The sequence below is a fragment of the Gossypium hirsutum genome, chromosome D02 (assembly GCF_007990345.1).
Source record: "Gossypium hirsutum isolate 1008001.06 chromosome D02, Gossypium_hirsutum_v2.1, whole genome shotgun sequence".
NCBI classification, from domain to species: Eukaryota; Viridiplantae; Streptophyta; class Magnoliopsida; order Malvales; family Malvaceae; genus Gossypium; species Gossypium hirsutum.
Window position 1 is genome coordinate 59,799,815 of NC_053438.1, and position 72,089 is coordinate 59,871,903.

Sequence of the window (72,089 nt, forward strand, 5' to 3'; positions counted from 1 at the left end):
GCATATCCATCTTTCCATTTCGTATGAACATTAGTAACATTAAGTTTTTATATATGCCTTTCCATTAACATTTCTTACTCGTTGAACCATATAGAATTACATCAGATAATCTGGAATACTCACACAAAGAGTGCATTTTCATATAACCGTAACCTTTCCAATACTGCTCACACGAGCTGTAGTTCGAGATGTTAACTACACGATGCTGCTCACACAAGCTGTGGAGAATCCACAACAAATGTAGGACCTCAACCATCAATAGGACATTCAGGACCAACACCCGAAACCGTATAATCTTTTATGACATGTCATTTGTATCCTAAGTACTCACAACGTTCAAACGGGACATTTTCACATATCCGATTCTTTAAATTTTAGTATATTATATCATTTCACACATGCTTCATGAAATACAAATTTTTCAATTTTTCATATCTAAACTCTTTCCTTTCATTCCATTGTACCATTCCATTACACATTAGTGAAGTTCATATTTTTCATATATATACTTTAATTTAATTAGCTTCACGACTTAATCCATTAGATAATTATCCATCTAATTATGCATATCACAAATATTAATTTACATTCCATCCAAAACAGAAATAAAAAATTTAATCCTTATACGAACTTACTTTAATTAGAACGATTACTAAAACAAAGTCGACAACTAGTCTAGAACCTTAGTTTTTTCCTCGATTTAAATCCAATTGTAGTGTTTCTTGATCTAAATAATAATCTTCATTCAATTAATAAAATTCCAGCACTTAAATAATCACTTTTATTCAATTAAGTCCTTCCATCATCATTTTAGAAAATTACCCCAACATTTTACCTTTTATGCAATTTAGTCCTAAATCCCGAAATTCATGAATTATCCATATTTAATCAAAATAATAGCTAGCCAATTTCATATGATTTATAATCAGCCCATATCCTTTATCAATTCCCAATATTTACATGAAGTTTTAAAATTTTAACAAATTAATCCCTAAACTTTAAAATTTAACAAAATAAGTTTATTTATCAACCAAGCTTAATATTCTATCAAATAAATGCACAATCACCCAAAAATCATTCATGTAAAGTCCCTAGACTTTTAAATATTTTACAAAATGACCCTCGGGCTAGCTAGATTAAGCTAATACGAGCTCGAAAACTTAAAAGTTACTAAAAACGGGGTTCAAAAATCTTACCGTGCAAGAGAAATCAACATTGGCCGAAGCTTTTCCCCACCTATCCATGGCTATTCAGTTTTGAAAAGAAAGAATGAAGAAGATGACAACTTTTGGTTAGGTTTATTTTAGTTTTAATTATTTAATTACTAATGTGACCTTTAAAATTCATTAAATTTACCATGCAACCTATCCATTAATATCCACTAACTTTAAATATGGTCTAATTACCATTCAAGTCCATTATTTTATCTTTTTAAAGCTTTTTGATTCATTTGACTAATGGAATTTAACTTTTTCACCTTTTACGATTTAGTCCTTTTCGTTTAATCTACTATTTAAACGTTAAAATTTCTTAACCAAATTTTAATATACCTATATAATCAATCCATAAGTATTTACTAGAAATATTTACTAAAAATATTTATGGGCTTGATTTATAGAAACAAGATCCCGAAACCTCATTTTATAAAACCACTTGACTATAGGGACACACCACTTAAACTTAGTTATTCTTTCAAATAACATAAATTACCAAATTAAAATTTATTATAATACTATATTTGACTCATAAATATATATATTTAATAATAATATTTACGAACTCACTTATCAGATTTATGGCCCCAAAACCACTATTTTTGACACCACTGAAAAACAGGTTGTTACAGTGCCATTCTCTAAAATGCGAAAGATATTAGAGCAGTTCCTAGTACTAAATCTATCACAAACTTGGCTTCTCTTTCAGGCGGTAACCTAAGTAACTTTTCTAATGTCATTTTATAGGTTTGGCCTAGACAGCTAACCTTACATGTATATAAATCCCTAGTCAGGCTATTTGTTGTGTCGATAAAGGTTTAGCCCAGATGGGTAACCTAACACTAGTGTTTATGATTAGCTCGGACTAGCATTTGATATTATTTTCACCTCTGTACTGAGTTCCTTTATAAGTTTTCCTCGGGTAAAATAAAAGATAAAAATTATGAAATTATGAATTTGATGTTGGCAAAATATACAAATGAAATGTGGAAATTATGATGTTGATATGAGAAAAGTGATGATTAGAAATTGATACATGAACATTTTTTACTTGAAATTGTACTTTACCATTTGAAATTATATATATGGTTACGATCCAAATCTCGCCTGGTTGATGTTATTGTGAATGTCATGATAGGCGAAATTGTTTGCATATTGAAATGTAATTGTTAAATGAATAAGGTAAGTCATTGTTAATATTGTATGAGCTTACTAAGTATTTATAATACTTACCTATATTACTACTTTCTCTGTAGATTTTGGATGGCCAAAACATGTCAATCGGATCAGCAAGAAGCACACACCTTTTGTCTTCCGATTCGGTAGACTTTTGAATGTTCAAGCTTGGTTATTTATGGCATGTACATAGGATGGCTAAATACTTTCAAAGTGATGAATGTGTTTTGGCATGGTTGATCTTTACTTTCAAAGTGATGAATGTGTTTTGGCATGGTTGATCTTTATGTATACATAAACATATGGTAATTTGACGAAACGATGAATGATTGAGCTCATTAATTTTGGGTACTTTGTTACGTACATATGAATGGTTAGTTTTGATAAGTTTTGAGCTTGTGGCTATTTTGGTATGAAATGGATGAGGACCATAAAATGGTACTTATTAATTCTTATACATGTTGTGTTTTAGTTCCAAATTTGGCATAATGTTTTAGGTATTGATGAATTAGTTGGATGATAGATTTTGACATGGTTAGGGCATGTTTTTGAACAAGTTTTTATGGCTTAGAAATGCATTATAGGTCAATTTGAAGAGATCAATTGTACTTTACATATTAGGGGTTATATACACCACACATGGGCTAACACACGACTGTTTGTCACACACGGATAGGTGACATGGTCTTGTGCTCAACGAAAATTATGGAACACTTGAACACACAGTCATAGTTTGTAACACAGGCTGACCACACGCACATGTATGTTTTGAAATTGGATCTCTTATTGTTCCACATGGCCATGTAACTCCTTGTCACACGGGGTCAACCTGTCACATGACCGCGTGTGATGATTTTAGAGCTTTCGTAAGCTCGTTTTAAGCTCGATTTTGTTTGTAAAGCATGAATTGTATGTTGTAAGATATTTATTGAATATTAAATAAATTCTTGATTTAAAATTTTATGTAAATGTTTCGTTACTTGTCGTAGCATCCCATAACTCGATTCTGGTGTTAGAGACGGGATAAGGGTGTTACAACTAAGTCTAACTAAAAGAGGTCTAAAATTACACTCAGTATGTTTGGTTTGGAATTGAGTTGTAATGGAATGTTATTATGTGATAACATAATTGAGTTGAAATTGAATTGAATAAGTGTTACAATAGTTTGGTGAATGAGTATCTATGTTCGGTTTAAAGGAACAAATATTGTAATAGCATAAGAAAAAAAAACTCAAACAACTAGCATACCTTTTATAATTTTTTCTAAGTTAAGCTATACTTAAGGTCACTAAATTATTAGTAAGTTTACATTTTGGTTCCTTAACTAAAAAAGTTACAAAATAGTCATTGAACTTCAAATATTTTCATTTAAGCCATTAGACTATTAAGTCTTTTTCTTAAAAAAATTCGCCCGACCAAATTTAAGTGACAATTCAACGATTGGTAATGTAGAACAATACCAATCGACGAGTAGAAAAACATATCTCATATCCAAGCTCATCTAACGATCGATGTCAAAAATAGGAGAAAAAAACTGTTTGGACTTTGGTTCGCAGATTCATGACATTCAAACCTATTTCATGAAAAAGAAAACTAAATTGTAGAAGAGGAGTGGAAGTTTACCCTTTCGATTGGTACCAAAAGTGAGAACATAGAAGGTCATACAACAATGATTTTAATATCCTAATAACTTAAATGAAATATTCAAATAGTTTAGTGACTATTTTTATAACATTTTGAAGTTGAGTGACCAAAATGTACACTTACTAATATTTCATTGACCTTGGATGTAGTTTACCCTTTTCTTTTAACACAAAGTATCTAAAAATGTTAAAAATCTCAACCGACTAGTATACTTGTTTTACAATATATATTTAAAAATATCCAAAAAATATTAAAATGCTCAAATCACTAATATATCATTTAATAGTTTTTTTTTTGAATAAAATAGGAAGGCATAGCCCTAGAAAAATAAAAAAAAATATAAATTACATTCGAACATAAAAGACTCCAAGCTTATCATTGTCAAGGGTCAACTCAACTTCAACCAGTGGAGCATCTAAAATGTAGAAAGTGACAAACTTTGATATCAAAATTTTGAAAAGCACATCAGCAACTTCATTTCCTTCCCAATAAACATGGAGCAAATTAAAATTTTAAAAACTAATACATAAAGCCATGATGTTTTCAATCAATGTCTGAGACTCCCCCATTTGAAGTAATCATATCAAGATGTTTTCAATCAATGTCTGAGACTCCCCCATTTGAAGTAATCATATCAAAAATCTCTTTACAGTCACAATTAGCCTCCACCTTGGTAAAACCACAATCCTTAGCAGGTTTTAGTCCATCATATAATTCCCATAATTCAGCTTCCATTACTGAAGATGACCATAGTCAGTATGAAAAACCTATTAGCTAATGCCTCGTTTCATCTCGGATCAATCCAACAACTAAGGCGAAACCATCTTTATTACTACATCAGGCTACATTGAGCTTGACCCAACCCTCCTTAGGTGGTAATCAACCAATGTAACTCACACAACTTGTGTTACCATGTAGAAATTTGATACAAGATTTTTTTAATATTTTGGACCCAACAAACAATAGACTAAACAAATTGCTTAGTATAACAACTCACATTCTCAAAAATAAATTTATTCCGTTGCTTCCGGAGTAACCAAAAACTACACCAAATAAGATCTTTCAATCCAAAACCTCCCTATTAAACATTAGATTGCAGCTTAAATTACCATTAACCCAATTAGATAAAGAAAAGGAAAAAAAACTTGGTGCTCTCAATTTCACAATCATAGACATCATTATATTATGTTCAACTAGTTTAGTTGTTGTTTAATAGGTATTTATATAGATCTTCATTATGTTAGCAAGTCTCGAAATATCTATGTAATTGAGATATGTATAGGTTATTTTAATGTTTTTGAGAGCACTTAATTTGTTCAATTGAGGAATATTATTTGTAAGAATGCAATTAATTGTCAAACATTTGTGTTGTGGTTTTACATGCTAAGTTTATAGTGATGAACTTAATGGTGAGAGTACCAGCCTTCTTGAATACAAAAATGAGGAAACTATCACAGAGGTGTGATAGATTTAGGTTCACTTATTGTAAGCATTGAAGATAATGGATATTTCCCATTGAGTTAGGCTCCGTAGACATAGGAAACCGAACTGCGTAAACAAACTTTGTTGTTCCCTACTTTATTCTTTATTTCGTAGTGGTTGAAGAAGTGCCCACTTCCGTAAGCACTTCTTCATGTCTTAGCTTGTGCTTGCAATTGTTTTCAAGTCAACAATTTTCACATACAAAAAGTGTCAACGTTTTGTGGCATTATAACGCCTTAAAAATTTCAATGGTTCAAAATTTGTAAAGTATCGAAAAATTTGTGACGTTCTGAGATATTATATCGAGAGGTTTTCCAAGAATGGATGTCGACTTATTTCCATAAATTAATATAAGTGATTTTTCATTAATAATTTAGATTTAGTTAGTTGAAATTGAGGAATTAGTAAATTGGGATATGAACTATTTTGTAATAAAGGGAAACTTTAGTGGTCAAATGTATAAGAAATAAATTCATGATTTAGGAAATAAGAAAGACGCATGTGTTAAATATCATAGAGACTAAATAGCTAATTTCACCTGAGATGAATTAGACGGAGAGTTAGTTATTTCCCACTTAAATTCATGCCAAAGCTAGAGAAAACTACCGAGCAATTTTTCTCTTTATTTTCTCTTCAATCTTGGAGAAAAATCAAGCAATCAAGGAAGATAAGTTAGATTTCTAGTGATTTTTTCATCTAATTAAGAGAGTTTTTAGATTTGATTTTTTTATGGCAGAAAAAAAAATTCTTTTTTCTCTTTTCACGCTAACTTCTTTATGTAATAAAGGAAAATTTTGGTGGTCAAATGTTTAAGGATTAAATTATGATTTTAGAAATAAGAGAGGGGTTTATGCGTGAAATATCCAAGAGATAAATTAGAGAGAGAGTTAGTTCTTTCCCACTCAAATTCACACCAAAGCTAAATAAAACTACTAAGGAATTTTTTTTCTCTCAATTTTCTCTTCAATCTTGGAGCAAAATCATGCCATCAAGGAAGGTAAGTTAGATTTCTAGTGATTTGTTCATCAAATCAAGAGAGTTTATAGGTAGTTGAACAAGTTTTTATTTTATCTCTTTTTTACACCACCTTCTTTTGGAAAGAGAGTGTGTGTTGATTTTTGTAATTTCTTGATGAATTTTGAGGCAAGCTTGTGTTAATGTGATACAAAAGACATCGAAGCTATACAACATATTATCTTAGATATGATGATCATTCGGGACCCTTGGAGCTTTTTTTCTACCCAGCCTAAGCTACATAGCATGCTTCACTCTTTCATTCATTTCTTTACGCAATGGTGGATTTCAGTGCAAAAATGCTTACCTCCTTGAACTCTTTTCTTGGTCCCAAGCTCATTGTTTCATTTTTTAGGAGATTTGAAAGCCCACAATACTGTCATTTTCAAAGGAAAAAATAGGACTTGCTTCAAGTTAGGAATGAAACCTTTAAAGGATATTTGGACTTTCTTGCCTCAAATCTTCCTTCGTTCTCATTTTTCCCTCCACCACCTCTTTTTTAACATGGATTTATCCCCTAGAACGCACTTTAAAGATTAATTATGGCACGAATTTCTCTTTTTTGACCTCTACTACTGGTATTGCCGTATTTTTTAGAGACAACCTAAGGTGTGTAGTTTCTGGAGCTAACGTGCTAGTCTACTCTTCTTCTATTTTAGCAACAAAAGCCTATTCTTTAAGGCTTGGCTCAAGACTTCTACACTCTTATCATTGACAAAGCGCCATTTTAGAATCTGATAGCATGTTCTGCATTGATGTTTTAAACTTGGATTCAGATCATTCTTAGGAACTATCTGCAGTCTTAGACAACATTCTCATTTAGCATGTGAATTGCTAAACCAACTTTATATGAGACCTTTCCATTGGATTGTGTTCGCATACTTTCAATGGATTTACGACAATTTATAAAAATAATATTACGAAATAACTAATTACAAAAATGGGATGGGAGAAAAATTAATTATGAAAATGGGTCGTTTGATACAATGTACGACGGTGTCGCTTGACACACCGGTGGCACCATTCCACTTTTCGGCCAATAATAAAGCAATTCGTCATTACATTTAAAAAAATTGTGACACCAATTCGTCAGATGGCACAGATATATATTTCTAAAAAATACATAGAAAATATACACGGTGAAAAAAAAAAATAAAAAAATTATGAGTGTCGCCTAACAAATTAACGACATTACTTATTTCTTTAGCTATTGTTTCACTTGTTTCATTGATGTCCTTCACTGCTTCTTTCACTTTCTCTCTTGTTCCATCACTAGCCACTACACCAAAATAGGCTTTTAGCGGCGTCTCTAGCGGCGTTTGGATAACAAATGCCGCTCCAGATCAATCATTAGTGGCGCTTTATGGAAAACGCCGCCGAAAAAAAAGCATTAGCAGCGATTTCTATAAAGCGCCGTAAAAACCTCGGCCCAACCACGTCGTTTTCCGGGCATGCGGGGATTTAGCGGCGTTTTTTATTAAGCGCCGTTAAAGATCAAGGATTTAGCGGCGTTTTTGATAAATCGCCACAAAGAAACCTAAGACCAACGACGCCGTTTTCTGAGCATTCGGTAACCTAGCGGCGTTTTTGAGGTAGCGCCGCTAATGTTCAGTACTTTAGCGGCGTTTGTATAGAAGCGCCGCAAATAAACATAAGTCAAACGACACCGTTCTCTGAGTATTCGGGGATTTAGCAGCGTTTTTGGTAAGTGCTGCCAATAACCTAAGCCCAACGCGGTCGTTTTACTTAGCATTTGGGGGATTTAGCGGCGTTTATTGACAAGCGCCGCAAAATAATTATTTTTCTATTTGTTATTTAATCGATTTATTTATATTAATTATAATTAGAAGTTTTCATTTAAGTTACCATTAAGCTGTTAAAATCGATGCCGGCCATATTGCTTTCTCAAAACCCTTAAACCCTAAAAACATAATCTTTAAAACCTTAAACCCCTAAAAATTTCATGTGGATATTGATGTACATGTATATACACATATAGATATATATTAATGTAAAAGGTCATATATGTTTATAAAGAATTATGGAAGCAGTACTTAATATTGATTAAAAATTTTTGGGGTTTAGGGTTTAAGAGGTTTAAGGGTTATAGTTTAAGGGGTTTTATAGTTTAAGGTTTAATGTTTAGTACTATATTGTAGGTTAAGGTTTAAGGTTTGTTATATTGGGTTTGGGATATTTAGTGTTTTAAAGTTTATTATTTGGAGTTTAGATTTTATAGTCAGAGTCTTAGTGTTTAATTATGGGTTTAAAGGTTAGGCTGGTATTAGAGTTTAAGTAGGGTTAGGGATTTTGATAAAAAAAATAGAAAGAAAAGTTATTTTTTAGGGTTTAAACAAGCAATATACGATTCTTTTTAATTACTTTTAATTCTAACTTATAATATATATTTATGGTTTAAATTAAGTTTAGGGTGTTATAGGGTATATTAGAGTTTAGGGTTTAATGTTTAGTGTTTTAGGTTAGTGGTTAATGTTTATTATTTAGATTTTGGGTTTACAGTTTAGGGTTTAGTTTTTTATAGTTAGTGTCTTACTGTTTATGGTTCTAAGGGTTTAAGGTTAATAAAAAAGGACAGAAATTAAATTTATTTTAGTGTTTATGCATTAGTGGCGTTTTAGTAAAAAATGCCACAAATATGGATTAGTATGAAAAACGATGCCATTTTACTCCGTTTTCCTGGTGGCGTTTATATAAAAATGCCGTAAATTTGTTTCAGAAATGGCAAAACGTTGCGTTTTGATCTGTGTTCTCAGTGGCGTTTTCAACCGCACGCTGCAAAAGGTTAGAAATTCGTGGCGTTTTTTAAAACGCGCCGCAAACTTTGTGCCTGATACTGCAAAACGTTATGTTTTATATATTTTATTTTAGTGGCGTTTTTTGAAAAACGCCGCAAAATGACTATACTTTTGGTATTTTTTGCAAAATTTGTATCATGTAAAGTGGGAAGTTATCCTGTAACTGGGAAGGGGAACGGCGCCATTCTGTTCTTCGCCATTAGTGGCGCTTTTGAAAAACGCCGCAAAGTTTTATTGGGAGTTAATAAAACTGCGCCGTTTTACGTTGCTATTACTGGCGCTTTACATAAAACGCTGCAAAATTGTATTTATGTTTATCGAAATGTTGTCGTTTTGTCAATGGTACTAGTGGCGTTTTTTGGAAACGCCACAAGCTTGAGTTAAATGTTGGGGAAACGACTTCGTTTGATCGTATATTTAGTGGCGCTTTACTTAAAATGCCACAACATTGTTCTAACATTTATAGAAACGCTGCCGTTTTTTAAATGTTATTAGTGGTGATTTTTTTAAAACGCCAAGGGTTTGAGGTAAGTGTTGATGAAGCGACTGCGTTTTGATTTATAGTTAGTGGCGCTTTAATTAAAATGCCGCAAAAATGTTTTAACATTTATCGATACGAGGCCGTTTTGCTGTATTATTAGTGGCTTTTATTCAAAAACGCCACAGGTGTGCACTATTTGTTGATGAAACGACTGCGTTTCGACTTATAGTTAGTGGCGCTTATTTATAAATGCCGCAAATGATTAATTTTTTAGATGAAAACGGCGTCTTTTTTTTCCATCATTCTGACCAAAATTGGAACCCGATATTTTTCATCTGTTGTCCCTCAAAGCCTCCATCAGATTTCCCCCAAAATTCATTCTCTCCCCCAAATCTCTAAAATTTCCCCTAATCCCTAACAGCTCCCCAAACCCGACCACCTGCTATTCTGCCGTCTCCTGTGCTGCATCACATTCTCCGTCCGTCTCCGGTGCCGCAACCATCGGTAAGTTTGTCCTTTTAAGCAAGTAACTGTTTTTTTTATTTTTCCCTTTCCTCTCGTCTTGCTTCCACTGAAGGCTAAAGAGGCTCCTTTCTTTCAGCTACCGACGATTTGAAGCTTAAACTTTCCCAGAAGCTCCAAGGCTGAAACCGATGAGAAGACGCTAAAATTACACTTTTCGGACTCCATCTTCAGTTTTGGCCGATACCCTTTCCAAGGTATAAAGCTACTGTTTTGAATCCACTTATTTGGTCCGGTGACTGTCAGTGATTTTTATCTATATTTTGTTTTTATTAAATTTTCATTCAAAGGTACCTAATGGGTATTCTTCAATTTTTGTTTTAATACTTGTTTGGTTGAGTTGAAGCCAATCCATTGTTTATACAGTAGACATGAAAATGGTGATTGCCAATCCATTGTTTGGTTCAGTTTACATCTGGCATGTTAAATTGCAAAATAATTTTTTAATATCTTTTTAATATTTTTTAATTTAACTTTGCAAAATAGTTTTTAAACATTCTTTTATAGTACTATATAATGTATTTCAAGTAATACCAATAATAATCTAAACAATTAAATTCCATTTTTTAATATATAATTTTAATTTTGGAACTAATTAATTTAATAACAAGTTTATTTAAATATTAAATTTTATTAATTACATACGTGTTGACTTATAATTGATTTATTTTTCAAATTCTTATATTATAATATACCATTTGTAGCTGAAAATGGTGGGATGCGCAGAGGTCGATGACGTACGCTACTTAGAGAGTTATACGAGTTAGATCCAGTCGAGCGTGTCAAGGTATGCAGAAACAGTTTTGGTCAGCCTATTGGATCAGAAGCTTGACTTTTAGCAGGATACATGGGCATTTTAGCACGAAATACGAATATGTTGCCTATCAACTACGAGTCATGGCGTCAAATGCCCGATAGCAAAAAAAACCAAGCCCTCGATAATATTAAGGTAACAAAATGTTAATGTCATCTGTAATTCTTGGGAAATAGTTTCATTTATATTTACTTTATTAACTTGTGTTTTTTGTAGGCGAGGTTTGCTTTAGAGGTCTCGGATGCTTATGTAAAGAAGGCATTGGGAAAAAGATGGAGAGACAATAAAAGTACTTTGAAGAAAAATTATTATAAGACAAAAACAACCCTCGATGAGAAATTGCAAAATGTCCCGCCGGGTATGTAGAGGTACCAATGGGAAGATGCGATTAGATTTTGGCATTCTCAGAAAGGCGAGGTACGACGTACTTCCAAACTATTGTAATTATTTTGGTTTATAGTATTTACTATTTACGTACTAAAAATTTTATAACGTAGGATCGTGAACGAGTTGGAAAAAGCAGCCGGCAGCAACAAAAATTCACTCACACAGCCGGGTCGAGAAGTTTTGCATGTGTAGCTAAGGCGGATGTATTTTTAATTTTTTAATATTCTCAAATATGTATAACTTTCTATTAAATAATATTTTTACTACTATATTGTAGGAACGGTCGTCCGGTCAAAAAGTTGGGCGCCTTCAACTTTTTGAAATTACACATAAGAAGAAAGATGGATCTGCTATGACTTCTGAAGCTGGTGAAATTATGGTACGTTTACTTAATACGATTTGACTTGTTTTAGTTATTTATAGTGTTTTTTTTCTAATGGTTTAATTCATTGCTTGTAATGCGACTATTGTTATATTGCATTTGTTTTTTTAATATATATTGCGTTCCTAACTATGTCATTTATTTATTAGGAAAAACTAAAGGAAAAAAAGAAGGAGTACGAAGCGATTGCTTCTAGTGATAGTTCTATTCATCTTGAAGACATTGATAACCGAATTATTACTGAAGTTTTGGGTCTTGAAAAGTATGGTCGGGTTCGATTTCAAGGATCTTTTATCAGCCCAACCCAATATTTTGGATCCAGCTCGCACCAATACATGGCTTCGGGAAGTCAATCTCAAGCTGAATTCAGAGGTTAAAAGACCAGATGGCTCAGATGCAAGCTACCACATTTGAGGTTCAAAGGAAATATGAAGAACTTCAGCAACAACTTAAAGCAGAGGCGACAGCGAGGGAAGTAGAGGCTACAGCGAGAGAAGCAGCGATAGAAGCAGAGGTTCAAAAGAAATATGAAGAACTACAGCTACGACTTCAAAAAGATGCGGCATCGAGAGAAGCTGAGCAGAACAAAAAGTACAACAAACTTCAACAGCAGCTTCAGATTATGATGAAGATGTTTCAGCAGTCGCAACTTCCGCCGTCATAGTGTATATTGCATAAATATTTTTATCATTTTAACTTTTAACGTTTTCGTAAAGAAAAGTATGAATTCACTTTTATTTATATCAATTAATATTATTTTAGTCATTTAATTTGAAATATTATATAAATTTATTGTTTTTGGTTAGTTTAGATCTGGTTGCTTTTGATTTGTTGTTGCAAGAGGGCTGAAAAACACAGAAAATTTTATTTTAAAAAAATCTCAAAATTAGTGGCGTTTTTTAAAAAAGCGCCGCTAAAAGTCATATTAAATAGTGGCGTTTGTGAAATAAGCACCGCTAAAGAACACTACTATTAGCGGCATTTTTGAACAAGCGCCGTTAAAGAACATTACTTTTAGCGGCGTTTTCCTCCAAAGTGCCGCTAAAGAACACGATCTTTAGCGGCGTTTTTTTCAAAGCGCCGCTAAAGAACACGATCTTTAGTGGCATTTTTTTCAAAGCGCCACTAAAGAACATGATCTTTAGCAGCATTTTTTTCAAAGCGCCGCTAAAGAACATGATCTTTAGCGGCGTTTTTTCTGTAAGCGCCGCAAAAGTTAGCGACATTGTCGTTAGCGGCATTTTTTGTGGCGCTTCTTAAAGCGCCACAAATGGATTTAGTGGCGTTAAAAAGCGCCGCTAAAGGCCTAAAAAAATGCCGCTAAAAAACTGTTCTGGTGTAGTGAGCATTACTAGGTTTTCCTGGTCTATGAAATTCCACCAGTCTTTTCACATTCCAGTAAATCGAGAGACAAATTCTACAAGAATATTGTAATAGCTTTCTTCTGACAATCTTCTGGCTTCAAGCCATGCATGGAATTCCTGTAATCTTTCTGGCCACTTGTTTGTTTGAATATCATCTAAAGTAAAGATCATTTTTCCTCTTGAAATGTGAGATGTAGCTCTTGAATTTGAAGGCTCTCCTGCCTCACTTGTTTCTTCTCCTGACATTTCATCAATCTTAACCTCTGGCTGTGTTATGGCCATTATTTCTGGTTCCTCCGATTTTGGTTTGAAATAACTTTTTGATGTTTCTGAATCTTCTAAGATAGTTTTCGAGGAAACTGAGTCTTCAGATGGAGACTCCTTGTGTAAGACAGATATCTTTGGAAGTGTTTCTTGATTATAATCCCTTAAAAAACTTGTTAAAGGATTATTACAAGATTGTTTCTCCTTTTGGATCATCAAAGACTTAGATACCTGTCTTGGCGAGGATGGAGGAGGACTTTTTTGTTCCTTTTCCTCTTTTTGTATTGGTCTTTTTCCTCGAGCTTTTTCTTTCTGCTTATCTCTTTTTTCTTTTTCTTTTTTGGCTTTGATCTGTAAAAACATATCATACGTCCTTGGTTTTTTCTTTTCCTCTGGAGGAGGAAATTCTATTTTCAAATTTCCAGATGATATTTGTCTTACTGAAGGGAATAATTCAATACCATTTTTTGAAGGTTGAGTAGATAGAATTTTCCCTGTCTCCTTAAGGATACGAATCTGTTCCTTAAGATTTTGAATTTCTTTTTCTCTTTGAGCTAGATGAGAGAAAAAGTATTATCTAGGAGCTGCTCGCTCAGTGACAACTTCTTTCAGTCTTTTTTAGAAAAGCAGAATGAGATCTTTGATCATCTCAGATTTCTCATCAGTCTTGTCTTCAATCTTTGAGACCTTAGTGTCCATCTGGCTGACCTTCAGGTCTATTTTCCTTAATGCAGAAATTTGGGCCAGTGCATTTTTTGTCTTCCAATTTAATGTGGCTTTTGTTGCTGCAATCTTTACTTGTCGGTCTTCTGCATCTGCTTGCAATTTTGAGGGATTTTTAGAGCATGAAGATACACATTCTTTAAAAATTCTTCAAGTGGTGGAAATTCTTGTTCATAAGAAGAGGTTGTCTAATACATTTGTACTTCTGGAACTTTCTGTTCTCAGACAACAACTTCTTCTTCTTGAGCACATGTTTGAAACTGGTTGTGCTTTCGGACCCATTTATTGATCCTTTTATAATATGGTTGCTTCAAGGGCCTAGCCAACCATTGTTGTTGATTATTTGAGTCTTTTTGGGCTGTGGTAAGTCTTTAGGAGATTGGTCTTGAGCTTTAGGAGGTAATGGTTTTGGCTTTCCTATAGAATAGTCTACAAGATAAACAAATTTACCATTATCTTCTCTTAACGGACCAATGTTTAGATCTCTATTCATCCATCGTTCATAAAATTCTGACTTGGTTGATTTCTTGTGGTTTTTCTTTTTATGAGATTTCTAGATCTCATCATGCAAATCTTCAAAACATTGATTTCGATATCCATCACAGGAACAATCAAGATCCCAAGGAAAATTTCATGTGTTAGGATCTTTGAAAAAATATAAAGGCTTCCCATCAGACTAGAAACTCTGTATGAAGGGTGCTTCTGGACCTGGACCTGGATCATCAGGCTGTAGTGGTTGCAACATCATTTGTGTAGAAAAGATGGACGGAGTAGGTAGTTGTTTCAAATGACTATGGTCAAACTTGATCACACTAGTTCCATCTACTCTAGTGATTATCTGACTCTTTGTCGATCTTATTGGTTGATCATGTTGGTGGATCTGTTCATAATTGGTTACCCATTTATTTGGCAAAAGCTTTAACAGCTCCGGCTTGGGTATCTACTTTGGAACATGAACATAGTGTGGTTCTTCTCTTGTGTTGACCGAAATAAGAAGAGAATCTTCAGATCATTGGTTTAAGAGTTTAAAAGCATGATCTTGGACTCTATACACTATTTGATAGTGAAGAGTCGCTGTTACTATTGATTCTACCATTTCAGCTTCAATAATCTGAATTTGGATCTTTAAAGTTTCCCTCAGATTTGGGTCTTGCAGGGACATAGTAAAATTTGGAAACAAAGTTACCATAGTCATTTCTGAGCTCAGAGTAGCTTCAACTGTGCCAATACAAGCATCTTGATATCGCTTATATTTGCAATCAAGTAGGGCGATCCTGGAAACAGCTGGTTTCCCAGAAGTTCCATGATAATTTAAAGCCAATCTGACTGCACCAAAATGGATATGAGAATATCCATGTTGACTCCACTCTTGTGAAAAATTTGAGGGAATCTCGAGAGTGACAAATTATTCTTCTTGCCCTCTATAAATAAGATGTTTATCAAATTTTGAGGACTGGACATACTCACGAACATTTTTCCGACTAGTACTGATAAGGGACTTAATACTTTTGATGGGAGAGAAAGTAGGCTTTTGGTATGTAGAATAAGGATTTACAAGGGGTAAGTTCGTAGCTTGGACTTTTTCTTCTTCAGTGAAATACTCAACTTTATATAAAGAAGATATTTTTCGGGCGGAATGAGATTTTAGGGGAAAACTAGGTAAAGATAAAGGGGCTTTAGTTGTAGAGGTTCTGGGAGTATTCATGGTTTAAAAAACATCTCTTCCTTCTGAATTTAGTTTTCTCTAATAAAATAAAATCTTAGAGTTCTGGATCTGATACCAAACATAGCAAGAAGAATCAAGGCCGGGATATCTGGAATTAATGAATCATAACAGCAGGTATGCTTTGCCAAAACCAATGCCTTCTTCAATTGGCCATTTAAACAGGCACTACCTTTTAGTTGTTAATACCATTAATTCAGACTACTTCCTTGAATCTACTTGAGTTTAGTACCCCTGATCTAAGCTTATTTTCTAATGTGCAGGATCCAATGTATGGCAAGTACAGAGCATACTTCTAAACTCACAGGAGATTTTCTTTCATTGATATACCATAATCAAGAAGAAAGAGAATAGAAAAGTTTAGCAAGACATTTTATAAAATCACACTCGTATTTTTTATTTTCAAATGCTTCCTTCCTGCTACAACTGAGAGTTTTCCTTCCTTATATAGAGAAAGAATTCTAGATAAGATGGAATCTGATCCATGACTCATACAGACAATCATGCATAAAAGGACTATGACTCACTCATACTTTAATAAAATAAAGCAAAATAATTTATAAGAGACAAAAGACTTTTAATCAGCATCTCTCAATCAGTGTCATAATCTGTGCTGGTGTTAGAAGTGAGATTTAACTCTTCTATCTTTCTCTTCTTTTCTTCTTTAGCCCTATAGTGCTTTAGTTCCAGCTGTTCAATTCTTTCTTCCAAGTCATCAAATGGTTTTTCGAGTGTATCTTCATAAATATCTTTCCCGGCTGGTGTGTCCTGTGTTGCTTGGCTATAGTACATTGGATACTCTTGTGACCACTCTTTTGGATCTGGTATATTTATCTAATAGTCTTTGAGAGCTTATTTCAACTGTTCTTGATAAGGTGTCAATGGATCATTATCTATATCCCATGATGCCAATGTCATTCCTGAAGGCCATATTTTTTAGGGGATAATTCTGTTTATCTGACACAAGTACTTCTACAAATCCTTATAGTCATAAGGATTTAAACTTATTTGTGAAAAATAAGTTTTATGAATCCATGTGCTAGGGAAAGCTCCCAACTCTGTTGCTAGACCATTTTGCATAAAGTACTGGGTTTATAAAAGATAATTAAGATCCACTAGGCTTTTGTGTTTTTGAGAAATTCAAACATGATCATATCAGGCCATTGTTCCAGAGGATAAAACCATTTGAAAAAGGTGGTTAAGTTCTTCATTTCTGGGCTAATTTCATCTTGGATAGCCATTGTTAGAAAGTACTGGAGGTGTTCAATAAAAAATTCTATTCCAATATGAAACAAGTGGGTTAAGTACCAAAACATCCATTTTAGTTCATCAGGGAATTCACCAAACTGAAATTTTAGCGGATGAATAAATGGGTCTCAGGATGAAGACCTAATGGTTTTAAAAATAATCCTCCAAAATCTCGAAAGACACTTAACTGATAGGAAAGCATCATATTCGTGGCTTCTTTATGGAATCTTTTTTCCAGTATCAGGCTCAAAACTTTTGGAGGATGATCAGGGTGAGAATTTGGCTAACAAGGTATAGAAAAGGGTGAAGGTGGATTTCCAGAAATTTTCTTTTTACCTTTGCTCTTAGAAGAGGATGAAGATTGGATCATGAAGTTTTCAACGGGTCTAGTACGAATGTCAGAAAGAACATTGGTTTTTCCTTTTATGTGCTTGACATTAAAGGAGTATTTGGAAAACCATTCTGCCCACCTAAGAAGTTGGGGATGAGGTACCTCTTTTTGTTTGAACTTCAGCATTTTGGGAAATGAGGACATATCCATTTCAACAAGGAAATGATATCCTACTAGATGAAACTCAAATTTAGAAATACCTCTGTTGACAGCAAGAATCTCTTTGAAGGTGGAATGATAGTGAATTTCAGCATTTGTGAACCTTCCACTTTTGTATCCATATAATCGTCTTTTATCATCCTTTTCTTCAAATAAGATGGCTCCCCAATATTTATCACTTTCGTCTGTTTACAAAATTCTTTTTCCCTCTTAGGGGATTTGCAAATGTGGTAAATGCACCAATTTTTCTTTCAATTTTTGGACTGCCTAGGACTGTTTGGTACCCCATGGAGGAGGATATTTTCTTAGCATCTTTCTCAAGGGATTTGTAAATATTGAGATTTTTGGAACAAAATCTCTAAGATAGTTTACAATTCTCAGAAATTGTTGAACTTGTTTTTTGGAAATATTTTCAGCTGGAAATTTTTTCAATTCTTCAGCAATACTGACATTGGGCTGATATTTGCCGTCTCTAATAATCATGCCAAGGAATTCTATTTCTTCTTTGTTGATCTACATCTTTCTTTCAAAAAGCATGATTCCATGTTGAAGGATTATTTGCCTAAACTGGGCCAGGAGATTAGCATGGCTTTCTTGATCTGGACTGTATAGGAGAATATCATCTATGTAGATCAAGGCTTGATCCATGATGGGCTGGAAGATTTTTATCATGGCCTTTTAAAATAGTGATTGAGAAATTTTAAGTCCAAAAGGCATAACTGTCCACTGAAAATGTTTGTTTGGGATGCAGAATCCCGTCTTAGTCTTGTCTTCTGGATCTATACCCAACTGCCAAAATCTTGCTTTTAGATCAAACTTAGAAAAAAACTTGGGCTTTCGCGAGGCTTGAAAATATAGAGTTTCTGTTGGGCAAAAGGAACTTGCTGCCTTGTAGAAAATGATTAAGAGGCTGGTAGTTGATTACCAGCCTTAATTTTCCTCTGGCTTGTTCTGACTTTTTGTTGACATGGAGGCTTCAATCAATCCTTCCTTCTGTAACTGCTGGCATTCTTCTTCAGCTAGCTTTAAATGTTCTGGGTTCATTTCCATATGACTAGCTTTGGTAGGGTTAATATCTTCATTCTTCTTAAAAGAGAGTTTGATGAAAAATTCAAAATTTTTCCACAAAGGGTTCTGCATTTTTGTAAGAACTCTAACTAGGACTTCGCACATGATTTTTCTTTTAGTTCTTCCACAACTTCCTGGATTTTCTCCGAATAAACTGTAAACAATTTAGGGATCTAGACATAGGGTTTAAACATTTGTTTATACCTTAGTCTTTCTGGTAGAATTCTTAATTGTTTAGCTTTTGTATAAATATCAAAGCCAACAATAAGATCTTTACCAGGAAGTTTTGACCCAAAAACTGTAGTAGTAACGGAACATCTGGGGAAAAACTGAATTTTGATAGGCTTACTTATCCAGTGTGTTGCAAAAACTTTGTTTGCTGCTGAGTTAAAGTATCGGGTATGAGGTTCCCATCATTCTGCTGGTAAAACTTCTAGATTCATGATTGTTTCTGCTACTCCAGTATCAATAAAAGCAATTATAGTAATAGGTTTACTGTATTTACTTAAGTAGATTGAAACTGGAATATGTGGTATCGAAACTGGAGAGGTTGAAAGAATTTGAGAGTTTGATAGGATCTGGGACTGCATCATGAATATCTCACTTGATGAAGTTTTAGATTCACTGTAATCAATACTCTAGATTGCACATAATGATTTCTCATTAGGCTCATCATCAATAGAAAATATTGATTCAAGATCATCTTCCTCATCAATCTTGATTCCAGATTTTTGTTGTATTTGCTGGATCATCTTTGTCCCATGTTTGTTGTTTGGCCATGACTTTGCAAAATGACCCTTTTGGTTGCAAATGTAGCAACGGGTAGATTTAGCTCCTCTAGGGAACCTTTTCTTCTTCTTGAGATATCTCTATTTGTATCTTCCTTTTCTGGACATCTTTGGAAAAAATCTCTTTATCCTCTTGAAATGTTTTTTCTTCTTGGTAGGACAATAACACGAGTTGTCCTTACCACACTTGATTTTAAGATGTGATTCATTGCAGGCTTTATCTAATCTTCTGTCACCATGGAGATAGTCTTTGAAGACTTTTCTTCTGTTACATAAGTCTTCTAGGGCAATATATGTTTCCTGCTGGATCTCTCCCATGGTAAGATAAAGAATATTCTTGTTCTGCCAGTAAAGATTTTGATTTATTGCTACTTGAAGCGGATCCGGAATGGATGCAACAACTGCTTGCTTTAGACTAGGATCTAATCCAAGAGCACAAAAAAGCTTTGTCATTGCATAAAAATGCCTTCACAAATCTTTTTTTCTTGTAGGAACAACATCTTCTTTTGAAAAATTCTCTTCTTTTGAAAAATTCTCTTCTTTTTAGAGTTAACAAATCATCAGGATTTCCAATAAAATGATTATGGATAATCCTAATTGCTTGTGATAAATCTGTTAACACTAAAAATTGCATCTGGTTTGTCTGGTAAAGTTAAAGTAGTGCTATTGGACTCTTAGGTGGCACCCATAATTTTTTTTTTGTATTATTTTTCTTCAATGCACATTCGAAAATACAAGTATTTTTAAAAAAATTGAAAAATGAGGATAGTATCATCAATTTATCAGGCGACACGGATAAATACGTTAGATTTCATATCATAATTAATTGTTGTTGCATACTATTTATGTAATTAATTAATTTTTAATTTTTTTATAATAAAAAAAGCCTGGAATTTCGTAATGAATGCTAAGCATATTAAAAAACAAAAAAGCAGCTAAAACGTAGTCGTTTAGTAAATATCAGCATTGAAACCCCATTATCATTTGATTTAATTTTTGTTTTTGTTGTTATCCATCCAGTCCAGTCCACACTTATGGCAGCCTCGGTGGTTCCACCAATGCTTCTCTCTGCAATAACATCCCAACTCCCTCTTTCCCCGCCTAACTCCTCCACCAACCAAACCCTTCCACGTGCCCCCCTCTACCACCTCTCCTCTTCCTCTCTTCCCAAGCCCCCTCTCAAACACCTCAACCTCAACTCCACCTCCCTCCACCACGTCTCCGCCCCCACCCTCTCCGACGACGATGAATCCCCCCAAGCCCAACCCGCCATGGTCTCCTCCGCCTCTGCCATCTCCGCTGCCATCCGTAAAGCCTCCACCTCCCCCGTCGACTTCACTCAAAGAATCGAGAAAAACGACCACCGCAACCACAAATTAATCATGCCTACCCCCGACTTCCAGCGCCTCTGCCTCGAACAACTCGACCTCTTTCGCCGTATCGTTGACCCCGACGCTGTTCTCTCCGTTTATGTCAGGCCGGCCGGTAGTTACGTCATGGACCAGCTGGAGTTACGTCGAGTTACCTCGTATCCGGGAGTCGAAGCCGCCGACATTTTGTTTTTAGTTGGAAACTTCACTGTCCCCGCAGGACTGCGTGCCGCTGAAGCGGCGCTTTCAAGTCAACAAATGGAGGTTGTGGGGGAGCATAGAGCGGTGGTATTTCCTATGGTGAAGCAGCCGTTCGTGGTGGGCTTCTTGGTGGCGGAGCTCCCGGGGATGGAGAAGGTGCCGCAGGGGAGTGAAAGTGGGGACATGGTTCGTTTTCCGACTCCTGAGGAGGCTTACGCGTTGTCTTCTCCTTCTCCAGGACTGGGTTTGAAAAAATCGTGGGAAATTCAGTCTCTTGAGAATGAAGCCATGAGGCAAAATGACATCTTTACTGTTGACGAGAGATCCAATGCCATCAATATATCTCGAACTTTAGCAGTGGCTTATGTTATGGATCAGGTTAGTCACTCACGTCTTATTTCTTCTTATCTTTATACTACCAATAATTTATACAAATGCTCCATTGCCATTATCAAGCGAAAAAAGGATTTAGCTTTGCCATGTTATGTTGTATGTATGTAGGAACTTAATGTGATTTTACTTGTGTGTCATGAGTCAATGCAGCTTTTATATTAACCGTATTTCTTCCGTAGAAAGCTATTTTACTACAGCAATCGACATGGCAAAACAATGTCAGAATGGGTGCTCTGGTTGAGCAGGTATAATGTGTTGCCTGCTGTACATACATTTCCTTCTTCCTTTTTTTTTATTGTTCAAGTTATTATGGTTTTTCCTTTAAATTTCAAAATTTTCTTACAGATTCGCGGTCCTCTTTCCAGCATTAGGACGTTAAGTAAAATGCTATCCACTCATGTCAAAGAACATGAGGTTAGTTCTTGAACCATCTGAAAAAATGTTGATCCTACTTTTCGGTTTTAAGTGTTTCATTCTGCAATTCTTTCGACTATTACATATTTAATTAAGGAAAGCATACTCTTGTAGATTTCTCACGACATTGTTGAAGACATATTGGTGCAAGGTGACTGTATCAGCGGCACCCTTCAAGAGCTACAAGATGCTGTTTACTTGACAAAGGTCATTTTCCTCTCAAAGCATGTAGAGATACACACATTAAGACTGTTGCTGCTTCTTCTCCTTTTCATTTTTCTTCTTTTGACGATTCAGAATGTCTTTCTTTCTTTTGGTTGATGTGATACAATAGCTCTCTGTTATGTCTTTCTGTTCCCAGCTAGTTTCATTCTTGGTATTAAAAGTTTCCCTTTTCTAGTCATCTTCACGCCCATATCTGATTTTCCTATCTGACTTGTTTTTAGGCTAATATAATGCGCTACAATGAAGGATCTTTGAAAAAGATGCGTAATTCAACTCATTCGCACCCTGAGTCACTAAGATCTCAATTATCAGATGATTTCTCCAGGGATAGGTCTGGCAATAGGTCAGAAACCTCTGGTTTACTACTATCCCTAAGTACTACAGACAAGGATTTAGAGATGCCAATGCCACCTCTGGCTCTTGCTCCATTACAAGAACACGGAATCAGGTATGCAATTCCCTTCTGGTACTTGAGTTCATCTCCTCATAAAATAAAATAAAACCAAATTATGTGTTCAATCATATCAATTAAATTCCAGTTGCAGACTCCTCTTTTACGGTTCAAATTTGATGTTAAACCTCATGTAGAAAATTGTTTATGATGCTAATTGTTGGAGAGTGTATAGATTACATAGCCTGAACTTGTGCTGTGAGCCTAGGTTGTAGTCTAAAGCTGAATATAGGCTAAACTGCTTATCTTTCCTCTAAATAGCCTTGATAATAAATCACTTGGTTACTTTTCAATTGAATGCAATCCAGCCCCGCCTCTTATTAAACATGCAATATATTTCTACTGTTGATTTCTTTTAGCAGCGTTATTATAAGTTTGATTATGTTTGTTCTTTTCTCAGGAAGTCCTGCAATATTTCTGATGTACTCACTGATTTAGTTGATGCCGCAAGACCTCTTGCACATAAGCAGCAACGCATGGTGGAATTAAGTGAACTTTCGCAGCCTTTGCAAGTGGCTATAGAAGAACCTGCTTTGCGCCAAGCCCTGAGCAATTTGATAGAGGGTGCATTGTTACGTACTCAGGTTGGGGGGAAGGTTGAAATTGTTTCTACTAGTGCACCAGCAGGTGGTGCTCTACTAGTAATTGATGACGACGGTCCAGATATGCACTATATGGTATTGTTGGAGATTCCTTTTCCTCTGTGATAGCTTTTGCTTTTTTGTTCATTTTAGATAGTATTGAATGCCTTTGGTATGTCCTTTTTTGCTACTTAACCATTAGTACATGTATTTCTTTGTTAATGCTTAGTGTCACCCCTGTTACAGTTACCTGGGAAATTGCAGTTATTTTACTTGCTTTTGAGTTAGATCTCATGCTCATCATAAATGAAATGTTTTGGTGATGTATGTATTTGCAGACACAGATGCATTCCCTCACACCATTTGGTGCCGAACTCTTTTCGGAGAACATGATTGAAGACAACATGACATGGAACTTTGTTGCTGGGCTGACTGTAGCACGAGAAATACTTGAAAGTTATGGGTGTGTTGTCCGTGTGATATCACCTCGGACCACGGATGCTGCTCTAGGAGCAGGTGGAACTCGTGTAGAACTATGGCTTCCTTCTTTTGCTGCATTATCCGACATAAACAACCTTAGTCAAGAGGCATAACAAGAAAGTAGGATACTATGTTGTTTTGATTAAACTCAGGGCTTATTTGGAAGTCCCCGCTCGCACCAACACATGTATTAGTATCTGAATTTGAGGGAAATGGTGTAGTGTATACATATACATATATATATCACGAAGAAGAAAAGGAAATTGTAAATGAAAATGTATTCTGGTGCAGTGTATACATATGTAATATATCATGATTTGGGTCAAAATTTTGAATTTGAATTTAAAAGTCTCAAGTGTAATTTCATAAAAATCCATTTTGAAATTTGGAATTTTCAAAATATAAAATTGATTAAAAAATATGAGAAATTTTTTTATTCTCTTCTTTCACACTTCCTTCAAAGCTCAAATAATAATAATTAATTTACTTATATATATCATTCACGGTTTTTAGAATTGAATTGGTAGGCAAATTGATCAAGCTATCAATTTTTGGATCAATTAATTTAATCGACCCAATCGGTTCAATTGAGTAAATTATTAAAAAATATTTAAAAATAGATAAAATCAATTTGATTGTTGGATCGACTGATTTGATCGATATCTTAATTGATTCTCGGCTGGTCCAGTTCTAAATAATTAAATTTTAAAAAATATATACTTTTAAGGCCTAAAATTCGTTGAAATTCAAATTTGAATTTGAATTTGAATTTTCGAAATAATAAATTTGGATCAAGTCTATTTTAAATTTTAAATATTTTAATTCCTAAAAAAAATTGAAATAATAAATTTATAAATCATAATTTCAAAGTCAATTTCAAATCTAAATTTTAATTCTCTAATGCTACGTAATTGAATTCACACTATTTACTTGTTTAGTAGGGCTTAAAAAAAGCACTTCCGGCTCCAAAAATATTTTTGAAAAAAAAGTGTTAAAGAAGTTGCTTTTGACTTTTCTGAAAACGAGAAGTTAAAATTTTTAGCTTTTTTCTCCCAAAACCACGTTTGGTATTTAATTATTTTTTCACCCTTCCAATAAGATAGTACTTTCCATTTTTTTTCTTGGTGTTTAATTACAAATATGTTAAAATCATTAATTAAAAATTTTAAAAAATATTTTTTAAAATACTAATTAAAAATATTTAATGGTTATAGTTAAATATTTAAAACATAGTTTATATATCCTAATTAAATTTTATAAATAATTAATATTTATTGTTGAAAAATATTTAAAATTTATATTTCATATATTAAAATATTAACAATAAGTTATAATATTTTTTTATATTCTTACTAAAACATAATAATATTAACTAATTTAAATATTATTTAAATGTATATTTGTTACTTGATAATAACATGTCTAAAATGGACATTTTATTTCTTAAAAGTACTTTTTGACTATAATGTTAAACACTAAACTAGCCCTTAAAATTGATAAGTTTAGTGTTTTTCTTTTATCAGTTATAACTATATAAAAAATTGGGGATTGAAATATATCAAAATCAAGAGTATTAAGTAAATAAATAAAATAAAATAAAATAAATCTGCAATTTGTTTACTTTTAGCTTTTTCTTTGGTATGTGGGAATGGAGGATATTTAGTAATTAGTATAATACAATCAATCAAAATCAGGCAACAATCTTAATTAATTTATAACGCATTATTTTTATATTTATAAGTTGAGAGGATTATAAATAATTTTAAAAATAATAAATATTTTATATATTACAAATCATGAATTTTATTGACCTGCTAAAAAAGCAATTGCTGAAATATATATGGTAGTAAAATAATGATTAAACAAAGTGAAGGTGACGTGCCGATTATTAAATCTTAAAATAATAAAAACAATATCGAAAAAAGAAAAAATTAATTACTAGATCCATCGCCGTCGCGGACGACCAGAGGCAGGCAGAGATGATGAGCCCCACCCACGATTGTATTTAATGTAAAGGTCATTATTACAGTTATACAACTCACTAGGAATAATATTTCTCTAATTTAAATTCAAACAATTCTTTAAAAAGTTTAAGTAGTGGATTAATAGACCATAATTTAGGGTCCATCAATATAATGTTAGTGTATTTATCATTTTTATTTTGGTCTAAAATTAATTTTATTCGAGTCAAAAATTGATACTCAGATAAATATGGTTAGGATTCACAATTAAGCTACCTTTGGTTTGGACTAGAGGTGATTATGGGCCGGGCCGGATTCAAGTCGGGCCCAAACAAAATTTTAGGCCCATTTGTTAGGCTCGAGCTCGGCCTGACCCGAAATATGAGCCTAAAAATTTATCCAAGTTCGGCCCGAAAGAAAATTGCTAAGCCCGAGCCCGGCCCGACCCATATTAAATATATGTATTTAATATAGATAATATATATTTGATTAAAAATAAAAAATATATATATTTAATATATAATTCGGGCCGGGCCGGGCCAGGCCAGGCCCGAGCCAAAAAAGTTTTACCCGAGGCCCGATTCGTTTTCTAAACGGGCCTCTTTTTTTGCCCAAACTCATATTTTAGGCCTATATTTTTATCCGAACCCTTCTATTTTTTGGGCAGACCGTCGGGCTGAGCTGGGTAGCCCGACCCATGATCACATCTAGTTTGGACTTACCTGTCGGAAGTTTTCCTCCAATCGCACCGTAGGTTCACTAGGAATGCATTTGGTAAACCTTCAGTGGAACAAATGCAGTGGTGCTCCATTTTCAACTTGAGCTCAAGGGATCCAATCTACCCACTACATCTCTAATTGATAGGGCAATTTTCATTTTTACCTCTCCTTTTCTTATTTAGTTTTAAATATAAATATAAATTTAAGTATTTAATTATTATTTAACATGGAATAATTTTAATATATTTTATTCATCCATATAAATATAATTTACTAACAAGTGGTAGGGTGTAATTATTCCAAGATGCAACTATTTTTTAAAATTACAATTTTTTACAATTTCTAATAATTTTTTTATAATTTTTACAATCTTTTAATATTTTTTTATTTTTTAAAATTTCTAACATATTTATATTTTTTAAAATATATATTTATAATTTTATTTTGTAATTTTGAATTTATTTTTGTATTTTTATCTTATTTAAAAACTCTTTTAAGTTTTTACAACATCAATGTATGACAAATCACAGATTATGATTGACTAGATATTCTAATTGATTTTTTAAAACATCTAAAGAATTAAATTGAGAATATCTAGAGATTGAACTAAAAAATATTTAATAATAAACCAAAAAGAAAATTTACGGATCAAAGTGAGAAAATCAATATATTTAATAATTAAAGGTGTACATTAATTTTTTTTAATTAATATGTAATATATTATTATTTCCGAGGAGGACAAGAAAGCAAAAAGAAAAAAGAGAAGAGCAAGGCCAAGGAAGGAGCCATGCACCAGAGGTTCCATATCCTTAAATTTTCTAAAATTGAAGTTTTAGAAATTTTTATTTTGATGTGTTTTAAAAAATAAATTAATTTGTATTTGTCTCTTTCAAAGTTTTCAAAGATATTTTGCTTTTATAAAATTTATAAAATTTTTATAATAAATTTAGTAATACTTTTAGTTTAATTTGGTAAACTAATATAAAGTAGGATCTAAATATTAATTTGATAAAAGTAAATTTTAATAATTGTAATATCTAAGTATAAATGGTACCTAATTATTAGTTAAGTAAAAAATAAACTTAAATAATTATAATCTCTAATATGAATTAAGCATTTAATTTAATTTATTTTTCTTAAATTTTGATATTTAAGATTATCCTAAATTTAAAAATGGTGGGAGACTACTTTGAACATTAATATTTATAAAAATATAATGATCCTTCTTATCAAGAATTCTAGCTTTGCCTATGCATGCAGATACTATATGGGAAAGCCAAAGGTAAAAAGGAAGGAGAAATTGCTTTAACTGCTATTTTCACTTTGTTGTGACTTGAACTTATTGTTTTGGATTGGATACCATAATATGATTCAAATGAATTGAAATTTGTACTTCAATGGTTTTTTTTTTTATATTTATGTATTTGATGATTTTCCATTATGAATCTCTGGCTTTGTGGACTTTTCCCTTTTATGGTTTCTCTTGATGGTTGACCTACTTGTGTTGCGCATTTTGGTGCGGTAATCTTGCTCACTAATTTGGACTCCCATCACCTCACCTTGCGCCCCTTTGAAACATTTGAAAATAATCCTTGCTGACTTATGAGTTCTTTTACTCGTTTGTGTTTAATTCTCATGAAACTTTAACAGCGTGTTTGGTTCGCTGTAATAGGTATACCATTACTCCCCGATTACGCGCCTATTACATTACCGACCTATTCCGGCGTTTGGTTCGCTGTTTTCTCATTCCGCGCCGAATCAGTTACTCCCCCATTACATTGACTGCGGGTAATAGGCATTATGCTCCCTCAGCGCCGATTACCCATTCCGCATCTTTCCCTTTTTTCTCTTCCGTTTTCTGCCCTCGTCCTCAACGCTCCGATTCTCCCACGCTTCCTTGCACAGGTAATTTCTTTTCCCTCATCCTCTTCCGACGTTTCTCAATTTTTTCCTTTCCAGATTTCTACTTCTTCTTCTGGTACGGTACGCTTCTTTTCTTCTCACATTTCTTTTCTTTTCTCCATTTTCTTTTCTCCATATTTCTGCTTCTTCTTCCAAATTTTTCCCTGTTTTTCTTTTCTTTTCTTTTCTGTAGAATCGATTTTGATTTTGATTTTATTTATCTTTGTCGAATTTCCAAACACTTCTAATGGGGAATATCATATAAGTTGGATGCTTTTCATTCGTGTCTAGACACTCATCGTCTTCTCTGAGAATCGATTTCATTTGTCAGGTAAAATTCCCATATTTTGCCTATTATTTTTTCCCCTTTATTTGCATTCTTGCCTGTTGATTTCTCTGTTCTATTTTTCTTTCTTTATAATTTTTTTCTAATTCGAGTCTCTTTTTACTAGATCTATGTTTTTTCTGCTGTTATTTATAATCTCTTTGCATGCAAACTATTGTTTGGGGGGTGATTTTGGGTTCAAGTTATTGGGTTTGAAAATGTTGTTGTTTTCTTTTTTCTTGGTCAATTTTAGAAGACCATTTATATGTATGCTGTTCAAATTTTCTGTTTTGATTTGATTTTTTTTCCTGTGATAGAATCTTTGAAATATTGTTTTCTTTTTCCTCATTATATGTTACATTAAGGATAGTTGATTAGAAGCGGGATTTTTGTTTGTTGTAGAATATAAATTTGTAGGTCGAAGTTGTAATTAGTAGGTTACATTGTGAATTTGTGTAGTTGAAATGCTAAGTTGTAGGAGGTGTTGAGTATTTGTAGTAGGTCAAAGTTGTAATTAGTAGGTTACATTGTAATTAGTAGGTTACATTGTGAATTTGTGTAGTTGAAATGCTAAGTTGCAAGGAGTTTAGCAACTTAAAAAGCTAATTGTAAGCTATTGTGATTGGGGAGGTAGTAGTAGGGGCATCAGGTATGATTTTAATCCTTCTGTTTTTTTCCACTTGTTAACTTTTATATAAACCTCTTGAGTATTATCTTCTAAACTTTCTGGCTTATATTTTTTTGGTATATTTGCTTGACACCTCTGGAGTAAAGTACTTTTTCGAAATCTCAATGTTTGTTTCATTTCTCCTTTCAATTCCAACATTGCAATGTGTTTTTCTCGTCTTTGTTTGCCTAATAAAGCAGGTACTTTTTTGTTAAATGTTTTCTTGATCTGTTGGCCAAGAGTTTGTGCTAAGATTTGCATTTCAACTTTAGGTATTATTCTTGTTTATGCTGTGGAGACTCGTATCTATATATAAACTAAACTATTGAACCACTTCTGAGTAATTTGCAAATAATGAATGAACCAGCTTCTCAAGCTAGTATTAAGCTGTGTCACTTTCATCTGCGCATAATGTGATGGTTTGATAGTTGAAATTATGGATGATCTGAATCTAGCTATAGGTGATTAAATATATGATCACCAAAGTAGTGGCATCCATCTAAAGTAGTTTTCTACCTTCCTGGGCTAAGTTCAGTTAAGTCTATATCATCATCCTCCCCTTGGCATATTGCATTCATTTTAGCTATAGAGTTATTTGCACAATTGGTGATTATCGTTTGACATTTCTCAATCTTCTATATTGGCCTAGTAGTCATTCTTCTCTCCTAACCTTTCTCATATGTGATCAACTGTACTGTTTTATTGCAAGCGCAGTCTCCTAACTACAATGCTACCCTGGAACAAATTTTCCCCAATATTCAGCAAATCGATTCTGAGATATTGGCTTAGAAATTTTGGTAGGTTCTGGACTTTTGTAGTTGAATGTTCATAAATTTGCAATCACGCGTGTAGTATGCTAACGGTAACATCTCCAGTCCCTTGTTGTCTGGAGCTTGTGAGTTTGCAAATGTTGCTAGGGGAAAACAGGGTTCTGGAAGTGATCCCTAATACATGACAACCAGCAGGAAGCATGTGAGTGCTTGGTGGGATGATATTAGCAGCAGACCGTCCTAGCAGAAGGTTCTCCAGCTCTATGCTCCACATTTCTAAGAATTGAAAATGATGCAATCTGGGGATGGGGTCTTTTTAATGATGTCTGCTTTGTTGTTTAGCAGTTTGGTTTGGTTTGGGGTCTGGTCTTTGACTGTTTTAAGAGGCCAACTAGTTATCCTGTGTTAGTTATACTTACAATAAAATGTTGGTAGGGGTAGGGGGTTACAATTATCGTTTTGTTTGCCTATGTTTGATATTATGAATAAAGATGAAGAAATCAAGGAGATATCAAAGAGAACCAAGTGCACAATTGAATGTGCTTCAAAGGCAAATTTTTTCTTTTATTTTCTATGGTTTTATTACTTATTGATTTTCTTTTTGTTGGTTTAAATCTTCGAAATAATTGTCCAAAAGGTTTTGGTAGTGTTGGCATTGGCATCAATAAAAGTTTGAGCTTACTATGAGTATAATTTGAACCCAAATGTGGTAGTGTTGGCATTGGCATTATTTTAAATTGTATAAATTCATATAAGAAAATTTATTATCAAGAATTTTATGAAATTTTATATTATTATTAAATTATATGTAATAATTATTATTTTAAATTATACAAATTCATAAAATATAATTTATTAGTTATAATTATTTTAAATTTTATTAAATCATATATTTAAATTAAAATATATTTAATATTAATTATTTAAAATTTTATTTTATAGTATCATATATTATGATTTGAGTAAATTCATATAAGAATATTAATTATTAAGAATTTTATTAAATTATATATTTTAATTATATTATATTTAATAATAATTATGTTATTTTATATTTTACAGTATCATATATTATGGTTTGAGTAAATTCATATAAGAATATTAATTATTAAGAATTTTATTAAATTATATATTTTAATTAAAATATATTTAATAATAATTATGTTTAAATATGATTAAATTATTTATTATTGATATTAATAATCTTATTAAAATTTAAATAAAATAATTTACCAAAACAAATTTCTGCTAATTATTAAGAATTTATTAAATTATATATTTTAATTAAAATATATTAAATAATAATTATGTTTAAATATGATTAAATTATTTATTTTTGATAATAAATAATCTTATTAAAATTTAAATAACAATAACAATAATCATTTACCAAAACAAATTTATGCTAAGGGTATTCTGGTCATTTTAGTTTTCTCCATTATGCTATTACACCTCAATTACATTCAACCAAACACAGTTTTACTATTACGCCTCTATTCCATTACATTCAACCAAACAGTTGATTTGCTATTACACCTCTATTCCATTACACCTCTAATCCAATACACCTCTAATCCAATACAGCGAACCAAACGTGCTCTAAGTCTTTTGTGGTATAAAAACATGGAGAGCATGTCTTCCTTGTTGAACTCTTTTTGGATCAAAATGATACCACTTCAATATTTTTGAAATCAGATTGATCATCAAATTGGTCAAACCACTAATTTTCATCTTCATATAGTTGTATGTTTTGAGTATGCACATATGTATTTATATGGTGATGTATGCATGGATATGTGTGATTGTAAATTGCTCTATGATGTATCTTTGTGCTTACATATAGTTGTGTGTATATACATGTATGTGTATCAAGATGATGTTATGTATAGTCATGTGTGTTTGATTATATAATATGTGGATATAGGTAAAAATATCAAGGAGGTTTATGTATTAAAAATTGGATTACAAAAAGGAGAAAATTAACTCTTGTATGTTAAAAAAAATAGTGCAAAACTTATGTTAAAAAATTCACCATTAAACGATGACATAAAGAAAACATATAAATACATGAAGGCTTCGCGTATGCCTCATGTTGGTGTGGAAATATTTAAATAAATTAAAAAAATCATAAAAATAAATTAAACATAATTTTATAATTATTTTAAAAACTACCTCTAAGATTAAAATTTATAAAAAGTTTTAAAAATGATAAAAATGATGTCCAAATGAATATAGATAATGATTGTTCAAGCTAGAATGAAGCTAAACAACTATGTCCAAGTTCATTTTGAAGGGGGTTTTTAAATTATTCACAAATTATTAAGACTTCTAAGTTTTTATATAGTTAATGACGTGACAAAATGTCATATAAGCATGAGGTACACGTGGTACAATATGTGTTTTAATCCGGTTGCTCCGTTAACCACGTCATTACTAAAGAATAGAAATAAATTGAATTTTTAATAGGAAGTCAATTTATTTTTTAATATAACTTATATGAACTAATTTATTAATATGCAATCCTCTATAATATTTTTAGGATAGAATGATAAAAATGAAATGTTGTTCACTCATGGCATCTTTTGTATGTGCATTCATGTTGTTAAAGCATTTGCTTATCTGAGATTAATTCGATGGGATTCTTTCACCATGTTAGGTGGGATTTTATTAGCTTTTTTTATTATTATTAAAAACATGGTGTCATTTTCTAATCAGAGAAGACTATTTTTTGATTTGTATTTCCATGCTAAGAGATACTCAAAAATTATTTTGAAAATTTTAAGTCACTAAAATTGTTTTCATTATGTCAAATAGTTTAATTATATGAGTATTATAATTTTAGATGTAATCGATTTACAAACTTAAAATTTTCCTAAATTTATCTGTTTAAAAGAATTTTAAATATATTTTTTCAAAAGATAGGTACACAATCACATCTAATAAAACAAATGAATGAGCAAAACGCAAAATTTCCAAAATCATACGGAATCATATTGCACTATGTCCTAACCCACTAGATTTGTCCTTCACCTAACTACAAGTTGAAGGCTCCACTCCACCACCACTACCTACATATACATACATAGGTTGTTGATCCTCAATTTAGACATTCCAATTTTTATGTGGATCTGAAGAATGCTTAAAATCTTTGCCACGTGTTCTTACCATGCCATTTAACGTAGAGAAAATAACCTTTCACAAAGTCAATTATTTATTATTTCTTTCATTTTTGGAGGTAGTTAATCTTCCTCTCATAATCTCATTGTTGGATGTGCAAGAGTTGGGGGAAAAACACTATATTTAGAGTATTTAACGTTGAAGCTATTTGCCAATCACGATATTAGTTTAATAATAAATTTGTGTGTTTCAAGTCAGTTATTTTATAAATTTTACAATTAAGTTGAGACTTGATTATGTTTATACTAATATTAAGTGTTCAGGTGAGGTGAGTTCCATATCGCAAGTTAAGTGACACCAACTCAATTATTAAATTAATAGAAGAATCTTAAATTTAATTCATACATTTATATAGATCTATTCACATTTAAAATAACTACCCACTTATTCTTTTAAAACACTAAAATGTCTATTCTTGTAGAACATTTTTATTTGCTCTTGTAGCATGGTTTTTTTCTTGAAGTCTCCTTCTCTTTTTGTTTTCCTCAATTTTTTTTTACCAACCTCTAAGAAAGGTTCATAATGAAAAATGATATAGCAAGTTTAAGCATTAATGATGCTGAGGAGGAGGCATGGCAAGTTAGTTCGAGAGAGGATTATTCAAGTCTAAACTATAACCTTTTGTTTAGTCAGTAGTTTTCTAATCATAAGTATTGTCCATTTCCAATCAATGCGTGATGGTATGTTTATTTTGCATATTTTACGTGTTCAGATCAATTAATTCTTGAATTAATTCCTATTAAATTGGTGATTTTATGTTTATATTCTATCAGAAACGAAATTTAGATGCTTTAATTTAAAAACAAGCAGAAAAGGATTAAATTGGAGCACAAACAATAAAAGAGGGCCCGAATCAGAAATTTAGAGACATTTAAGGGTTGATCATATTATTTATTTTGTAAAAGCCATATTTAAAAAAAATTTGATATGAATATGATTTCATATAATTGGTTATTAGGTGAGTTAAGCTAATTTTAGTATATGATATATATATATATAATGTGTGTGGTGACCTTTAAAAAACACACTTGAATACATTAAAAATTGAATGAAAATATTTTTAGTCCTTTCTATTTCATGCCTCTGCAGCCATTTCTTTTTCATAAGCATTGTGCCATTTTTTTTCCATTTCATATCTCTTTACTTTTACAAATTTGTTTAATTATTTTCCAAGTCTCTTCCCTTTCCATCTTCTATCATTTCCATTAAATCCACTTCCATAAGCCAACAAAGCATGATTAATTTCATGATCCACTAAACTTCTATTTAGTTTTAGGACGGTATTCTTTCCGGTCAAGAATCGTGAGAAATGAATTCGTACTGAAAATCTTTCATAACTGTATTTACCATCTCTTCGGAATATGGGATAGTACAAATTCGTCCCTTAAAGTCAATTCAAATTCAATTCAAAAAGCGCTGTTGGGTTGGAGTTGTTTGACGTACAGTTGAGAAGTCGAATCGGTCATGTTGTATTCGGATTACCACGAACAAATTGACGTATCCTAGCGGGGTCATACTAGTGGGATTTTCGTCAATGGAGATAGTGATCGAATTTAAAAGATCCACGTGGTTGAGGTCGTTGATCCGAGTTGGTTCTTCAGAACATAAGGCTGCCGCGGTCTTCAATTGCAAACACGTGTATCGCGATTAGACAATAGGTAAGAATTGGCGATTAGGACGTTATTAGCCGCTACAACCAGCTTATTGTTTGGAGAAGAAAACTCATTTTCAAGGACCGATTTAGAACCGGAATTAATCGAGTCTAAGGCTAAGAATTTATATTATTGTTTACGAAGTTCAACTCATTTACTTATTTTATTTTCGATTAGTATAATTCTTATTTGCTGCTATTTGATTTTATTTACTTCTCAAACATTTTCATTTCCCCCCTTATTTACTTTATTTTAGCAAGCTCGTCACTAGTCGTGGGCACGAGTATTACCACGACAATAATTCTGCTCACAAAAAAGGCAAAATTAAACAACCAATCCCTATAGAATCGACCCTACTGCTTTATATTGCTAATTCGTATTATTTTGTCGTAGGAATTTTTTATTTGGTGGTTTCGACGCATATCAATGCGCAATACTCTAGTTAATACATGGCATCCTATTGGTGGCATTGGTATTATCGAGATAGGGGAGAAAAATTTTTGTTCACGTTCCACTACGAAGTGGATTTAGATAGGGTGGTCGATGGTGATCTTAATACGTTTAATAATAATCTTCTGGTGATCCATAGGTTATCTATTGAAAAATCGGGTTTGAAAAACATAACGAAAAATAAGTTTAAGGGAAAAATAAGAGTTTTAATTTTTTTTTTCAAAAATAAGAACTTGGTTATGATATCTAAAGTAATAAACACTTAATCAAAATTGTACCTTTTCGATTCATCTAGGATGAACACTTCAACGTACTCTTCTCCGCTATCCTCAAGCTCACGTTTGTCGAGTGTGAACTTCCTTCGAATCAGAAAATTTTCCACAAAAATTACATATGGGGCAATTTCACAATTTCTCTAAACGTCTAAGTCAAATTGTAAATAAGAAAAAATATCTCTAGAAATCTTTTGAAATAATTTATTCAGTGAATTTTCTCTCTACAACTTTCTCTTGAATTCAAGTTTGTGAAAAATAAAGAGCTAAGACTCTGTATTGGGAGAGTTTAAAGAGTTCAATTAAGATCAAACTTAATCACTTTAATATTAAATATATTAAATTAATAGAATATTTATCTACAAGTTAAATATTAAATTAAATTCAATATTAAGATAATCACTTTAATATTAAATTAATAAAATACTATCAAGATAAGTATTAAATTCAATTTAATATTAAATTTATTAAAATATTAATATTTTTGGAATGGTTAGTCTGAAAGAAAATTATTCGGTATAGTACCAATAAGAGTGTGATTCTTCCATTGCTCAACCGTCAAGGAACCACCACCGCCGACCATCTGTCAGCCATCGAAATTGTCGTTGCCGCAGCCGTCGGCACCATTGTGCCCAGTGGTGTCATCACAAGCGCAAGGTGGTGTCATCACAAGCGCAACACCTTTACGACACCCCGAGCCGATTTAGCTACTGCCGGTTCGGTCTAAGCTAGTGATGACCTGACCAGTCCAATCCAGCCACCAGTTGGACCGTCGGCTATATTTCACATATCGGGTCCGGTTCGACCAGTTTTGGGTCTTGATTTTTGGTTCTCGATTCCAATTTTTGATCTCAAATCTAATTTTCATGATCAATTACCTATTGGACCAATTGTCTGACTTGAAAATTAATTTTTAAAAATATCATATTTATTTTAATTAAGTTGATTAATTTAATTTTTCTTGATTAAAATTAATTTTCCCAAAAATCATTAAGATTTTCCAAAATTAATTTTTCAAGAAAATTTTTTAATCAAATTCTCTACTTGAACAATTTTCACAACCATCCAATTTAATTCCACATCGAATAAATCGACTCAATTAAATTATTTCCAAAGTCGTAGAAATTTTTTTCTAATTCAAATGTAGTCTGATCGAGATTTTGTTAAGCTAGCGAAGGGACCAATCAGACATATACAATTAGGCTCTAGTAATTGCAATTATGTCTAAAAGCATCATTTTGATAATTTACAATTTACTTAATCATGGGGTCAGTCCATAAGAAGAACCATGATAAAAAACTTCTTATTGTATAATTTTTATGAAAGCAATTCATCCAGTAGCTTTATCTAATGACCTCGTCTTGTGTGTCTTACCTTCATATGATATCCTTGATTCCTTTGAATTAAATTCGTCTACTCAATACAATCTTATTTTATCTCATTATCATCATTGTGTCTTCTTAATGATTAATATGATCACTGTCAACAAATGATTGTGATAAATTGTTCGTTTGAGAATAAGCAACCCGTGGTCATGTTCCATATTTATCAACTCGCACAATGCCCATAAGAGGATACCGTTAATTCTTTAATCGAGTTATGAATTTCATTGTTGCTAGTAAATTCACGCCATGTACAAGTCATGTATCCAACATTGTGGATATGCCATAATCTAGTATATATTTAAATATTTAATTGAGTTTGTGTCACGAGTTAATCAGACATCAACTTAATTGTGATATGACTAAAAAAACTTTCTACTTAAAAAGTAACAAATATTATTATAAATATTTGTTTCTTTTCTTTTCTTTTCTTTTCTTTTCTTTTTTGTAAAATCTACAAAAGCAACCATTTAAACTCAAAATAAATCCATAAATTATGTGACTTAAATATAGGATACCAAAATTCTCAAAGCATAAATTTTACCATTTCAAGCAAAACATTATTTGTGTTTTTGCTTAATCCACAAATTGGTTCCTAAATTATAGCATTTTCCCATCTTGGTACTTAAATTTTGTTTTTGTCACAAGTGGTATCTAAACTACTTTTTTCTCCAAGTTAGTACCTTCCTCAGTCAAATAGTTAGTCAAATTGTTAAGTCTATTCTAAAAGAGGTTTAACCTACAAATTGGTACCTAAATATTTTTTTATCACGAGTGGTACCAAAATTTTTTTTTCAAGTTGATAATTCTGTTAGTTTAATCATTAGTTAAGATTGTTAAGTCTATTTTTTTAAATATAACCAATTAAAAAGTTGACATGTGGCAAAAAAGAAAAAAATATTTTTTTTCTCTTATAAATATTTCTTTTTTTCTTTTTCTTTCTTTAGAATTAAACCAATGGTCGAGCTAGTCTTGCCACCAATTCCCGATCTGATTAGTTTATTCGATCAAATAAATTATGTTATTATTTAAGTTTTTAATGAAATATTCCATTCATCAATAGCATTTGAGTTATGTCAATCGGACATCAATCTAGTTAGAAATTAATTAAAAATTTAGTATTTTTACAAAATAATAAATATCAATATAGTGATATTTTTATTTTTTATATTTTAATAAAATATTACTATTGTGAAATTTGAATATTTAACAAAATGTTGAAGCTTCAACTTAATTTTTGATAAATATAATTTTTTTTCTTACGCATCGTAGGTGGTAAATTAGTAATCTAGTATAAATAAATTTAATTGGAGGAAGTTTGGGAATTGAACAATGAACAACAAAGCAATCGTGGTAAAAAATACGAAAGTAGAACAAGAAAAAAGGAAATTCCTTGGGAAAGGGAAAGGTACCTAATGTAAACACTTCTACCTACGTCTAATAAGAGTAAATAAAGCGATGAAATTTTGGGCAAATGTGATAAGGATAGGGGGCCACGTTTTTAATATTGGTGGACAAACGAGAGTCTGTAGCCGTCCGACTTGAATGAGTCTATGGTCTCTGGGGGCTTAGGCCCCCTGTCTCAGTTACATACTATTCCATATGATGTATTTTTAAAGAAGAATAATGATATTAAGAAATAGGAAATATGAGTCAGGGTCAAACTATACCACTCCTAATTAAACAACACGGTTAAGCATTAGCGGCTGATGGTTGTAATGAACCCATTCGGACTTTGGAAGAATTTGGTCATGCTCTTCTTTTCTTGGTTGGAAAAAGAAGTAGATTGGTTAGAGACATCCCCTGGATTCTGTTAAATTACTACTCACAAACATCTAAAAAAAAAGAGAGTAGAAATAATTTTAAGGAAAAATTTATATATATGTTTTTTGCTACATAAAAAAAACTATATTTACCATACTTTATTATTTACATTTTCTATAGTATATGTAATTAATTCATGTTGGTTTACAATTTTATATGATTCGATAACCGAATAAATATATATGTAGTCTTAATTTAAAAGATTGGAGTTTGAGTGCTTTTTCTATAATATATTATATTTATTGTTTTTGCATTCATCGATTAACAGTAAACATCTTTGGGTAGCTTTAAAGATTATCAGTGATATGGTTTACGATGTAACACCACCAATTCCAAAACTAGATAGAAATAGAAAGAAAGTGACCTATTGATTTAAAAAAAATAGATAAATATCGTAGCTAATATTTAAAATTTTTAAAAAAATAATTTTTATATTTATATTAAAAAACTTTTTCTAAAACAAATAGCAGAGGAAAGAGGATATTCAAAAATTAAAAAATTAAATTTGAATTAATATAAATTAAAGAATTGAAAATTTTTATGTACTTATAATCACCAACTTGAGAACTAGATAAGGTTCGGGTCACCCACCCGCAACCCAGAAGTTTGTAAGGGGAGCTCATGGTCTCAGCCGCATATACCAAAGGAGTTCGTATGTGGAGGTCGATCGACTAGAGAACTTCGGCAATGTGGCTTATCAAGGAGTTTCCGGTCCATTGGACTTGAACATATTCTCTGGGCACGGGCTATCACCTCCTCTAAATCAAGAAGCATCGCTACAAAAATTTCTTACTCTCCAGGAGCAGATGAAGTTTATAAGAGAACAAATGGCTGCACAGAAGGCACGATTCAAGCAACAACAGACTTTTCAACAAGAGTTACTAAAGTAGAATGAGGAATTAAAAAGGAAAGTACACTCTAACAATTCTGATTTTCATGATAATGTAAATACGTAGGACGAGGGTTCAGGCATGTATGCAAGAGAATGGAAGAATGAGATGGACGAGTTACGATGAGACGTGAGAGCGTTGCACCCTGAGTCCCAGGATATGGATTGGCTTTTTTGTTCTAATAATCCATTTGCCCCTAAGATAGCAGTAGTGAACTTACCACATGATTTTAAAGTCCCAAAAGGCATGTTTGAGGGGGGAAGAGACCCACGAGCCCACTTGATGCAGTACAATGATTATATAAACGTGCTGGGAGCATCAGATTCAGTAAAATACAAAACTTTTTCCATGAAACTTAAATGAAGTGCGAATGACTGGTACTTGTCCCTTCCTCAAGGCTTAGTTCGAAGTTTTTCCTAGTTAGGCCAGATGTTCTTGGGAAGATTTAGAGCCCATAGAGCGATCATGAGCATGCCTATGGGATTGATGCCCATGAAACAGAAAGAAGGTGAGTCTCTCTAAAATTATTTGAAGCGGTTTTATACAGTGACTTTGAACACGAAGAATTTAAAAGATTAGTGTGCTATAGATGCTTTCATAATGGGGATACAAAATGACCATGTATAGTACTCATTTACTGATAATAGACCACAAAGTTTGGCAGATTTGTACAAGCGAGCCTACAAGTTCACAGAGGCAAAGGAGATTAAAAATGAGTCACGTGGCACCTTTTAAAGGGAAGACAAACAATTTAGGAACAGAGAGGGAGCTTGCAATAGGCAGGACCCTCCTAACTAGTCGTTGCAAGCAATAGGTGATAGGCGATAGGGAGCAAAGATGTAGAGTGATTCTCCTAGGGCTCCTAAGAGGTCTCAATCAAAACATACTAAGAAATACATTCCCTAGGGTAGGTTCGAAGTTTACACTCCTTTAAATGCTACACATACTTACATTCTAAACCAAGTGAAGAGTTTTGGTATCCTACCTAAACCATCTCTAATGAGGTATAACACGAGAAGTTCGAATTGAAGGGACAAATATGTCTTCCACAATAACGTTGGGCATAAGACTGAAGTCTGTTTCGCTCTAAAAGATGCTATCGAGGAAGTAGTACGAAACGACAAGCTCATCGAGTTTTTTGATCAATGTGTTTCCCAATAGGGTTAGATTTCGTATGGTGATCCTAAAGGTAAACAGAAGGTTAAATGTATCATCCATGTAATTGTAGGTACAAATGAAGAATAGGTAGATTCCATGTAAAGAGGAAGACACATATGAGAAATATGATGTATGTTAACGTTCCTAAGAGGTCATGTCAGTAGGAAAGATGGAGCGTTGAGTTTGGTAATAATGATGAAGAGTTGGTCAGCGACAAAGAGGGTAATGATTTGATGGTTATTTTTGCGACAATCGTAGGTTTTAAAATTATACTTGTAAATAGTGGGAGTGCAGGGGAGGTCCTATATTGGGAAGCGTATTAAAAATAGAGTTAAAAGAGCAAGCTGGCGAGCACACGATTATGGAGTACGTTTAGTTTTTTGTTGTAGACCATCCCATGGTGTACAATGCTATCTTCGAGCATCCAATAATGAGGATCACAAAAATAGTAGTTGTAACATTCTGTATGAAGATCAAATTCCCAACAAGGACAGGGGTTGGGTTCTTGCAATTAGATTAGTGAACTGCGAGATAATGCCATATGTTGTCTGTCAAATAGGCACGCGAGCCAATAGTTGGAGGGCAGAGTTCACAAGGGATAGAGTTAGCAAGTCAAGCCTTAGACTTAGATAGTTTAGATGTGACAGATTAAGAGAGAAGTAAGAAGCCCGAAGCAGTAGAGCATACCGAGACTTTGTAGCTATTTTGTGATAATGAAAAAAAATTGTAAAGATTTCATCAATGTAGGTAATTGAGGAAAAGAGCATGTTGGTTCGCTGTCTGAGAGAGAATTTAGATGTTTTTACTTGGTTAGTAGCAGATATGCCAGGTGTGGACCCCAGGTGATCGTCTACAGGTTGAATGTACTCCCAAAGACAGCTAATTAAGTAAAAAAAGAGGAAGTTCGCTCCATAGGTGGTGGAAGCAGTAAGACAAGAGGTAGCTAAACTGTTATCAGCGAGTTTTATCAAGGAAGTTGAGTATCCAAATTTGGTCTCAAATGTGGTTTTGGTGAAGAAAGTAAATGGCAAATGAAGAATGTGTATTGATTTCACTAACCTCAACAATGCGTGCTCTAAGGACAATTTCCCTTTACCTTCAATTAACCATTTGGTTGATACATTTGCAAGTCACAGGTTTATGAGCTTCATGGACACTTTCTTAGGTTATAACTAGATTTTGTTTGATTAGGGTGACCAGGAAAAGACAACTTTCATCACCGAATAAGGGTTTTTTTGCTATCGAGTTGTACCTTTTGGTCTCAAGAACACGGGAGTAACCTATCAAATATTAGTGTACAGGATTTTCAAAAACCAGATAGGGTGCAAAGTTAAGGTATATGTAGATGACATGTTGGTGAAAAGTGGATCTATGAAGGTGCATGTGCAAAACTTGTCAAAAGCGTTCGCAGTTTTGAGGGCCCATGAGATAAAATTAAATCTTGAAAAATGTGCGTTCGGCGTGCGAGCTAACAAATTCTTAGGTTTCATAACTTCAAAAAAAGAAATAGAGGTGAACTTGGAGAATATCCGTGCAATCTTGAAAATACCTCCTCCGTAGACAATAAAATATATTCAGCGTCTCATAGGTAGAGTGATGGCACTTAACAAGTTCATCTCTAAGGTGGTGTATAAATGCCTCCCTTTCTTCAATGCCTTAAGAACCTCCTTTTCATGGTCTAAGAAATCCTAGGTAGCTTTTGAAGAGTTGAAGTTGTACCTTACCTCCCTACCGCTCCTAAAGTCACCACGAGTGGGAGAAACCCTTTATCTATATTTGGCTACCTTAAAGAAGACAGTTGCAGTAGCGTTAGTCAGAGCAGAGGATGTTTGCCAATTTCCAGTGAATTACATCAGTAAGATACTCCAGAACGGCGAACTGAGGTACTAAAAAATATAAAAATAAATATTTAATTTGATTGTTGTAGCTCGCAAGTTGCGGTGATACTTTCAGGCTTATCCAGTCGTTGTCATGACTAATCAACCTATGAAAGAAGTATTATCCAAAGCTAACACCTCTAGAAGGGTAATAAAATGGAGTATCAAATTGGCTGAGTTCTGAGTAAAGTTCGCCCTGTAAATAATGATTAAGGGGCAGATGTTGGTTGACTTTATGGTGGAGTGTTCTTTCGAGAAAACTATTGATACAATAGGTAATATAGTTTGTATCTTGGAATATTGGATAATGAACATTTTATAAAGCTAAACATGTAAGTTATTTACAGTTTCATTTGAACATTGGTAAACGCAAATAATTTAATTCATTATTTCTATAATGACACATGATGCGTTTTGTATTTTGTTCTAAGATCTCTTTTTCACTTGTTGGACACAACTTCACCTCAAGGGGGTGTACATGCAACTGATAGTTTGAAAACCTTTCTAGTTTATGTTAATGGTTCAGCAGCCAAAGTGGGGTTAGAAATAGGTGTACTCTTGATCGATCCTAGTGACAATGAATGACAATATAGATTATCTTTTGGGTTTCAAACATCCAACATTGTAGAGTATGAAGCTTTGATATCAGGATTGCAGCTAACACATCGAATAGGAGTGAGGGATCTAGTTATTTATAAAAATTCATAATTGGTGGCAAAGTAAATGAATGGTGAGTACGCAATAAAGGAAACAGTGTTGAAGAAATACCATTCAATTGTAGCTCAATTCCTTGTAGAATTTGATAAAGTCCAAATAAAGCAGCTTCCAAAGAGTGACAACACGCGTGCAGATGCTTTATCCAAACTAGCATCTTCTGTTGTCATTGAACAAAAAGGGAAAATCCTGCTCGAGCATTAGGATACCCCAAGTTACGATGTGCCATAGGTTCTGTGCATAGACCAGGAGACATGGATGACTTTCATAGTTCGCACACTCCAGGGCACATATGGTAATCTAGACCAAAAGGAACTTGTAAAGTTACAATGCAAAGTTGTGAGGTAAGTCATTATTGCAAATGAAAAATATCTAAAAATTCCTGATAGGTGAATTAGATATTTGAACATTGTATAAATAGTTGTTAAATCATTCAAATTAAATGGTAAATTAAAATAACTTATTTTGTATTACAATTGCTAAGTATACCATTTTAGATGGTGTACTATATAGAAAGGGGTTTTCACAACCACTACTACAATGTCTGTCACCACCTGAGGCTGAGTATGTGATGCGAGAAATTCATGAGGGTATCTGCGGTGACAATTTGGGAGGGAGGTTACTTGCCTAGAAAATCTTCAAACAAGGATATTACTAGCCTACAGTTCAAAAGGATGCACATCAATTAGTTCACACAAGTAACTCTTACTAGAGATATGCCAAGGTACAACAACAGCTAGCGGAGCCTCTGTAGGTTATGTTAAGCCCCTGGCCATTCGCGACTTGGGGGGATTGATATACTCGGTTTGTTTTCGATAGCCATGACGTAGAAAAAGTTTATAGTGGTGGCTGTAGAGTATTTCACCAAGTGGATTGAAGCTGAAGCTCTAGCAACCATTATAGAAAGACAGATGAAATTCTTCATTTGGAAGTCAATTGTCTATAGATTTGGTGTACCTCGCTTAATCATTACAGGCAATGGCAAAAAGTTTTAAGGAAAATTTAAAAACTTCTGTACCGATCTTCAAATAGCTTTGGCTCAGAGTTCAGTTAAAATGCCACAAACAAATGGTCAGGTAGAAGCGATGAACAAGAAAATTTTAACGGCCTTTAAAAAGAAAGTTGGTGAGGCCAAAGGTGCTTGGCTGGAGAAGCTACCAAGATTCTTGTAGGCTCTACGAACTACATCCCACACCGTGATAAGAGAAATAACTTTTTCCCTTGTTTTATGGTACAGATGTATTAATCCTAATTGAGATTGGTATGTGATCAAGAACGCAATGCGTGCTCAACAAGTAGCTAACTATTACAACTCCAAGGTAAAAATAAAGTTCCAAGTAGGCTATCTTGTCCTATGAAATACTGAGGCTAGTTTTTCAGCTTTGCAACGAGGAAAAATGACTTTAAGTTGGGAAGGGTCATACAAAGTAATAAAAAATATTGGCTGTGAAGCGTACAAGCTAGTAAAGATGGAGGGCACAGTTTTGCCACGAACATGGAATGCCCGCTACGAACATAGAATACCCGCCGCGTCAAAAAATACCATACGTAATTTCTTACTTTTTGAATAAAAATATTTTCCTTGCAAACACTTGTACTTTGTATTATATAATGGTTTGTCAGTTTATGATCGCAACCTCCAAAAATGGCTTCCGGACCTACGCTTCTAACTAATATTCTAAAAGTTCACAGGTTTAAGCTCACAGCTTCAACATAGCTAGCGGACCTACATTTCTAACTGATGTTATAAAGGTTTTTCGGTTTATGATTGCAACCTCCAAAAATAGTTAGCGAACCTACGCTCCCAGCTAATATTCTAAGAGCCCGCAGGGTTAAGCTCATAGCTCCAACACAACTAGAGAATATACGTTCCCAGTTGATGTTATAAAAGTTTGTCGGTTTATGATCACAACCTCTAAAAATAGTTATCGGACCTACGCTCCCAACAAATATTCTAAGAGTTCACAAATTTAAGCTCGTAGCTCCAATATAGCTAGCAGAACTACATTCCCAATTGATGTTATAAAGGTTTACCGGTTTATGACTGTAACCTCCAAAAATAGCTAGCAGACCTATGCTCCCAGTTGATATTCTACGAGCTCGTAGGGTTAAGCTTGCTGGTCCAACACAGCTAGTGGACCTACGTTCCCAATTGATGTTATAAAGGTTTACCGATTTATGATCGCAACCTCCAAAAATAGCTAGCGGACCTATGCTTCTAGTTGATATTCTAAGAGCTCGTAGGATTAAGCTCACAACTCCAACACAAGTAACGAACCTACGTCCCAAATTATGGTATAAGAGTTTGCAGATCTGAGCTCGCAGCTCCAATGTAGTTAGTGACTTGAATTGTACTAAGTTACTTAAGAATTTTGGAGGAGGCAGTTTGAAATTTGCTCAAATTTAGAATTTTTTTTAAGTTAAAAATATGCTTAAGTTCAAAGTTTCACTTAAGCCCAAAATTTCTTTAAGTCCAAAACGTGCTTAAATTCAAGGTTTTATTAAATTGAAAATTTTGCTTGAGTCTCCAAAATCATAGAATACCATAAATAACTAAAATTCAAATTTTTTCAAACTTCAAATTTTCTTTTTCAAATCATAATAAGAGTATTACATGTTTACAATCATTTAAGGTGCATCCTCCTCCAGTCAAGATCCCCGGTAATCTTATCTTCCCTCTCTACAACTTCAATATTTTCAGCGGGCACGGTGGTGGTATTGTCATCAGTAGGCAAAACGATCGGCTCAAAAGGACCCTCATCAAGGTAAAAATCTTTTAAGTTTTTCCACTTGGATGCGAACTCATCCCAAGCAACTCTCGTGGAGAAGCGAATATCAAAACCAAGTTCATCCATATTTACCTCGTAGAGAGCGTCAAAGTAAACTTTGCAAGCATCGAAGGGTCTAGCCTCAACCTGAGTATGTAGAAAAATGTTGGATTTGAGCTCAGAAGTGAGATTGCTTAGGGTTTCTAGAGTTTCATTCTTAAATTTTTCAAAGGCTTATTCCTATTTTTGCTTTAAGCTTACCATTGCAGCTTCATGCTTAGCAATGATTCAGCTCACAGTTACCTTGTGCTCTTCAGTAGTCCTCCTTAACTCAGCATCCAATGCCTTACTTCTTTCTCTTTCAACCATAACCTTGCCAGATAATTCATCATTTCTCACTTGCATAGCCTCCAATTTTTCAACGAGCTCTTCATTTTGCTTATAAAGCACTTTGTTCTCTTCCCCTATCTTCAGGTATTGCTCGCGAGTACTCTCAAGATTTTCTTCGAGCTTTTTCTGTTTAGCCTCTAACCCAGAAATATTTTCGTTAAGGCCCAAACTAATCATGTAGCCTCAACCAAGAGAGCTTGCAGAGAAGAACTGAGTTTTGATAATACAGACTTCTGCGAACTCTTTCATGACTCATCGGTACATATTTACCTTTTCGTGACTTTTGGCACAGAAGCTTTCCAATTTTTAATCATGCTTTGCAACTCCCTTGTGCTCAAATTCCTGCTACGTGGGACCAGGTTGTCATCATCTTCAGCAGATGACTCCTTATAAGAAGGTAGAGGAAGATGATAGATACAGAGAAGAGCAAAATGAGGGAAATTATCACGAGTAACAATAGGAGAACTTTTGCGAGCCATAAATTGTGAGGTCGTTGAGGGAGAAGTAGGAGTGGTGGCCATTATAGCAGAGGGCCTAGCATGATCTGCCCTCCTTTTGCGACGAGACTATAACTTGCCACTATCTACTTTCTCTTCGTTCCTGGACCACGCTAACAACCCCTATATCAATCCTGCGCTTCATGCGCATGTCCCTCAGAGCAGCTCATAGGTCTATAACTTCGTTAATTTCTCAAGATATGTTGGTAGTTTCTTTAGAGTCATCTCTTGAATTGCGAGTTGTGCTTGCACTACCAACAATCCTAGTATCAGCAAGATCAATTATCAAATTAATATTGGTATCACTTTCTGCTTGCGATGAGACTACCAGAATCCAGGGAAAAAGCCTCATCCTACAGTAACTGTAAAAGAAGTTCTTGGTTTCCTCTTTAAATCCTATTAGAATTAGACTCAAGTCATCGTTGGCATCATTAGCTACATAAAGCCATGTCCATCTTTCAAGGTTTGCACCTAAGGCTTCAGTAACTTCCCTACTGTCACCTCGCTTGTGTCCATTGGGGCTAAGACCCTCCAAATAGTATCAAAATTCATTCCTCACGATTATAAGATCTTCGATAACTAGGAAACTGCCAGCACAAAGCCTTTACAACAGGGCAGAACCACCATCTATCCTAACAATTCGCCTGAATGAACACATGTCCCTACTTGGTGCGGACCACTCTGTAGGAAAACCAAACTCGTCTGCGATCCTACATCTCACCCTAATATATTTTCCCCAATTCATCCAAAGATTATCACATTTGTTCTCAATTATGGTCTCGCTTTTACCGCAAGAAGAAAAATAGTAAAAGCTCGATGAGTTCCCTCGACCTTGGGCTTTTAACAAATATAAGCTTTGGAATACCGCAAGCTGTGGTGCTTCGTTATGTTAGCAACAATCAATAAAATAAGTCACTGAGATCCATTAAGAGAACTTGCAAAATTGATCGGGAGCAATTTGGTAATATTGAAGAAGATGACAGAAGAACAGATGCAATGGCAAGTGGAACGCAACTTCTAGAGTATGGAAGTAAAGCTGAAAGCTGCCGTCACTGGTATCACTAAGCCTGTGAAGCCCCTCAAGGATGGAAAATTCATAAGTAAAATTAGGGATTTGAATCCTTCGTGCAGTCAGAACTCGACTCATTTCTTCCTCTTTTGTAGCGCAGACAAAGAAATTGGCTTTTGCAAGGACTTTTGAAGCATGCTCTCACGGTGGACAATGGGGAATTATCCAACCACCAGCATCCCTCATTTTGACATGTTTTTATGTAGAAAGAAAAGAAAAGGAAATAAGATGTTACCTTGAAGAAAATCTCGATCAAGCCTGTTTATAGGAAATGTTAAGATTGTGAGTTTAGGGTTTCTAAAACCCCCTTTTAAATAAATTTCTCTTCCTAGCGTTTTGACGATTCAAATGATGAGGAACACCAACGGTTAGATACAAACGGACGTGATCCACCCGTACACGTGGCAAAGTTAACATCATGTCCCAATAGTTGCTGCGTATTCAACAAGGCTATATAAATGCGAAGTGATGGCTCTAAGGAGCGCCATTTTACAACCCTCCTTAGACCTACTAAGGGGGACTAGATTGTTATGTACTTATAATCACCAAGCTGAGAACCAGATAAGGTCCAGGTCGCCCACCTGTGACCCGGAAGTTTGCAATGGGAGCTTGTAGTCTCAGTTCGCACATGCCACGAGGTGCTTGCAAAGGGAGCTCGTTGTCTCAACTCACATATACCCAAGGAGTTTGCATGTGGGGGCCACGAAGTCTAGCAGACAGCCTAGAATAGTACATGTGTCCTGCATGCATAGAATCTACTAAAAACGTCAAATTCCATGAACAGTAATCATGTATATAAATATTTGATTTTTCCCTTTAATGAGACACAACGAAAAATTACTTAACAAAAATAAATTATTTACTATGACATCAGTGATTCAATCAATAGTAAAAGAGAGTGTTTATTTGATGTTTTGAGTTCAAATTTTATTATACCTATATATATTTGGAATTTATTTGTTATTTATTATTTACCATTTAAAAAACTTCAATAAAGTGCTTTTACTTTGTTTTTCTTTGGAATTTATTTATTATTTACTATTTTCATAATCGAGACCTATGAAAATTAAAAAAAAAAGGGCTCTAGATTTAAGTCTAATAAAAACGGAATGAAATTTCAAATTTGATTTAAGAGTCCGGCGTAAATGCAATACTTAAAAGTATTATTGACCATTTAAAAAACTTTAATAAAGTGCTTTTATTGATTAAAAAATTGAACATGAATTATAGTTTTTGATTTATTTATTTTAGGCACATGCGTAACTTTTTTCATTTGTTCCTTCACACGCTTTTATTCCGATTGTACCTACACCCAAAACAAAAATGAGAAGAGTAATTTTAAGACGGTTAAGAAAATTAGTTGGCAGGAAATCTAGGAAGTTTCAGTTGGGGGCTCGAAATTTGAATGTCAAAACCCTCCCCCATTACACCTGTCCATTCACCCATTCATCTAATATATATGTTTAACTTCGTTCCAGGGTACTATTTACATATTAACTACATTTTTCTTTTAAATATTTATATAGCGAAAAAATAAGAACCCAAATTCTAATTTCAATCTCTGCTCATCAAAACTTAAAAACAGTAGAATCATTTTTCTCTCTTTTTCCTTCATTTGCTCTGTTACTTTCCCCAGATTTTATAAAATCTTACGATTTCTTTTCATCTACCAAAAAAGTAGTACAGAAAAAAAGGATAGAATTCTTTTCTTTTTCTTTTTTTTTTCCCGGGAAACTGAAATCAGTTTCAGGTCTTTTTTCCTTCACGTTTTCTATTTTTTTTTCTGTTAGTAAGGCAATCAAGAAGTTCGTTCTTTCAATTCTCGAGAGAGAAGCATAAACTTATTTCTTGCATATTTTCAGTTGAAGAGGAGAAGGTGATTTTTCTCGTGATTTAGAGCCATTTTAAATACAGTTTCAGTTTCCATCAGATCCTTTTCAGTTCTTCTCAATTATCTTTCCATTCAGGTAAGTAAATATTTGTAATTTCTTTTCTTTTATTTAGCTTAGTTTTCCGTTTATTTCTCGAGGAAATTCATCGTCTCACCTGCAGCCTATACAAGCATTCAATTATTTTAAACCTTTCTAATTAGATTTTGAATCTTTGATTCGTTATTTTAGTGTATCCGTTTTTCGCTCGTACTTGTTTTCTTTCTTTTCTTTTTTATCTGGTTAATGAATTTTATTTATTGTTTGAAATTTTTTGGACCAAAAAAAAGTAATAGGAAAGGAGTTGAATCTGAGATTTTTAAAGGAATCAAACCTGATTTTAAGCAAACTTTGAGGTCAGGTTTATGTTTTTGGTCATTTTGTTCAGTATTATATTTCAACCTAAGCAAGGCACGGTTATGCTATTAACTAAAATAAAATAAAATCTCGGTATTGCAGTTTTTTAATTCTAGAATTGTAGGATATTAGTTTAAAACAAGAAGGGAAAGACACATGTCTACTTGATTATGGAGTTAATAGAATTTATGATAGGAATTTCTCTGGTTTTGTGATTGTCCGGCGACCGTGATCTTTTGTCCAGGGGATAGCACATGGTTGTTTGCTTTGTTGCGTTACTATTTGAGGGTTATGTGAAAGAGGTTCTTAGACGCTTCTTATGGGGATTCTTGCATCTTTTTACAATATAATAAGATCCTTGGGTTAAGTGTTAAAGGCCGGCCTAATTAGCTTGTGTTTTCCTGTCTGCATAAACTGGTAAAATTGATTCAACTAGGATATCAGCTTGGACTTAGGTGCCATTCCCATGAAGTTGCTGTTTGAATCTCAGTTCTTGTTAGTGTGCATCTTGGTTTCTTTTAACTGTAACTATTGTTTTGCTTCATCATTTTAGTTTTAATAAAAAAATTTGTTATTCAGGTCCTTTTGCTGAGGGTCTCTCTTTGTTTCATGGAGAATGGGCAACTGAATGCCTGCTAATTAATGCTCAAAGGCTCTTGCAATCTGAATTGCCCATAGTTTGTTGTGAATATACAATTCAGACGAATTTTTAAATAGAATGGGGATCTTTACACGCAGGTGCATGACTTATGGCGCCTTTTTAATTAAAAAGAATAAACTTCATATTGTGTCTAATTGTGTATATCTATAGAAAATGTTACTTAGATGTGGAAGTTATTTAACTTTTATTCCATCTTGGTGACTGCAGTACGGTTAGTAGAAAGCCAAATGAGAGCATGAGGCTTATTGTGACAACATTTGTTGGAGTAGTTTTTGGCTTCTTAATTGGATTATCTTTCCCAAAATTGTCATTAACAAAGGTAGGCTAACCATTTCCCCCTTTTAATTTCATTTTCATTATTATGCATCTAGCAATAATTATCTTTCTCATCTGCGTAATGGAACTTTTGTGCTGTCTGAATTTGGCAGTTCAATATATCATCTGGCATTCTTACGACCATTGATATCAAATACACCGAATATACCAACTCAGTCCCCTCAGGCTCAACTCCTTTGCAGCATCCAATTGATAATAATAGAAGCTCTGCTAATGCCACATCAAAGAAGGTATTTCTACTGGATCTGGAGATACAGGTTCATTGAACCAAATCTCTTAATGCTTAGCGTTAGTAAATAAAATTTGTGGAATAAGGTTCTGGATAGTTTTTCGCAGCAGTTTTCAGGTATCTTCGGGTGATTATCGTCCTGTAAAGTTTCAATACCTGACTGGTCTTTTCTCGTATTACCTGTTTACCAAAATTTTGGTATTTGAGGGGACAGTAGAATTCATTGGATAGTTTTCTTCATGACATTTTGTATTCTTTGAAGTTTTAAAGAGAGAGTGGGAGTTTTTCCTCGGGGAAACAAGGATAGTGTGGTTCACATGCCATTCAAGCTCCTGAATGTAGGAGCATTTTCTGTTCCATTTATGCAAAAATAAACCTGATAGTTCCTATGGTAATACATATATGCCTTGGTTTACCTCTAGAATACATCCATTCGAAAACTGAATAAACACTATTTTGAAAAAAAAATTGGCACCTATTGCTTGTTCTTAGCCCAGCATGTTTCAATACTTGAATGAACATGTGCATTTATCATCTATATTTATATGCAATTTCTCGCATAACCAGATGCATCACTGAATTCATCTCTTACTATCACCATGTTCCTAAATGATGTGATTTTTATGTTTGATGATTTTGTAGGACCTGAATTATATAGTGCTACTCTAATATGCCAAGTTCTTATGCTTCCTTTATGACTGATGCAGATTTGGGTCCCATCAAATCCTCGAGGTGCGGAAAGACTACCACCTGGAATTGTTAAAGCTGAATCAGACTTATACTTACGCAGATTGTGGGGCAAGCCGAATGAGGTGTGTTTACTTGAACCCTGAATTCCTTTCAACTTTCTAATGCACACATGAATAAGTTTATCTCTGGTCTGTAAAGATAAATTGCTTTGGTTTAGACCGAATAAGTTTTAGAAATGATATATCACTTCTAAAACTTTTGGAAACATCTCTTATTACAAAACCTACCGGGTATATGCTAAATTCTAACTGAAACAACTGAATAAATGTGGAATTGTTGAATGTTTGTTACATAATAAAGGGAAGGGGTTGGGGTGGTGGAGGGGAATAGTAGTGATGTATTTTGGTATCTTAGCCAATAGCCAGTGAACTTGGATATATGAAATTACTCACTCTCATATAGCCTGGAAAGAAGGAAATGGGGATTACTTAATTAACGTCAAGGAAGCAAGAGTTTCGGTGCTATGGGGTGAAATAAGATCTGCATCTTTTGTTCCTAAAGCATAAAACCTTTTCAAATGCCTAATACATTTCAGGATCTCAGAAACGCAGATTTTAGTGTCCGAGAGGTTGTTTGCATTGTTAATCTCCATTCACTTGATAATAACTATTATTATTTGTACCAGTCCATAGATTTAACGAAGAACTAAATATGATAAGAATAAAACATACTGTTGCCTTTTCTTTTCCTCTGGTTTCGGTTTTGACAATATTGGCATCTGCAGGACTTGACCAGCCCGCCAAAGTATCTTGTCACATTTACTGTTGGCTATAATCAACGAAAGAATATTGATGCTGCAGTTAAAAAGGTATCATTGTCTTTATATATTTGTGTGTGTGTGTGTGTGTGTGCGCACCTATGAATCTGTCTGCGTTAAGTATGCATGAGTTTGTGCCTGAGTGCCTGTGTGAACATACATCCTCATGCACATCTTCTTGGAGTCATTTCTGGAAGATAGGTAGGATGCTTAGGTGGGGATGGCATTTTCTGATGCTCATGTGATTGTGTGGTGCACATTGCATGTTTTGACTAAACGTGCTTCCAACAGTTTTCAGGGAATTTTACCATCCTTCTCTTTCATTACGATGGTCAAACAACTGAATGGGATGAGTTTGAGTGGTCAAAGCAGGCAATACATGTGAGTGTTCGGAGGCAGACTAAATGGTAAGTAGTTAATTTAGATTTTCAAATTCAAGTCCTTTTGCTGGCAGGATTGGATGCAATTACTGGTTATTATTGGATTGTTTAATGATTTTAAAGATTTAACTGTCATATATATATATATATATTTACCTAGGTGGTATGCCAAGAGGTTTTTGCACCCTGACATCGTGGCTCCATATGACTACATATTCATCTGGGATGAGGACTTGGGGGTTGAGCATTTCAATGCGGAAGAGTTAGTATTGGACAAACAAATTGTTTGTTTAACCTGTTTCCTTTAAAATGAATATTTTTTTAAAATAGTTTCACTTTTCAGATACATCAAACTGGTGAGGAAGCACGGACTAGAGATTTCACAGCCTGGTTTGGAACCGAATAAAGGGTTAACCTGGCAAATGACAAAGAGGAGAGGAGATCGTGAAGTTCACAAGTAAGAAACAGTTAGGCCCCGGAATCATTGAAGTTGGATCAATTCATTGAATGATAGAATAACTTTTTTCGTTTTTGAATTTTGGTTCAGGGAAACAGAGGAGAAACCGGGTTGGTGCAATCATCCACATGTTCCTCCTTGTGCAGCGTATGTATAGCTTTGAGCATTGTCGTTTTAATATATCATGCCTTAAATCTCCGTAGATTTTGTAGAAATTAAGTATTCTTTTCTCTTTTGTGAATGTAGGTTTGTGGAGATAATGGCTCCTGTTTTCTCACGTGACGCATGGCGGTGTGTATGGCATATGATTCAGGTATTGGAGGTTGTTTTTAGCTTGTTCATTTTAACAGTGCTGTTTTCCCCATTGTTTTCTTGGCATATTCACTCTATTCTTTTTGTTGGATAACTTGTAGAATGACTTAGTCCATGGTTGGGGTCTTGATTTTGCCCTCAGAAAATGTGTAGAGGTTAGCATCCTATTGTTTCTGTCTCTATCGCTTTATATTGTTATGTCCTTTAATCTCTCCTTGTTTTCCCCAAACATACTTCTAGAAAAGATCTCTTTGTTCATTACTGGATTACTATTCACTAAGTGGGATATATCTCTTGAAAACAGCCCGCCCATGAGAAGATCGGCGTTGTAGATGCTCAGTGGATTGTTCATCAATCTGTTCCCTCTCTTGGGAACCAGGTACTGAGAGCTTTCCCCCTGTCCTCCACTTTTCCTTTCATAATAAACACTTACAATTTGCTTTTGGTAGGGAGAGTCACAAAACGGGAAGGCGCCATGGCAAGGGGTATGCACTATTGCTGTCTTACATTTTTCCATCAATTAAAAGTTAAATTTTGTTAGTTGTCATTTTAAGTTACTTTTATGCAAAAGTGTGGGTGATAATCACTATATTGGACTGGATGCCATTGGCAGGTAAGGGAGAGATGTAAAAAGGAATGGACTATATTCCAAACGCGGTTTTCAAGGGCGGAAAGGTCGTACTATAAGGCGATAAATTCAACTTCTCATTAGGTACAGCCATTACTTGAAAACCTGACCTAGATTCATTATTAGATCTTCCTCCCCTACTTATTTTCTTTCCTATTCTCAAAAAATCTGTAGATGAGAACATTATATTTGTACCCATTGTTTACTAAATAATCATATGTTTTTGGTCAATTCCTTTTCTTATTCCAAACTTTGCGTACATTAGCAATTTCGGCCCTCCAATCAAGGATGGAATAATAGGATAGGCGGAACAATTTGAATTTATAAGAGTTTCAATCCGACTCAACTCGTTGGAGATTTTTTTTTTTTTAAAAAGCAAAATCGGGTTCGAGCCTTCAAGGTAAGTCAATCTTTTTAGTATAACTTTCGGAGTTGGGGGTAGTTTCGCATAAAATCTATACGATATGAGCTTTTTCTGTTAAAAAGGATTATTACTGTGTCTACTGTGAAGGGAATAAAAAATTATGAAATTCCAATTGTAGATTAGTTCTTATATTTCAATTATATCATTTTAAGTTTATGTACATTTTAAATTTTGAAATTTTAGTGTTGGCAGAAGCGACACTTGATTTATTGATTAAATTATTAGTGAATGATATGTAAAAATAACAAGTTGAAATTACATTGCTTTTGGTTTATAAAAGAGGAAAAAGCAGTTCACAAATTTAAATCAGTAATGAGAAAACAAAAAGATACATAAGGCGAAGCATCGATAAAGGTGTAAAAAAAATTAATCATTTGTTAATGGAAAAATAGATGTTCTGATTAACTATAAATTTGAACGCAATTTTAAAATTGTTATTGGGTAGGTACAAATGAACTTTTGACCACATTCGTAGCCTGAGTCCAATAAATTCCAACTCCTTTATGGTCCTCCAACTGAAAATATGCCAATATTGTGAAACCAGTTTACAACAATTAAATCATCACATCCTTCTTTTACCTCTCTATAGCCCTTCTCCCAAATCATCCCCAAAGTCCAGCAAACCCCACCAGCCAGCTACCTCCAGAAAAGGCTGTTGCCATGCACTAAATCAAGAAATGGAAAATTTATCCTTCATATGTGAAGTAGTTATTGAATTTGTTGTTTGCTTGGAAATGTAGTGCTCCAAGAAGTGATGCGGGGCAGGGCGTGTACATATAGGATTTTAAGAAGTGTGGATATAAAAAGGGTGACCTCACAATCACATGGCCATGGCCATGGCGGAGTAAAGGGACCATTCCTTGCTTTCCCAATATTTAAAAAAAAAAACCGAAGTTTCCAATTTCTTTTTATTCTGGGTGATGATTGAACTTCTTAGCCACTGAATACTTGGGACCTTTTCCCCTGCCCCGCTGATCCATTACTAGTTTTCCAGCGAAAATCCAACTTGTTCATACTTTATCAGATCTTAAAACGTGATGACAAAATTCATTGAACACAACAAAACCTTGGGAAGCAGATTCAGTGCTGGTTTTTATTTTATCTCAACCATCTATAGTGGTAAAGATTGTTACTTGGCGTTAACATCAAACTTATCTTATTTTTCTCTAAAAATATTATTTATGCATATTTAGTTTTTTTTATGGTGTTACTTAAAGTTATTTTACTAACTTATTTATAAAATAAAAAAATTTCGGAAAATATATAATGTTTGAATTTATGCGACTTCCTAGTAAATTAGTCTAAATTTACCTAAAGTTGAAGTCACGAATTCTTGTGAGATAAAACTATAAATTTTGTATTAAAAATTTTAAATATAATTATTAATGTAAAATAAAAGAATTACAAATTAAGTTATATATATATATTTTATATTTTTGCTCTTTGGTATTCGATACAAAAATATTTTAGGCAATGTATGAATGGTGTATGTTGATTTGATCAATTTGTCTTTCATATATTTATTTAATTGTAACTGGGAGAACTTATTATTAGTTATAAAACAGAGGCATAAATGAATGATTACACCGTTCGAAAACTTTCTTATGTCTGCGAGCTTTACTTAGAAAGTAATCCATTATAAATCAATAGGAATGAGCTGTAATTTACATTCAATTTACTCATCTCACTCATATACTTCAACATAAACCACTCTTCCATTAAAATTTTCCTTCTGAAAGCCCACTTGTAAGTTGATAAAAAAGAACAATTTACTTAGAAAGTATGCACTCAAAATAAATTCCTCAAATGAACAAGTTCAGTGATATTCTACGCATGCATTAAACCTAAATAAGCCATCTTATATATAAACATAGTGTGACCTATAAAAATAGAATTAGTTTGAATATTTGATTCTTCAAAAGCACCTTTCAAATATGTCTTCAATAAAGAGTACATTAGTAGTGATCTTCTCGACATTAAACTCCTTAAAGATCAATTGGAACTTTGATCACATTGAAAGTCTTGATACAATCTTTTTTTGGCTTGAGTCATGCACGATATGTCTGTAGTAATGAGCTGTTAAAAATCTTTAAACATAAACAATTAAAAGCTCAAACAATGTTGGTCAAAACACGCCAACCAAATAAGACAACAAGTTACAACGGATGTTTGTTGAGTTGCAATTGGCCTTTGTAACTAGCACTAATGATCTCTTCCTTTGATATTTTTGAACAAAAACATAGCATCACATCAAGCAACGTAAATACTCGACACTCCCTCTACTTCATTCATTCAACTATGAATTTTAATCATGAAATTAATTATTGATGAGCATTAACAATCAAAACTCATATTATTAAAATATTATAGTAAATGTGACTACATGTTAAGTAAAAAAACAAATTATCATCATCTGTATAAGAAAGAAAATTAGAAAGAACTTTAAAAAACTCAGCACTAACAACAGCCAACAAACCAAAAAAGTAAAAATAAAAATCCTATTGCCCTCACTCTCGCAACAACTCATTCGCCTCCTTTTTTTTTCCTAAAAAATTCTAAAGATTTTAAGTCTCTGAGCAAATAGATCCATCTATAATGAAGATCTCGAGTCCTCTAACACTAGAGAAGTTTGTTTTTGAGACAAGTTACCTTTTTTTTATTTAGATGTTCTATAAATCTAGCATGTGTAACACTTGAAACTTTAGCTGATGTTTGAGTCAGTTGCAAATGTAAATAATAATTCATGCAATCTATTTTTTATGTTTAGAGTTACAACCGATTAGACATATATAATTAGAGTTAAAATAATTTATAATTAAGGTTTAACTCTTCGTCTATTAATTATAAAGTTATTTATTCATTAAGTTAATTAGGCTAAAATGATTAAATAAAACTAATAACCCACGATCATGTTTTATTTTCATAAACCTTAAAATGCCAATGAAAAAAAAACCATTTACAACTTTAATGAACTCTGATTTCATTATTGTAAGTGAAGCTATATTATGCATAAGTCATATACCAACGCACCAACTTTCAACTTTTTATTTTGAGACACAAAGGTTTTCAATACATCAAAGTTTATAAATTATGCACACATAATTATTTAGATTTAACTAAGTCACACCATGAAAGTCAAAATTAAATTAATCCATAAATACATCTAGGATCAATTCAATTTGGATCCAATCTAATGCATCATTGTTAGTCCAAACAACCACATTTAAATCTCTATCTTCGAAGCCCATCAAATTCCGATAGCCAAGAGAAGTTTCTCCCCATTCGGGCTTACAAACAACAAAATAATTCTATCATGAGTTATTTGCTCACGTATGATTACATGGACTACGAATTATTTAAATTACCTACTAATAGAAGTTGTCTTCTAAATTAAAAACACTCCTCATAATGCAAATTAATATTAGTTTAATTTTACTTAATCATTTTGTTTAAATGATAATTCATTGTGACATTCCAACATAGAGATAATTAATGACATTTATATTTATAATAATTTTTTTATAATAATATAATGAAATTTAGATTTTGAGAAAAATAAAACCCTAACACAGAATTGTATTTGATATCAGTTAGAGCATTTTTAAGACAAAAGTTTAACTAATATATTTGAGAAAAAAGTCGTTTATTGGTAGTGTTGGTATTAGATATTGTTAGCCTGGAATTGTTTTGGAACCATGAAGAAGGATGTTCTCATTATTGGTTACAGAACCAGAGGGATTTCCTTTTGTTAGTGCATGAAATCACCTATGGATGTTGATTAATTAGAAGAGAATGGACCCAAAATCTGCCCTAAGTGGATTGCATTGGTTTCCTGATCTCAAAAGATGGTTTTTCATATTGAAATGAGTTTAGGAGTCTAGGAAAATATTTAAAACCCAAATCTATCATTTTTTAACCACAAAATCAAGAGTTCAATTTGTACAAATATGAAGATCTAATAAATACAATAGAAAAATAACTTCCTAAAGTTCATACGGTTTCCTTTTGTGAGGAAGCAAATATTTTTGGTGCAGTAATTCAAGGAAATATGGAAAATTGCAAGGAAATGGTAATTACTATATTCTTTTTTTGTTATACACAGAATAAACTCGAACTGGTGTCGACTAAAAGCTTGAACACTAATTCTTTCTCACTCCATCAGTAATTCAATAGACTTTTTGGTTTTGCAAAAACACAATTTTACCTCACGAAGATAATTTAGGGAAAAAAAAAGAAAAAGTACATCAAACCAAATTTAAGAGATCCTTCCATTATTTTCCTTCCTTCTGGCAAAGGTGAATGACAAGTTCTTTGCGAGTGAATTCAAGGCAATATGGTGTGGGATTTAGTTGGATCACAAGCTTTGTCTTGGCGCTTAAAGCCTCACACTTTGATTTCAATTGGGTGTCAGACAGATTATTAAAAGAGAGTAACATAAAAAACAATAAAGCTTGTAAAGGCACAAGTACTGCTTGATCTATATTTCACAATAATTCACTAGCAAAGCATGAGTGCAGTTATAATTATTACTGCTCTATCTATCATCAATGGAGCTTATTCATATGAATTGCTATGACTCTTGCTTCCTACTCACTTTTCTTCACATCCATGTACTCAAACGCGCGAACTTCTTGTGCTCTAACGCGATAAAGTCCTCAGCTTCTTGGTTGACATCTTCCTTAACTTCATAATTTTCACTAGTCTTCACATGCTGAGGATTATAATACTCGGATTCTATAATTTGGGCCTTTGGAATCTCAAGAGTACGCTTATCCTCATAAACATTGTTGTATCCATAATCGACATTTGAATGCCTTGGTTTGTGGTTCGATGAATACGGCATTGGCTCCGTTGTTGTAGCAGAAACCTGGTAGGCATACGAGGTATCCCCCCACCTGACCCTAGGGTGCTTGGCATGGTGTTTTGGGCTATTGTATGACATCCTATACTCACTTCTGTTTAGGGTTTTTGGTTAGAAAATTATTTTCAAAGATGCCTGATTTGTCAAACTTGTGTTGTGAGGTTGTATTTTATAATGAAATGTGACGTTGTTTTGAAGGTGAGATGGAATCTAATTCCCTTAATGTGATAAATATGAGCCAACATCGTGGACTGAATAAATTGGAAAGGAAAAAGTAATTCTCACTGCTGATAGGATGGGGAGGAATAATATACCAAACTTTTCTTATCACCTATATCTATCCGCCTTTAAAATCAAAATTGATCCATCAATTTAATTAAATTAAGTGTTATTCTGGATGGGCGTTTATCTTCAATACTATGTGTTTAAATTTTATCCGCCCATTAAAATGAACTTTAAAATTCACATCATAACTTAATTAGGTGGCAGAGTGCATATATTCTACAATTATGTTTCTGCCTCCAACTATGTTTGATGAACTTTTTGCATCTACATATTTAGTTTGTGCCAAGGGAATAAGAAACTCATGGTTTGATATTAATGTTCTTTAAAAGTAAATGAAATCCATGGCCTTAATTGCAAGTTTGAAAGTAAATATCATTCTCTAATTTCTTTTCCCTTTTTCTTCCTGCGTTTCTGTCTGATTTTTTAAAATTTTTTTTAAAAACGTGCCTGGTAAAATATTTTAAAAATTAGTAGTTTTTATAAAAATATTATGTAAAATATAAAAAAAGTTAAAAAACAATTTTCATATACCTATTATAAGAAAACAAATTTTATGATGTATTTTTAAAATAAAAATAAAAATTAAAAACAGAAAATATTTTGAAAAATCAAATGGTATTTTTTTAAAAAAATAATCTTTATATATATTTATATTTAAAAAGTTGCTATTAAAAGGAAAAAAATTGAACCCGAATTATTACTCAATAATAACTCAAAGTATATAGTTTCTCTTAAAGAATCTTGATGGTCGAACTTTTATAAAGTGGGGCAGTGAGACGGTGGGAGGACCTCCACTCTCCAGAAGCCTCTCACATCTTATTTGGACCAGCTTAAAATATATCAAGCTTTTTTTATATTATATTTGTAATACCCAATTTGTCCGGCCCAATTTTATAAAATAAATAAAACCAATAGAAAACACAAAAAACCAAAATCCAAGTGTCCATTACATTGACCCAATTTAAAAACCCAAAATTACATACCCAAAACCCACTAAACAGAGGCCCAGTGCACCTAGCCCACTAACCTAAACCTAATGACTCAACGGCCCAACACCAAAATGGAACCAAGAAACCCTAGGAGAACCCAGCGCCCTGGCAACCAAGACCCAGCCTCTGCCTTCCTATGCATCGAGCCACGCCACGCATTCCCCAGCTGGCCTCCGTACGCGCCACGTCCCCTGACACCGTACGCCGTACCTGCAAACACAAACAAAACACAACAGAAAGCGAAGACGAATTGATTTTTATTTATTTATTTTTATTCGATTCTATTTTCATTCTCATGATGATTCGGTTCTTTGTCGAAGAAGGCTATAAGAACATAAAACCTTTGTATTCCTTTTTTTTACACACACACAATATCAATACAAAGATACAAAAAAATCTCAAGAAAACAACTAATATAGCATACTTTTGAGGTGATTTCCGATTCTGATTTTCCTTTTTCTCTTCTTTATTATTTTTCCTTTGACTTGTTTTCATGAACTGAGTAAAACATAAAAAAGGGAAGTACTTACCTTCGTATAGGCGCCGCTGAAACCTCGTTTGCTCCGTCCAAGTCGGAGACTGATGAGGTTTTGGGTTTGAAGGCAGCGGAGTAGGGTTAAAGGATTTAGTTTTTTCTTTTTTTTTTCTCTGATGGTTTAAAAGAGGGGATTAAATATTAGGGATTTTAGGGTTTTGATTTAGTTTATACAGGGTATAAGAAACGGCACCGTTTAGGGCATGTTTCAATGGCTCTAAAATGGTGCCGTATTAGCACTGACCCGATGACCTGACCCGAGCACAGCTAGATCCACGCGCTTCAGTCTCGAAGGGAATATTTGCGCCATTAACCCTCCTGATTTGTTTCATATTTTAATCCGGTTTTCCCTTATTTTCTAAATTTGCTCCGTATTTTTGATGTCGTTTCATTTTGGTCCAGACTGCTGTAATGCGTTTTGAGGGATAGGGAATATTTCCCGTTTAGTCCCGTACGTAATGCGCATGCTTCATTTGGCCCCTCAACTTTATTCTATTTGCATTTTTTCTTTCTGATTTTGTTTTAAATTCTGTTTAATCCCTATTTACCCAATCAAATTGTTTAAGCTTTATTTATTAATTTATTTAGCTATTTGTCATCCTGTAATTTTTATTGAATTCTAAATATTAAATACTATTTTTCACATATATTTTTTATATATTATTTAGTTTAAGCCATTTATTTTATATGTTATTTTAAAATTAGTTTATTTTTTATTTATTTTATTTAAAATTTCTCGTATGTATATATGTATATATTATATTAAATTCGTATATGATTATTTTAACTTGCTTTATAGATTATTATTTTAAGTTGCTTTATATATTATTTTATTTTAAGTTATTCTACATATTACTTATTTTAAAATTAACCCATACTATTTGCTTTAAATTGATTTATATTCACTATTTAAAACATGTTTACATATACTGTTTACTTAGTTTTATCATCTATTTTAATTATTTTGCATGCCTATTTTTAAACTTTATTTTATTATACACTTAATTTATTTCAACTCGTATATATATATTTATATTATTTATATTAAGTTTTTCATCCCATATGTATTACTTATTTAGATTAATATATGTATATTATTGATTTTTAATTCATTAACTTTTAAATGTTAATATTTACATGAAACCATTGCTCTTATGTATACGATATTGTTTGTTTGTATCAATTGATTGTTTGTATTCATTAGTGTACATTTTGATTGTACATCATCTTTCTATCGCATTTTTATTTGTTTAAAAAGTTACATTTAATATCATTCAAGTATCGAGAACATTTTATTCAAAGAGTTTTCAAAGATAACGCAATACTCGACATTTGGGATCTTCGAAAAGATTGAGCCCTAACGTATTGGGTTCCAATTTTCCTCGTTGAATCTAAATAATCGAGGATATGCTTTAATCAAAATATAAACAAAAAGCTTACTCTCGGGAATTCGATACGTTGTGTCCTAATGTATAGGACATAACATGTTGATTCCTCGAGACGAGAATTTTTCAAAAAATAATAAGGGCAATATTCAATGCTTGGAATTTTGAGAATTTGTGCCCTAACGTATTGGGCTTCGATTTTTCATCTGACTTAAAGCAATTGAATATCCTTTTTAAACTTCACCACACGAGTTTTGAAAATCAAAAGACAAGCTTATTCTCGAGCACTAAAAATGTCGTGCCCTAATTTATTGGGTGTGACATTTTATTACTCTGAGATGAGAAGGTCTTTAGCATTCGCCTCGATTTATCCAAGCATCTTTTATAAAATTAACATTAATAAAAAAAGGAATGATCGTATTTTAAAATCTTTTCAAATTCTCGACACTAAGACATTAAACAATCAATTCGGTACCAATTTTGGGTGTTACGAGGGTGCTAACCCTCCCTCGTGTGTAACTTACTCCCAAACCTATTTTCTCAAAATTCGTAGACCTAAAATCATTTTCAAGGTGATTTGATCACACCTCTTTAAAATTTTCGTCTTTTAAGTCGACTACTAATTTTTTTTTATTTTTCAAAAGAATGGTTTCGACAATATTTTGACAAGATTTAATTTTTACACTTAAAATATATATTTTATTTTATTTTTAAAATTTAAAAATTTAAAAATTTTAATTCAATCATCAAAATCCTTTTTTTCTATTAAATTTTTTTAAAATAGCATTTTAGTTTTCATATAATTTCACCTTCGTATAACAACTTCGGCTGCAATTGGAAAAGTATTGAGGCACATATTAAAAATCACCTATTTATAGAAGTGTTCGTGGGTCGGGTTGGATCGTATTCAGATTGGATTTATTTATAATATTTGTACACTTTATGTTTATTTAAGTTCAGCCCAACTCGAAATATGTTTATTAAATTTTGCTCAAGCCTACTCATATTTGTAAACAATTAACCTCATTTAAGACCTATACATATTATTTTTTAATTTTTTAATAAAATTATCCTATTTTAAATTTAATTTTTAATAATTTTATGTTTTTCATTTATTAAAATATTAAATATATATTTTCAAAGTTTACATTATAGTATAAATTTAATTTTTATGTGTTACAAATTACAAAATGTATAGAAATAAAATAACATAATATTTACAAACTTAGAAAACGGGCTAAGCTAATCCGGGCTAAGTTGATCCTGGCTTAGGGATTGAATGTTTAAGCTTAAGTTTAGCCCATATTTTAAGCAAATCTAATTTTTTTTGTCTAATCTTGTGACACCTTATACCCCACTTAGTTGTTAAATTTAAATATAAAATGCCATATTTCGTTACCAAAGCAACTCACTTTTCTATCTTTTTTTTAAAGAAACGTAATGGTAAAATTATTTTATAAAAATTTCGGCAGCATTTCTGCCTATTTTATGTGAGTAACATGGTGATTAACAGGTTTTTGTACTCACCTCTCACCTAAATGAACAAAGTACAAAGTTTGGTTAATTTATATCTTTATAGTTTACATGCATAGCTTAGTGAAGGGAGGGGTCCTTGAAAAGAAGATTGAGGAAATGAAATGATACCATCTTAGAAAAAAAATTATTTTTCGTTCTTCAACTTAGGATAAATAAAAAGTAAGTGTTATAAGGAAAAACAAAAACTCTAGCAAAATACAAAGGAGATTGAAAAGTGCGAATGAACTCAGAAGGTTATCACTGCTTAGCCTTTACAACGCCTGACAACCACGACCTGCATGTAGTAACCATCCCCACCCCAATGGCTGTGCTCATATATCATTACTCCCAACCTTAGGGATTGGCGCCTACTTTGAAAGAGCCAGGCATTTTGGTGCATATCCTGGGCATGCTCGAGGGATGGCTTTGATATCCATTTTGCCATCCTTCCCGGTGCCCAAATATCCAATATGTAGCAGAGTTTCTTGATATTTCAAGAGTATCTCTGTATATTGTTGAACTTGTATATTTCTTTGTGGATCTATGCTATATATAGGCATTTTCTTGGGCAGATAAGATAGCATCTCATACCCATATATATATTTCACCAATGTTGGATTCTATGCTTTTCTAACAAAATTCAGCAATGGGCTATTATGAAATAGATATAAAATAAGGGTTCAGTAATCAATAAAGAGACTATGGCTTTCAACTTTAATTAATAACTATCAATAGTTTCATTAATTTATTCATTTCTAACTACCAGCAAAGGCCCAAAGCCATCTACCCTTCACGTACAACACCAATTGTGATATAAAAATGGAGAATCTAAGAGGCACCAAACTTTTAGTGCCACCATCATAGCCTTTTCAAGTGTAAAAGTACTATAAAAAATTTTGTATTAAAAGTCCAATTGCATTTACTTTTTTACTAAAAATAACAAATTAGCCCCTTGATTTAAAGAGCAAACGGGTTCTTCCGTTAAAAATCCATTTCTACCATTAAGTGATGATGTAGCTGACAGAACAAGTAGGCAGCAAAATGTGGTTTGCCACGTGTACTCATGCTAATGTGACATTTATTTAAAAAAGTTTTTATTTAAACCACTTGGCTGTTAATTTTTTTTAAAAAAAAGTTTCGCCTTAGCTTTTCTCTTCTTTCGAGACTTTTGCCTCGACTTACGTCGCTTCTTAACTCGAACCGTCCTACTCGTTTGTACATCTCGATGACAAAAAGTTATGACACTCTCTTGCCCACATTCTAACTTGACTCGAACAGACTCCTCTTGATTCACAACACTTGGCTTCGCTTTGCCCATAGTCTCTCGACCTATTTGCTCAAGAACTTCGAAAGGGCCTCTACGTTCTTGTCAAGTCAACAAGTTAGAATACAACACACAATCAAAGTGTTCGAAATGTACCTTTGCATTTATTCGGGTCAACTGTCCTATTTGTATCACTTTTTTTTTCCCTTAAAGTCTGATGCACCACCCACCTCTCTCATAGGTGGAAGCCTTGTCGATAACTCGACCAACGTCGACGCTTCACTCAATTTGAGCCTCATTGGTCCTAGCTTCACTATTTTATCACAAATTTTCCCTCTAAGTTTGATGACAAACTCACCTTTTCCTTGGGTGGAAGCCCCTCCGATGGCTCACTAAGCTTAGACGTTGCCTTTTCTTTGACTACAGCTTGTTCTAGACAGTTTCGCAACTCATGCAGACCACGGCATAAGAAGTATTTTACTCGCTTCTTTTTGCTCATCTTTGCCCTTTTGGCTTCGGCTTTTCCCTTGCTCAAACCAAACTTCTTGGGCTCATTATCTAATTCATCGTTCCCTTCGATAACAAACTTCCTTGGACACTTTCGCAACCTATGCGAATCATGACACAAGAAGTGCTTCACTGGCTTCTTCTCACTTTTGGCCTCATTGGCTTCGACACCCCTTACGCTCGAACCAAGTACCAAGACCTTTCCCACCGAATTCTCCTTAAGCGAGAATTTCTTCAGACATTTCTTCAATATGTGTGGACCGTCACAAAGAAAGCATTTCAAATTGTTCATTTTTCTCTAGGGTTTCTTCTTCCCAACTCGTGGTTTCCCATTACCATTATTGTCATTGTTGCATTGTCATCAACAACATCTTTCTTGTGACCCTTTTCACACACGCCTCTTTCCTCGGACTTGGAAAATCCAAGCTTGTATTTCCTTAGACCAAGTTTGACCACGGACTCTACTACCGTCATGGCTTCCAATAGCTTTTGAACACCTCTTTGTTCCACCTCTTGTCTGACCCACAACTTTAATCCATTCTGAAAAGCAAGCAATGCTTCTTTCTCAATCACATCTGAATCTTGGAGCATGAGTTCCTTAAACTCTCGAACATACTCCTTCACTGTGCCCCGTTGCATTATCCCTTGGAACTTTGCCCGAGCTTTTTTCCTCGATAAATTTCGGGTAAAACTATCCCTTCAACTCACATTGAAACTCTTTTCACGTCCCAATCTCACCTTACTTTTTATCTGTGGTCCTACCTCACCACCATAAAAGTGGAATATCAGTAAGAAACATTGAAGTAGTATTTGCCTTAACTGCATCATCCGTGATGCCTTTAGCACGAAAGTAGTTTTTCATCCTCTACAAGAAATTGTACACAACGCATGCAGACCTTGTCCCCAAAAATTTTTTTGATTTTGAAACATCCTCAATACTAAGTGTTGCATTTGCCACTCCTTTCCCCACGGCTGTTCGGCACAATGCCAGCTTTCCCTCGAGCTCCTCTATTCTTGTGCTAAAAGCCTTCGTTGTGGCCATTGTTTCCTTTTTCAAAGCCTTCACCATGACTTCGAGAACATTATTCCTCTCCATCAACTTCTTCCTTTGGGAATCTAGCAACTCTTGTACACTATCTCTTTGGGAAGTGAGACACATGGTCACAAATTCCCTAGACTACTCCCTCAAGTCATTTATGCTTTCCCCAAGTGCACTGTCTGACTCTTCCGCGTCCTCCATGGACTCATCAAGTTTACCCACGCAATCTTCGATAGCTGACAGCATCTCTCTCAAAGACTTTCTAGCCCACCTTTGTTCGAACTCTTTTTTTGATATCCCAACGGTGCCTTCGAACTAATAGCTCTGATACCACTTATCACGGGGTTAGATATTTTATCTCGTGATTCGTACGGCCTTAAGCGATCCATTTGTCCAAACTCGTTTAAGTTAGCCTTTACTCAAGTGAGGATTCTTTAAGAACTCCTCCAAGACACCAAGTTAAAGAGCGGAAACGATTTATGCCAAAAGAAACTACAAAAAATAATAGAAAGAGCGCACACAAAGTATTTGAGTAAATGCTCTCAATATTCTCTTATTCACAAAGAATAATGAAACAATAAATGGAGTGAGTAAAAATGAGGGGGAGGCTTTATATTTATAGCTGAGCTCCTTCAAAATCGACAGTCAAGATACGTTTACATCGACAAACGAGATTAACCATATCCCTTAATTTTAGGGATTTACAAGATATGTCATATCAAATCTAATCTAATCTTTACAAGATATGATTCTCTTAATTTTTTAAAATTAGTTACCAAATTAGCCTAAGTTGTCATATCTTCATTATCGGGCCAACCAGACTTCAATCTGATAGCCTTCTCCAACAGCTTCTTGAATCGGGCCAATTACTGCGGGCCAAATGATCTCTATCTAAATAACAGACCTCCATTGGATGCATTTAGTGCGATGGTCACGGGCTTTGAATTGTGGCCCGTGACACTAGGGCATGTAGATGATGCAGTTTCAGATCTATTTGACTGACTTGACAAAAGGTTCACTCCCGTCCCGATAATTTTAGTTGAAACTTTCATATCTTTAAGTGCATGTCGGAGAACGGGTGAAGGAATATTTATCGGATGTATACAGTTCTTACTAGTCTGGTTCCATATCCACTTTTAGAAGGTAGAAAAAGTCTCTTATCGAGTGTTCTCCGAAGACTATTCTCTGTTGAAATAATTTTTGACTATTCAAAGACAAGACAACATTTCTGAGGAAAAATGAATAGCAATTCTCTAGAGTCTCCGAGATGAAGATGTTGAATGGTAGACCCCTTGAAAGATTCTTAACGAAATTATGTATCGATGCGGAGACTTTGATTGGGTCCCTCTACTAGGGATATGGGGAGCTGTTGGATATGCCCCTCTTCTTGTGTTAAGGCAATATAGGTCGAGGTAGTTTATACCAGCAACGCAAGGGTTGGCTTAATGTGAGTTTGCATACAAATGTGATAATTACGAAAAGAAGGTTCGTGAAATATCGATCGCTTGAAACCAAACTCACAAAATAAAGAGATTTGCCGCAAATCCCATGACGACCCCCGAATATAATTGGTGGTGGGGTAAACGAATCATTGCCAATGTCCCTTCGTCAAGTCAAGAAAGTACCCGGCTGATAGAGGAACACTTGCAAGTAATCCTGTCTAAATTAGATATCGTAAAGAAAGACTTCAAAAAGAATAGTTCAGAACTGGGGAAAAGGATAGAGAAGTTAGAATAGGAAAAGATTAAGTTAGGATTAAATGTCAACGTCCAAATGTTAGAAGTCGAGAAAATGAGAAAGGGAAAGAACAAGGCTGAGGAAGACTTGGACAGCTTAAAAACAGATTATAAGAAGCTTCGCTTATCGATAAGAACTGTCAAATTGGGCAAGACGTTGGGACAATGGCGACAAGAAATCCAAGAAAATATTAGAGCCGGTCAATGGAAAAAAATTCCAAGATGCTCGAGTTTGAGATGATACTCTAAAAAGAGAATTGTTAGAAAGCTAATATGAAAAGGTTAGATTGAGAGCCTGAGTAGTAGAGTTGGAAAGATCTCTATATTAACATCGTAGTCACAAACTATGTGACTGATTTGAAAATAAGCCTGACTAAAATTGAGGAGTTCAAGAGAAAGAGAGAAGAGCTTGAGGCTACACTATGAAATTGTGAACTTCGGATTGAGCTTCTTGAAACAAATAATCAACATTGGAAAGAGTAAATCTAACACTCTTAGGTTTAGATCAAGGATAGAGACCACATCATGAATGAAGCTTTGACTCAAGAACGGGAAGTAGTCGATCATTTGTAAACCCAAGCAGTTCAAGTCGACATGCTGAGTTTGAGATACAAATCAGAATCAGATCGGGCCGAGAATTAACTTGGCTTCTTAGGAAAACTAATGCTTTGAGTAATAGGGCAAGGCCGTATATGTAAAATATATCTATTTTATGTAAAGAAATTTATTTTCTAGTAAAGTTGTTCTAATGGAGTTGAACCAAAACCAATGCTTTTTTTCATTCATTTTCATTCATTAGCATTACATTTCATTACATGTATTAAATTTCATAAAAAGACCCTAATTAATCGAAATTATGACAATTACCCTCGAAACCGCCAAGAATTTGCCAACCGAATATTGTTACGGTACCTGCGGTAAAACCAAAGCCATGGATCAAAGGTTAGAGAGACCAGAACAAATTTAGAAAGACATGCAAGATCAGTTGCAGGTGCAATGACATGACCAATTAGCTAAGGTGCAACAAGACATGAAGGATCAAATATAGGAGTCCCAAATAAACATGATAAGTCAATTGACCTAGTTACTGGTCGGAGCGCTTGAAAAAGGGAAAAGTACTATGATTAACTCTGAGGACGATAATGAGGACCCTATGTACCCCCTAGGTTTTATCCTAGTGAACTTCCAGGCCCAAATAAATACAAATCTATGAAGAGTACCTGTTACTATAAGACCATAACAATACCAAGCCATCGCCTCAGGATAGATGAATTACCCTATAGGTTCAGGTTCCAATCCCAAAGATAATCCAACCAACCCCGTTGTTCCAGATTTGAATGACATGGTGAAAATAGAGAGGGCCAGAGTAGAACTGTTGAAACAACTAGAAGACTGGTGCAAGTGGCTGAAGGAGAAATTTAGAGTTATGGAGAGTGCTGACTATCTTTGTAGGGTCAATGCCAAGGAATTGAGTGCTCCCACAAAAAATACAATGGGACTAGTTGCCTTGAAGCATATATTACAATGTTCTACCGAAAAATGAAGGGATTTAATAACGACCAAATATTAATCCATTACTTCCAGGATAGTTTGATCGGGTCGGCTGCCAAATGGTACAATCAGTTGAGCCGTGCCAAGATCAATTTGTGAAAAGACTTGGCACAGGCTTTCATAAAACAATACAACAATGTGACCGATATGACACCCGATAGAATTACGTTGTAAAACATGGAGAATAAGTAAAATGGAAGCTTTAGGCAATATACTCAAAGATGGAGGGAGGTGGCAAAACAAGTTTAACCACCTCTTATGGAAAAGGAGACGACAATGCTTTTTATAAACACCTTAAAGGGCCCGTACATTAACCATATGCTGGGTAGTGCTACCAAGAGCTTTTCAGATATCGTTATGTTCGGAGAAATGATTGAGAATATAATAATGAGTGGAAAAATAGATAGCGGAGAAAGTGATAAAAGGTTTACCCCAAGTAAGAAACAAAATGAAGTAAATACCGCGAGTGTGTATAATAAGAGCTATTCAAAACAGACCACTGTAGGCTAACTAATGACCATAACAACCAACCATCAAAGCCCTTCGAGGCAAGAATCTAACTGAAGGCCAAATACGAAAAAACTTTAATTCACGTCTACCCCGATGACATATGAAGAGTTATATCAGAATTTGTTCAACGCGCATGTAGTATCCCTATTTTACTTAAAACCCTGTAACCTCCATTCCCAAAATGGTATGATGCGAATGCTCAATGTGAGAACTACGCAGGAATAACGTGACACTCGATTGAGAACTATACTGCATTCAAGAATTTGATCAAGAGGTTCATCAAGATGGGAATCGTAAGGTTCAATGATCCCTCAGGACCTAATGTGGCAGGAAAGTCGTTACCTAGTTATCCTGACTAATGGGTAAATGCGATAATTGAGACTAGGGGTAAGATGACCAAAATCGATGTTGCGAAGGTGAAATCCTCACTAATGAGTTTGGCAAAATATAATAG

General features: G+C 33.6%; 2 protein-coding genes and 1 long non-coding RNA gene across 5 annotated transcripts; all 3 read left to right on the forward strand.

Moving 5' to 3' along the window:
* The first annotated feature begins 20,664 nt into the window (after positions 1-20,664).
* On the forward strand, positions 20,665-24,070 carry LOC107909711 (chloroplast sensor kinase, chloroplastic). Its single transcript, XM_016837342.2, has 7 exons — positions 20,665-21,609; positions 21,804-21,869; positions 21,970-22,038; positions 22,153-22,245; positions 22,485-22,711; positions 23,115-23,391; positions 23,634-24,070. The coding sequence occupies exons 1-7, from the start codon at positions 20,695-20,697 to the stop codon at positions 23,886-23,888; spliced, it is 1,902 nt and encodes a 633-aa protein (XP_016692831.2). The 5' UTR covers positions 20,665-20,694; the 3' UTR covers positions 23,889-24,070.
* A 3,986-nt stretch (positions 24,071-28,056) lies between these two features.
* LOC107909710 (uncharacterized) lies at positions 28,057-30,824 on the forward strand. The gene is made up of 4 exons (XR_001687314.2): positions 28,057-28,360; positions 28,624-28,688; positions 30,064-30,146; positions 30,225-30,824. It is a non-coding gene; the product is annotated as an uncharacterized lncRNA (long non-coding RNA).
* An 18,690-nt stretch (positions 30,825-49,514) lies between these two features.
* On the forward strand, positions 49,515-55,265 carry LOC107909709 (uncharacterized). Of its 3 annotated transcripts, none has more exons than XM_041088910.1 (16): positions 49,518-49,718; positions 50,102-50,206; positions 51,104-51,262; positions 51,393-51,504; positions 51,614-51,751; positions 52,458-52,562; positions 53,225-53,308; positions 53,549-53,664; positions 53,798-53,899; positions 53,981-54,094; positions 54,185-54,241; positions 54,341-54,407; positions 54,508-54,561; positions 54,711-54,785; positions 54,856-54,891; positions 55,020-55,265. In XM_041088910.1, the coding sequence occupies exons 3-16, from the start codon at positions 51,243-51,245 to the stop codon at positions 55,116-55,118; spliced, it is 1,179 nt and encodes a 392-aa protein (XP_040944844.1). In that variant the 5' UTR covers positions 49,518-49,718; positions 50,102-50,206; positions 51,104-51,242; the 3' UTR covers positions 55,119-55,265. The 3 variants fall into 3 exon arrangements, with proteins under 3 accessions (XP_040944843.1, XP_040944844.1, XP_040944842.1); XM_041088908.1 differs by lacking the exon at positions 49,518-49,718 and adding an exon at positions 49,735-49,989; XM_041088909.1 differs by having other exon boundaries at positions 49,515-50,206.
* Positions 55,266-72,089: the final 16,824 nt, after the last annotated feature.

Coding starts and splice junctions, on each gene's coding strand:
- LOC107909711 (XM_016837342.2), top strand. CDS start 20,695: ATGGCAGCCTCGGTGGTTCCACCAATGCTTCTCTCTGCAATAACATCC. Junction 21,610..21,803: donor TGGCTTATGTTATGGATCAG/GTTAGTCACTCA, acceptor TTTCTTCCGTAG/AAAGCTATTTTACTACAGCA. Junction 22,246..22,484: donor ATGCTGTTTACTTGACAAAG/GTCATTTTCCTC, acceptor ACTTGTTTTTAG/GCTAATATAATGCGCTACAA.
- LOC107909709 (XM_041088909.1), top strand. CDS start 51,243: ATGGGGATCTTTACACGCAG. Junction 53,665..53,797: donor GTTCGGAGGCAGACTAAATG/GTAAGTAGTTAA, acceptor ATATTTACCTAG/GTGGTATGCCAAGAGGTTTT. Junction 54,408..54,507: donor GTGTATGGCATATGATTCAG/GTATTGGAGGTT, acceptor GATAACTTGTAG/AATGACTTAGTCCATGGTTG.